At 36.6% G+C, this 72,089-nt stretch overlaps 2 protein-coding genes across 7 annotated transcripts; both read right to left on the bottom strand.

The window, feature by feature from the left end:
* Positions 1 to 11,090: 11,090 nt before the first annotated feature.
* LOC135584307 (helicase-like transcription factor CHR28) lies at positions 11,091 to 40,955 on the bottom strand. Of its 6 annotated transcripts, XM_065083435.1 has the most exons (13): positions 40,509 to 40,953; positions 39,006 to 39,084; positions 38,368 to 38,868; positions 37,310 to 38,262; positions 26,267 to 26,341; positions 26,084 to 26,161; positions 25,085 to 25,985; positions 16,737 to 16,867; positions 15,532 to 15,753; positions 13,884 to 14,036; positions 13,434 to 13,562; positions 13,122 to 13,331; positions 11,091 to 11,587 (listed from the first exon to the last, which is right to left on the bottom strand). In XM_065083435.1, exons 1-13 carry the CDS (start codon positions 40,650 to 40,652, stop codon positions 11,483 to 11,485), a joined length of 3,681 nt encoding a protein of 1,226 aa, XP_064939507.1. In that variant the 5' UTR covers positions 40,653 to 40,953; the 3' UTR covers positions 11,091 to 11,482. The 6 variants fall into 6 exon arrangements, with proteins under 6 accessions (XP_064939507.1, XP_064939508.1, XP_064939506.1 ...); XM_065083436.1 differs by lacking the exon at positions 13,884 to 14,036 and having other exon boundaries at positions 40,509 to 40,954; XM_065083434.1 differs by having other exon boundaries at positions 13,434 to 14,036; positions 40,509 to 40,952.
* Positions 40,956 to 48,701: 7,746 nt separating this feature from the next.
* LOC135594094 (BTB/POZ domain-containing protein At5g03250-like) lies at positions 48,702 to 56,137 on the bottom strand. The gene is made up of 4 exons (XM_065084512.1): positions 55,864 to 56,137; positions 53,654 to 53,723; positions 50,293 to 51,531; positions 48,702 to 49,151 (listed from the first exon to the last, which is right to left on the bottom strand). Exons 1-4 carry the CDS (start codon positions 55,920 to 55,922, stop codon positions 48,702 to 48,704), a joined length of 1,818 nt encoding a protein of 605 aa, XP_064940584.1. The 5' UTR covers positions 55,923 to 56,137.
* Between the last annotated feature and the right edge of the window lie 15,952 nt (positions 56,138 to 72,089).

Consider the following 72,089-nt stretch of genomic DNA (forward strand, 5'->3'; position numbering starts at 1 on the left):
TCAGGAGGTGGTATTGCCCAGTAATGGCGGTGGTATCGCTAGTACCCCGAAAAATCGAGATAAGATATTTTTTTGCTTAAATTTTGAAGCCAATGGGGCCTATAAATACCCCACCCTTTTCTGCATGAAAGGGCATGAAAGTATTGGCATAATCCTGAATCTTTAAAGTGTTAAAGTGATATAAAAGTACTAGAGTACTCCTCCCTTTCTAAGTGTTGAGATCATTCAAGAGAGGTATGAGACTTGTAAGGGTTATCTCCTAAACCCATGAAAAGGAGAAAGTGTTGTAAAGAGATGGTTGGTCTTCGCCTACTGAAGGAAGACCATTAGTGGACGCCGGTGACCTTGACGGAGAAGGAATCAGAAGTGGATGCAGGTCACAATGATCGAACCACTCCAAATTCTGATTTGCTTTTCTATTTGTGCAATTTACATCACTGCAAACTTCCTTAACCTTCTCTTTGCACTCTTATGAAAGCTTTCAAGTTCGGTTTCTTTTCAAAACGAATTGAATCGAAATGAATATTTTTCAGAATCAATGTTTTTTTTCGCTGCACTAATTCAACCCCACACCCCCCCCGCCCCCACCCCCCCCCCCCCCACCCTCCCCCTCCCCCTCTTAGTACCGCTCTTGATCATAACAATTGGTATCAGAGCTCGGTTACTCTCATTTGGTTTGAAACCCAAGAGAGATAGCATTTTTTGACAACCAAGAGGGTCATTCAATCACACGTCCACCCATGTTTAATAGAACGGATTGCACCTATCGAAAGACTACAATGAGGATTTTTCTAATTTCAATGGATTTTGAGTTATGGAATCTTGTAGAAAATAGTTTTCAAAAGTCTTCTCTTCCAATGAGAGATTGGAATGAGTTGGAGAAGAAGACTTTCACTTTAAATGCCAAAGCTATGAATGCCTTGTTTTGTACTTTGGATAAATACGAGTTCAATCGGGTGTCCATTTATGAAACGGCTTTTGATATTTGGTACACACTCGAAATTACTCATGAAGGCACTGGTATAGTAAATGAGTCAAAAATTACTCTTTTGGTCCATACTTGTGAGTTGTTTCGAATAAAACCAAGTGAGACCATTGGAGACATGTACACCCGATTTACGGATGTCGTTAATGGTCTAAAAGGACTTGGTAAAAGTTTCTCAGATTCTGAACTTATTAATAAAATTTTAAGATCACTTCCAAAGAGTTGAGACCCTAAAGTAACGACCATCCAAGAGGCTAAGGACTTAAATAACTTTCCTCTTGAAGAACTAATCAGGTCACTAATGACCTATGAGATGACTTGTAATGCTCAAGAAGAGCTTGAGAATAACCTTCCAAAGAACAAAAAGGATATGACACTAAGAACTCAAAAAGACCACTTGAAAGAAAATTCAAGTGATGAAGACTTTGATAATAACTTGGCACTCTTGACAAAAAAGTTCAAAAATACATAAAAAGGAATAAATTTAAAACTAACACTAAAAATAAATTTGAATCCAAGAAAGAACAAGTAATATACTACGAATGTAAGAAGCCGGGACATTTCAAGAGCGAATATCCCTAGCAAAGAAGAAGTAACCAAAGAAGAAGAAGGCTCTTAAAGCAACATGAGACGACTCAAGTGCATCCGAAGAAGAGGAGCTAACCAACACTAAGTAAGTTGCTCACTATGCACTAATGGCTATCGGAGATAAGGTAAGTAGTTCATTAGATGCAAATTTATCTTTCGATGAGCTTTTAAGTGGCTTTCATGAATTGTTTGATGAATGTAGAACCTTGAGTAAAAAGTATAACTCTTTGAAAAAGGAGCATGCTTCTCTTATTAGCAATTTTAATAGACTTAAAATTGAGCATGATGATAGTTTAGCTCCTTGTACAAAATGCCATGAATTAGAAACACTTAAAAAGAAAAACTTGCTACTCAAAGAAACCTAAGAAAACTTTGAAGTTGGTAGCAAGTCCTCGAACATGATCCTTGCTAATAATGGTCAAGTTCATAGAAGAGGCATAATTTGATTTGTGAGTAGTTCTCACCTAAATCTAACTACCTTTGTTAAAGGCCCTATCTTGCATATATCACCCCACACCAAATGTAGCTTTTGTTGTAAACTTGGACATGTTGCCTATAAATGTCCACTTAAGAGATATAGTCCACACAAATTGATTTGGGTTCCTAAAGAAATCATAAAGAACTCTATGTAAAATGATAAATTGAGTAGATCAATTTTTGAGGTACTCAAGGTCAAATGGCTACCTAAAAATCACCCTCTTTTGTAGAAATATTTACCATCACAAGCTAAGAGTAAAAGATGGTACATTGATAATGGATGCTCAAGACATATGACCAGAGATCCATCTCGATTCTCTAAGCTCACTAGCCTAGACGAAGGATATGTCACCTTCAGAGACAACAACAAGAAATGGCAAGAACTATGTTAAACGAACATAACCTACACAAATACTTTTGGGTCGAAGCCGTTAATACGACATGCTATGTCATGAATAGGATTCTAGTAAGACCATTACTTTCCAAAACTCCTTATGAATTGTGGAATAACAAAAAAATCCAATGTTTCATATTTTAAAGTTTTTGGTTATAAATGTTTCATCTTGAATGAAAATGATGCCTTAGGAAAGTTTGATTTAAAATCCGATGAAGGAATTTTTCTTGGCAATTCTTCTATTTCTAAAGAATTTCATATTTTTAACAAAAGAACTTTGGTTATAGAAGAGTCTATTCATGCTGTTTTTAATGAAGTTTCTAAAGTTAAGAAAAATAATTTTGATGATGATGTTAATTTTGATGCTTTGAATTTAAATGAAACCCTTTCTCCATCTAGCAACTTGGATGCATCTTCTTCCGAAACATCCTTACCCAAGGAATAAAAGTATATAGATGCTCATCCTAAGGAACTAATCATAGGAGACACATCAAAAGAGGTTCAAACTCGTTCTTCTCATAAGAATTTTTGTGCCAATGCCGCTTTTCTCTCCCAAATTGAACCTAGATACGTTGACGAGGCCATGAAAGATAATTCATGGGTTATCGCAATGCAAGAAGAGTTGAATCAATTTGAGAGAAATGAGGTGTGGAAGCTTGTTCTAAGGCAAAATGACCATTTAGTTATTAGTACTAAATGGGTCTTTAGAAACAAGCAAGATGAATTTTGTATCGTGGTTAGAAATAAGGCTAGATTAGTGGCCAAGGGTTTCAACCAAGAAGAATGTATCAATTATGAAGAAACCTTCGCTCCTGTGGCACGATTAGAAGTCATAAGGATGCTCATTGCTTATGCTAGTGGTAATAATTTTAAGTTGTTTCACAACCTCTCAGATTTGAGAATGATAATTTCCCTAATCATGTGTTTAAATTGACTAAAGTTCTCTATGGATTGAAACAAGCCCCAAGGGCTTAGTATAAGAGATTTAGCTCATTTCTTATCCAAAATAATTTTTCTAAAGCCAAGTCGATACCACATTATTTATTAAAAAATTTAAAAATAATTTTTTTATTGTTTAAATTTATGTTGATAATATTATTTTTTGATTCTACGAATGAATCTTTATGCGAATCATTTGCCAAAAGTATGAACCAAGAGTTTGAAATGAGTTTAATGAGTGAATTAACTTTTTTTTTAGGCTTGCAAATCAAACAACTTAATGATGACATTTTTATGAGTCAAACAAAATATACATTAGACTTGCTAAAATGATTTAATATGGATAGTCCAAAGGCTATCAATAATCCTATGAGTACCTCCACTAAGTTAGACATTGATGAAGGTGGAGAAAGTTTTGATCAAAAAGCTTATAGGGGTATGATAGGTAGTTTACTATACCTCACCGCAACTAGACCAGACATCATGTTTAGCATAGGACTTTGTATTAGGTTTCAATCTAACCGCAAGCAATCTCATTTAAAAGTTGTCAAAAGGATTTTTAGATACCTAAAAGGAACTCCTAAACTAGGATTATGGTATCCAAAATCTAAAAATTTAATCTAAGAGGCTTGGGCAGTTGAATGAAGATCCGATACCAAATAGGGGAGGATCCATTAGGGTTAAGTTGATAGGTGACCTCTATAAATAGGAGGGATTTAGTAGTTCATATGCTAGAGTCTTTGTTTGCCTCTCCTATTCTCCTCCCCCTCTCCACCTCAGAGTAGGCCTGGAGTTTTGAGGAGCATCGTTGTAGCCCTACTGTGTGGATCACTACTAGAGAGGAGGGCGCTTGACCTCCTTCACCCTCTTTTAGAGATCTGAAAGGATTCAGGGATATACGATCTCCCTAGGTAACACAATCTTTACTATACGCAGTTTTCTATTTCGTGGATTTTGCGCACCAATCTTCGCACGACGACAAACACATATTTGAGAATTTGGGGATTTTGTTTTTCTGTTCTTCTACTGTGCATGTGATGTCACCCTCAAGATTTTCCAACATTTATTGGCCCCAATGACTTTAAAATTAGAGCCAAAAAGTGTTTCATCTTGGTTTTCTGCGTATTGGCGGTACCACCGCTTGACACCTAACACTGGGTGGTACCACCGCTCAATCTAAGCGGTATGACCACCTGATAGAGCTCGGAGACTAAGCACTGGCGGTACCACCACTTAACATGGACGGTACCACCATTGGCAGCATTAACTATCGATGGTACCACTGCCCAGAACACTTGGGAGACTAGGTATGCCAGGCGATGCCCCCATCGATCGTGATTTCAAGTGCTGAATGGGCTATTCAATCCGACCCAATTCAGCCCTGTTAAGGGCCCAATTGACCCTTGACCGAGTTAATAAGATTACCTCTCGATCCTAACTCAACTAATGTTCTAACTACGATTAAGGCAAGCAATTAGTCCGATATATCAATTTTTCTTTTGGCGAACCTTCGGCAAACTTCTCGGTGAAACTTCCGGCAAACTCCCGACGAACTCTTGGCAATCTTCCAACGAACTCTCGACGATCTTCTAATGAGCTCTCGATGATCTTTCAACGAGCCTCCGGCAAACTTCCGACGAACTCTCGGCGAGCTCCCGACACACTTCCGGTACATCGTCCGAATCTTCGACTCTGGCCCATCATTTGCTTTATGTCTTATTGCTATCGTAGTTAATCCTGCACACTTTTCTCAACACATAAATTAGGTCAAACAATTCCTCAATTGATTTCATCATCAAAATCTGAGATTCAACAACCCCCCCCTTTTTGATAATGACAACCAATTGGTGAAGGAGTTAACCTTAACTCCCCCTATCTATATGCCATATTCTGAGTAAAGATATTTTTGAATTCAAGGCTTTTGAATTCAAGCATCAAACTGATAAGTTTTTATTCAATCATGCATAACATGATACTTATCATGATTCGCCAATTCAAAATATGATACCACATATCCATTTTCAAATTTTGAAAGATGATACGAATGACAATTCATCATAGTATCAATTGTAAATAGCAAGTTAAGCTTATGATACCTCATCATAACAATTTGATATGAAATCAAGCATGATACTAGGAATGAAACATTTAAAAATAATAATGCCACATAAGTAATTATGCCACATTACGGTATATTTCAAGTCAACATTTGATATTTTTCAAGTATTTGTATTTGACGATATCAAACATATTTCAAACATTTATAATAAGATACAAGTATATTTACGATAAGATACATTGTATATATTTATAATGCCAATCCCAATTGGTCATTAATTTTGCCATATTTTGGTATCATTTCTCCCCCTTTGTCATCAACAAAAAGGAGAACAATTCAACAATGCAAGTGTGGTAAAAATTCAAGCAAGTTTTATACTAATTTATCCAATCGATATTGCATCATTGCATTGCAACATTCAAAAGTTCTTAATATCAAAACTTATCAACATTAAAGAGATAGATTCTCTCCCTTGTCATCAAAACTTTGTATGAAGAAGAGGAAGGAAAGTAAGGAGGGAATCCAATCGAATTTGTGAAATGACTTGATTCAAAATATCATGTGAAATCATATCATCATTCTTGCAAGTAATCATCACACACTAATATTCATCTTTCAAGGATCAAGATATTCATAGGAATTCATAAAATTCATCTTTCATGAGAAGAATAAGAAAGAATTCATGGGATAGGAGTATCACATGAAAAAAGAAATTCATAAATATAATTTCATAATTCAAAACCGTTTCTCTTTAAAAAATTCACAAGAGTTAAACTCGTAAGAGATGTATTTGTCAATGAAATCCATGAAGTGATTAAGTGTATCAAAAATCATTAAGTGATGGAGCTAGAGTATGAGGTAAATTAGATACTAAGGATGATAAAAACAAAATAGATTCATGAAAGCCCTATTCATGAAATACATTAAGAGAAGGATAGTCAAGAAAAGAAATATAACAAACTCATGTATTCGGATAATTTAACATTCCTAACTCCCTTATAATGAAATCAAATTATTCTTCATTTAAAGGTTTTGTAAAGATATCGACCAATTGATGTTTTGTATCAATGAATTCTAAAATTACATCATGATTATTAACATGATCTCATATAAAGTGATGCCTAATGTCAATATGTTTAGTTCTAGAGTGCTGAATATGATTTTTCGTTAAACATATTACACTTGTGTTATCACACTTTATTGGTATATTCATCAGGTGAATTTCATAATCTTCTAAAGTGTTTTTCATCCATATAACTTGAGCACAGCATGCACCTACTATAATATACTTAGCTTTGGTTGTGGATAATGCAATCGAGTTTCGTTTCTTGGAAGACTAAAAGACAAGTGTGTGTCTTAAAAATTGACATGTTCCGGATATGTGTTTTCTATCGATTTGGTAGCCAGCAAAATCAGCATCGGCATAACTCTATCCAATAATCTCTCATGGGCAATTATTGGAACTCATTCATAGGATCCAATAATTCAGGGGCTTATTGGATTTCCAATAAGATAGGGGCTCCGACGGATATCTCATATCCGAACCTCTACTCATCGCAATGCCTACCCTATGTGTGTAACCCTCTAGGCCCAATATCGAGCTGGTCATGAGTCATACCTATCAGAACTCCTTCTAGCTTAGTGAATTATTATCTATCCTTAAACTGTTTGAGGAATAGGGAAGGACTCAGTGATATAAGATGTCCAAGAGCCTCTTCCGAGCTAGGATGACTGAGGGGATACCGGTTCAGAACCATGTCCTAAAAATGATTGAGTGGATAGAGAAACTCACGGGTCTAGGAATGATCCTAGAGGATAACTTGTGTGTGGACATTGTACTTCAGTCCCTACCAGATTCCTTTTCATAGTTCATAATGAATTTTAATATGAATAAGCTTGAGGTGACTCTCCTAAAGCTCCTCAATATGTTAAGAGAGGTAGAGAGCACTATCAAGAAAGAGATGCTAGTTTTCTATATGAGTGAGACTAAAAAGAAAAGGAAAACAGAAAAATACCTTAACAAGGGCAAGGGCAAAGGCAGACCAGGTAAAGCAAAAGTAAACTCTTATGATAACATATGGGTATTGGATACCAGTAGTGCTTATCATATATGCACTGAGCCAAAAGGAGTTCTGATAGGTATAACTCATGACCAGCTCGATATTGGACCTAGAGGGTCAAACACGTATGGTAGGCATTGCAATGAGTAGGGGTTCGAATATGAGATATCCGTCGGAGCCCTTATCTTATTGGATATCCAATAAGCCCCTGAATTATTGGATCATATGAATGAGATCCAATAAGAGCCCATGAGTGATTATTGGATAGAGATCTACTAATCTAAGATGCTTGGGTAGTTGGATGGAGATCCAATACCTAATAGGGCAGGATCCAGTAGGGTTAAGTTGACAGGGGACCTCTATAAATAGGAGGGGACTAGTGGTTCATAAGTAGAGCATTTTTTGTTGCCTTCTTATACTCTCCTCCCCTTCTCCACCTCAGAGTAGGCTTGGAGTTTTGAGGAGCATCATTGTAGCCTTGTTGTATGGATCATCACTAGAGAGAAGTGCGCTTGACCTCTTTTACCCTCTCCTAGAGATTTGTAAGGACTTAGGGATATACGATCTCCCTAGATAACACAATCTCTCTCACATGTGGTTTTCTATTTTGCAGATTTTTACGCACCAATCTTCACACGACGACGAATATATCTTTGGGAATTGGGGATTTTGTTTTCTGTTCTTCCACTGTGCATGTAATGTCGCCCCCAAGATTTTCTAATAGTATGTACAGGAGGGTAAGTGAGAGCGATATCACCTTTTTGGTGTTATACGTGGATAATATCTTAATAATTGGAATGAAGTAGGAATGCTCTCCATAGTAAAGATTTGGCTATCTAGACATTTCTCCATGAATGACTTAGAGGAAGCATCTTATATCTTGAGGATTCAGATCTATAGAGATAGATCCAAGAGGATCTTGGCTTGTACTAGTCCAATAAAAGCCAATATGGATGAGATCAAATAAGAGCTAATAAGATATTATTTGGTAGAAACCTACTAATCTAAAAGGCTTAGATAGTTGGATGAAGATCCAGTACCTAATATGGCAGGATACATTAGGGTAAGTTGATAGGGGATCTCTATAAATAGGAGGAAAACCAAAGGACCATGTGCTAGGTTCTTATTGGCTGCCACCTCCTATTCTCCTTTCTCCCTCTCCTCCTGATCCTTCAGCTCCTATTTCGAGCATTTGGACAGCAAGAAGGGGCAGCCCCTTTTTTATTATGTGGTGTACATCCTTCATCCTCTCTCATAGATCTGCTAATTTTTAGGGATGTATGATCTCCCTAGGTAACACATCTTTCTTATACGCACAGTTTTTTGTTTCGCAGATTTTTACGCATCAACTTTTGCACGATGATGAAACCTTCTTTTATATAAGAAATTCTAAGATTGTTATTATCTATTCTTCCGCTGCACATATGATGTTGCCCCAGATTTCCCAACAATTAAGAGACATAACCCCAACAAATTAGAATCCATGATGGAGCAGTGTAAGTTCGTGGGATACCCCAAGAAAACTTATAGGTATTATTTCTATCACCTTAATGACCAAAATGTCTTTATAGCCAAGAAGGCAGTGTTCCTTGAGAAGGAACACATTCTTGGTGGAGATAGTGGGAGCATGAAAGAGTTGAGCAAAGTTGGAAAACCAAGCTCAAGCACCATTCCACAGCCCGAGTCTATTCAGGCATCTAGCACACAAGTTTCGACTTTATATAGGTCCGATAGAGTACCCCATCCTCCCGAGAGATATATGAGACATATCGAAGGAGAGGATGTTGAGAATATTGATCCTTAGACCTACGAGGAGACTATTACGAATATAGACTCCGGGTTTTGAGAAGAAGTTATGAATTTTGAGATGGATTCCATGTACTCCAACAAGGTTTGGAACCTAATTGATGCACTTGAGGGTATCATAATCATTAGTTGCAAGTGGATCTTCAAGAAAACAATCGAAATAGATATAAAGGTAGAGACCTATAAAATGAGGCTAGTGGCTGAGGAGTATCATCAAAGGTAAGGTGTTGACTATGACGAAATCTTCTTACTCATAGCCATGCTAAAATCCATCTAAATTCCATTAGCTATTATAGCATACTATGATTATGAGATCTGGCAAATGGATGTAAAAAACGTGTTCCTCAATGGAAACCTCGAGGAGGAGATATATATGATATAGCTTGAGGGATTTGTATCCAAAGAAAGCCCAAGTAAGGTGTGCAAATTGCTTAGATCCATATATGAACTAAATCAAGCCTACCTTAGTTGAAACATAAGATTTAATGAAGCAATCAGACCTTTTGACTTCGTTAAGAATGAAAATGAGCCTTGTGTATACATGAAGGTAAGTGCGAGAGCTATCACCTTTTTGGTGTTGTATGTGGATAATATCATAATCATTGGAATGAAGTAGGAATGCTCTCCACAATAAAAGCTTGGCTATCTAGACATTTCTCCATGAATGACTTAGGGAAAGCATACTATATCTTGGGGATTCGGATCTATAAAGATAGATCCAAGAGGATGCTTGGCTTGTCCCAATCCAGGAATATAGACATCATTGTCAAAATGTTTAGCATAGAAAATTTCAAGGGAAGTTTGTAGGGAAATCTAGGGGCGACATCACATGCGCAATAGAAGAACATAAAGAAAATCCTAGATTTTCATAAAACGGTTTCATCGTCGTACAAAGATTGGTGCACAAAAACCCGTAAAATTGAAAAAACCACGTGTGAGATAGTTATGTTACCTAGGGAGATCATATATCCCTGAATTCTTACATATCTATGGGAGAGGATGTAGGAAGTTAACTGTTCTTCTCTCTAACAGTGATCCACACAGTAGGGGCTACGAAGACGCTTCTAGAATCGCTACCCCAATCTCTACATGCCCCAAATAATGGCTGTTGGCTAAGGAGGAGAAGGGGAGAGAAAAATATGAGGTAGCAGCCAAAAAGGCCTAGCCTATGACCCTTTAGTTCCCTCCTATTTATAAAGACCCCCTATCAACTTAACTCTAATGGATCCTACCCTATTGGTTATTGGATCTCAATCCAACTTGGGATAAATGAGCGAGTTCTCGATTCTTCCCTTGCAAGAAAGGGGGTCCGATCGAGACGGTGAGGGCGTTCCTCGTAAGAAACGAGGATAAACTAGTATGTTCTTGATTCCTCCGCCAAAGAAAGTAAGTTCTTGATTCTTATCTAAAACAATGGGCGACAACATAATTAGCAAAGGAAAAATTTATATAAAATTAATAATTTAAAAATATAATAAAATTATATTTTTATTCTTTTCATGTATTTTGCATGTGACAACGTGTGTAATTTATTTTATTGACGTAAGGAAAATTATGATTAAGTATTTCACTTTCGTAAATATAAAAATCTCAATATTATTTTTATAAATATAAGGATCGATATGTTAATCATAATTAATTATAAAAAATTTATAATTACCCTGTTAAAATCTGATAATGATCGATTCCTTATTGCTCATAAGAGCAACCTCAGGAATAGCAACATCCAGAGGAAATATATTGCCACATCACAAAAAGATGCCACACATTTGCAACCAAATATCATGCAAAATTTTGAATATCCAAATTATAATTGATTCTGAGATTAAGACAAATGTACCATCAAATAATTTTCACAACACTAATGGCATTGAAAGATTTACAATGCTGAATTCAATAGAATTTTCTAAAAATATTCTATCCTTGTCGTAAAATATCCCTGAAGAGGCATTATGCTGAACCACAACGACCCCAAAAAGGAAAAAGAAAAAAAAAAGGAAGAAACTGTGGAATGTCCGTATTGCTGCTATTCACAGATAAGCTGGTTAGGATCTTTTCAGGTGCATCTCCAGAGCAGAGAGCACCTCATGTAAGAGAATCCAATGCAGGCAGTTTTTGTTCTGAGTGCTATTAGGTTAGCTAGCGACCAAAACTGTACAAAAATGAATCGAGGGCTACACATTGAACAGATAGTTTAGGTCCTCCACTGTCAAGCGTGTTTGGCGAGTACCTGATTCATCTTCGCCAAATGCAGAAGCTACCATCTCCCTCTTCTTTTCCTGTAAACAAAAATACTACAACACTTCATGCAAACAATTCAATCATTTGATCATAAGCATCGAAAAAGGATCCAACTTTAAAAGACGGCCACTTTGATAAAAAATTCATTTGGAAAGTATGACTTTAAATTATTTAATCTCCCTACACTAAGACTTGAGTAACACATCAAAGCTTGAAATTTTCTCCTACATGCCCCTATATCACTCGTCTCCTTTCTGTAGGAAACAATCTGGCATATCCATAAAAACTAGTTCAAGATCTAACACAATAGGATTTATTTTAGGAAGAGAAACTTAACATCAACAAAATAGCCAATATTTTTTATTAGAAAGGAGGTTAAATAAAGAAAGTGGAAGCTACAAATTTTGTCATCTGTCTCTACAAGGTAACTTAAAAAAAGCACTAGCAGTTTAGCCTTGCACAGACTTCAAGAAAACATTTCTTTCTTCTGCTGTTACAGGTCTTTTCTCACACTCATATACTCTTCTTTTTTGTTTCTTACTCTTCCTCATTTCAAACCATCAATTGTCAAGAAACAAAACTCAGCAACTAACAATCACATTCTTGTCTAAATCTATTGAACCTGTTTAAATTAAAAAATCACTTTTAGTTTAACCTTGAATGATGAGGTTATATCAATAAAATGCTTCAACTAAGTAAACTGGATTCAGCCAAATAAGTTAGAAACCACTAGATTTTTGAACAATTTCAAGGTCTGTAGGAGTTTGAGCAGTTTCAGTTGGATCTCAACCAATTCTAGAGGAAGTAAAATATTAATGGCTAATTTGATATTTTAAGCTTTCCTTTATATCTTTTAGTGACAACTTGGTCCTATGTGTGCATCCAAGTATAACTATGCAAGCATAAGCCAGAAAATTTAACGCTCTGTTATTGTTAAAACCAAATGAATATTTTTTTAAAATAGAATCAGACAGCACCTTTCTTCTTACCCCATCTTTTTTTCTTGTTTTTCAAATGATCAAATCATAGAAAAAGGAGAAAAGGACAGGAAACTTGGGTTATCATTCAAAAAGCTAGGTAAATTTAGAATATCACTTAAAGTGAAATGTTCGGAACCATGAGCTCTTTTAGTTATTTTTACAAACTAAAGCCCTTTTCTGGTAAACCAATTTTTTTCTTAACCCTTTGATATTATAGTCTCTAAACATAGAAAAACTAATAGACCATCTAAAACCACATGAATTGCTGAAACCAAACTTCTCTGGGATGGGCCAAGACCATAATCAGAAACTTTTAACCTTGAAATAGAAAAACTTTTCTCAAGATTATAGTACTAGAACTCAAGAAGTTCTATGGACAAATAATTACTTCTAACTAGCTAAATGTGTCTTGTTTTGCAGACCAACAAAAGCTTATCTCAAGTCCTGCACTTGCTCAACTATATCCAATTTCTTCTGCTAGCACACATTGCAGGAGACTCTTCAGAAAGGATTTACATAAGCTGAAGAAATTTTGGAATAAGAAAATCAGCATCAGAATCAATTGAAGTGTTCAGCTGCACTGATATGGTACCTGGAGAGCCAAGATGCGATCTTCCACTGTGTTCCTGACCATTAAGCGTGAAACAGTGACAGGACGAGTCTGCCCAATTCTGTGCGCTCTGTCAATTGCCTGGTCCTCAGTAGTAGGATTCCACCATAAGTCGAGAAGAAGAACGTGACAGGCCACTACCAAATTCAGACCAAGACTTGCAGCTTTCAGGGACATAATCATTACAGTAACCTGCAACAAAGTAACATCCATTACATGCAGCACAAAAACAAAAGGGAGGGGTTCAGAAAGCTAAATGAACAGAGCATTGCACTGCATAAATTCATTGCAGACCTCTGGAAGCAAGTTGAAATCTTTAATTGCTTTCTCCCTAGCAGCAATGGACATTGTCCCATCAAGCCTCCTATATTGTATACATGAATCTTTCAATGGAACCTCCAACAAATCCAGCATCCTTGTCCACTGAGAGAAGACAATGGCCTTTTCAGATGGTTGACACTTTAGATCAAAGTTTTTTCCATCATTTGTATGCACAGAACATCTCTGTGAAACTGTGACACCATGTTGCAAGGAGCCATCAGTTTCTCCATTAGATTTCTCAGAGTTGCAGTTTGGAAGAGAACATTGAGATTTAGGCAGTGATTGCAAGATCTCAATAGCTGCTTTTACTTTAGAAGAATAAGAAGACGACCTATTTCCACTAATTTTAACTGCATCTACCATTTTAGAACTGCAACCGCTGGAGCTGCAACTGTTACCAGGTAAGTCCCGTATAGAACTTACCAATGTAATTTTGGAAAATACTGAAGAAACATTTAATCGAACTTTGCAGTCAGCTGAAGGGCAGATGTTGTCATCCCCATCAAGATGCTCACAAATACATTGATTACAGAAAACATGTCCACAGACTGTAACCACTGCATCCTCAGGTGGATCCTATAAAGATAATAAAATCTTAATGATATAGGGTCATATATCTCTCCTATAACTACTAAATTTGTAATCATGTGTGGTGAAACAACAGAAAGTAGAAAAAAGCATATTTAATGCTTTCTGAAACAATAGAAAGTAGAAAAATATGTTTAAGATGGTACAAACATGTGATAAGGAAACCAACGAATGCAGTCATTAAAAGAGATGGAATGATTCTATTAGTGGTATGGGGAGAAGTGGATGAAGACCTTAAGAGACCTTAACAGAAACTATAAATGAAGACATAAATACTCTCTCTTAACTAAATATCTGACTCTTTATAGATATCAATGATAGCAAAAAATCCATGTGGTCAACCCCAAATAGTTGGGACTTATGATTTTGTTGTTGTTATTTTATTTAGATAAAAATTATGAGAATAATATTAAAAACAAATATTAGTCATATAGTATAAAATATTACTATAGTAAGCATTAATTATATATAATACAAAAATCCCATGACTTGTTTACTTATAGCTTTGAGATAATGATATATCCCATTGTAGGCTCAAGGCAACTCTAATCATTATATGGATGAAATATTAGAAAATGCAAGTAGAAATAATTGAAAATCTTACTTGAGAAGAGTGACCGTGGAAATTAAAATTATTATTCCGACATCCTATTATTATGGCATATTTTTTTTATTAAGAGGTCAAGTGCTACTCTTGTCATCCCATTCTATTCTCCACATGCTTTCCTCTATATTCTAGCAGTTAATAAACAACACAACGATACCAGTCAACCACGATAATTACAGCAAATAAAAAATACAATATTATCAATAACTAAATATCTCCTCTTTTTCATAAACATAGTTGTAAATTTCCGTTTTTTTCCCTTTCTTCCACCTCAGCATCTTCTTCCTTCTACTTATCACATGTTTTTAGCTTATGAAACCATTGAAATTGGCCAAAACCAACAGAATCTAGTTGAATTTGATCAAGTTTATCAAATCTATCTAATTCTGGTCATAAGGTTGAGAAATAAATTGAACTAGATTGATTACAGCTTCTACCTTGCATTACCAAAGCTCAAATGTTTGCCATCATTCCTCATTGTACTTTAGTGTCAAAAATGAGTCATGGTGTAAAAGTGTCTAAGTAAAATATTTTATAAAATAAAGAGAAAAAAATAAGAGAACGAAAAAACATCATAGTAGTGAATTGCATTGATGACAAGATAATATGAATTAAATAGTAATCCACATAAACTGTGCATAGTCCTTTGATTAGCAAATGCATCAATAGAAAGAATATTTGAACTCAATTGAAATAATGTTTAAGCACCACAGTATTTCAAGGTTCCATGCACCCGATCTGGAAAATATTTCAGTAACTAAAATGAGTAAACAGACTATGTTATGAAATCAATATGTAAACAAATTTGTAGTTATATAAAGATTCCAATTGACAGGGAATATATCCATCTTGACTAATCACAAATGACATACTTACATTACAGATGGTACAAATAGCTAAGCCAGCTTCCAAGCAACTCAAAAGATGATTCTGTTTCCCTTCAGGAAGTTTCTTAACCATTTCTATGGAAGAGCTCTTGACAGAATTAGAACTACATCCATTTACCAAAAGGCGATGATCACAAGCCTGCCTAAGACGTAGGAGCATCAACAAAATATTCACATAGTTCTCCTTGACAGTCCCTTCATTTGCATAAACCTGAGCATGCAAAAAGCAAAAGTTTCAACTTGAAACCTCTCCAACACCATATCCAAGAACTCATACCGATATTTTAAAAGATTTAAAATAAAAACAAAATTTATGAATAAAAACTATATACAAGATATTGTGCTGGATAAAGAAAGATCATATAAGGTGCATTTGGGAACACATTTGAAATGTGCATTGACAGCTCAATGCACATTTCAAATGTAAATTGATGTTTGATAATTTTCTTTTTTTTAGTCGCATCCGAACTGGATGCTGCATTGAAAATACTCAAATGCTAAGGTTACTTCAGGGTAGCATTAACATTTCAACATTTACAAGATGCTAATGTAAATTTTAAATTCTGAATGTGCCCTATGGCTTTATCTACAATTACAAGATTGCCAAAATGATTTAGTGAGAAATCAATATGATTTATATTTTCTAAATAATGAAATTTTATTTATTCAATTTTAAAGATTTTTATATTTATTTATATGATTATATTTTTATTTATTATATATCTGAGCCATACAAATTTTTTATAGGATTGCACATTATTTTTTTACTTTTATTTATTTACTTATTAATTTAAATAAAAATATATATATTTGTTTTTAAATAAATATTCAAAATATTAAAAAGATTAATTTGTCACAAAATATTCAATGGACTTCTCGAATATAGTTTTACCAAACACCATTTACGTCAATGCACATTTAAAATATAGTTTTCACTTGTTGCTTATCAAACACTCGAAGCATTTCACAACTACACATTTACTAAAATCACTTTCTCTAGCTGCATATTAAAAATGCAAATGTGTTCCCAAACATAACCATATTCCATCACTAGTTAAACTTTCAAATCTAGCAAACTTGATTAGTTCATAATTTGGGTTTCTCTTCAAGTCCATAGCTTGTTGACTAAGATAACAAAAACCAGGATTCATCATAAAAGCAACAATTAAAGACAATCAAGAAGCATAAATGCACCTTAAACTGCTCTCGAGATTCAGCTTCTAGATTAGTGTAGAAAGCACGTTCCCCTTCCGAGAAGTCCACCTTCTTCAAAGTGACAATCTTTGGCGGCAGGGTAATAATAGGCTCACCATTAATCATAGTGCCTGAGGATGAAATGATGATGAAGAAAAATTAGTCACTAAACAAGAAAATACAAAAGTAAAATGAAGCTACTATAATTAGTAAGTGTGCTTGGTGAATAAGTAATGGAAACTGAAGCTATTTTCAGATATTTAGAGCTGTAAAGAAAACCAGAAAATGTTCCTTCAGCCAGAAGTGGAATGCGACCCAAGCAACTGTATGCATTAATGTCAAGTCCAAATGAGTAATTTGTTCTATACCTCCCACTATAAACACATGTTCCATATTGAACTAACATTGACTTATTTGTCCATATAAGAATTGAAGAAAATAAGGGGGTATGAAGATCTTTGGAATGATTAATATTAGTAGTTCCAGTGACTGCCGCAAAGTAGTAGTTGTGTGTGTAATGGTGCTATATGTTGAATCTCGTATTTTGATGATGAAACCACTTAATATATGTTTATGATTTAATCTGCATTTTGAGTGACACAGGATGCTTCGATCAGGATGAGACAATTAAAGCAGGAAAATCATATTGGGCCGGAGGAACATGTCAGAAGATTGGACGTCGGGCCGGTGGATCGGTCGACGTATCGACGGAAAGCTTTGGGCCGTGGATTCGGGCATCGAGCCAAGAAGAGCGGGTATTGCACCAACGATATCGGAGTTGCGGAGTCAACTAGCCGATTGGGCAAGAGGCCGCAAGAGAGGACGATGCGCCGAAGAATCGGACGAAGCGTCAAGGGACCAATGACATGCCAGACAGCTTGATTAATTGCTTAGGAGTAATTGTCTAGATCGAAGTTTTGCTTTACTTATGCAGGATTAACTACGATAGCTTGAAGACATAAAACAAGTCTACCAGAGTCAAGTTCGATGGGTGTTCAAGAGTCCGCCGAGAGTCCGAAGATTCGTCGAAAGTGCAGCCGGAACCAACCGAGAAGAAATCGGGGACTTGCCAAAGTTTTCAAAAGTCCGCCGGAGAGATCGTAGGAGGTTCGCAAAGATCACCGAGAAGGTTCGGCTACTTGCCAAAGACTCGCTAAACTCGCCACAAAACCGAGAGCCTGCTGGGAGTCCGCCGGAAGTTCGCCGGAAGGAAACTCGACGTTGCCGGTTAAAAACTTGCTTATGACTATATCTTAATTTCGTAGTTTGCATGTAATTAGGGTTAGGATTAAGGATTAGTCCTATAACCCGGTTAGGGGCCAATTGGGCTCATGTTCGGACTAGTTTGGGCCAAGTTTGGAGCCCAACCAGTGAGCTAAAATAGTCTAGGCGATGGCACCGCCCAGAACCCGAGAGTTCCGACAATGGCACCGCCGGCAAACTGCTGGACTAGGCGGTGGCACCGCCTAGAACCCGAGAGGTCTGGTGGTGGCACCACCAGTACACCTGTCAGTGTTCGCGGTGGCACCGCCAGCACCGGGAAACCCAAAAGCAATTCAAATTTGGAGCCCAAATTTGAATCCTCTTGGGGCCTATAAATACCCCTCAATTCTCAACAGAGAAATCAACCTTTGAGAAGTTAGAGATTGAGAAAAAGTCTTAGCAAAGTCTTTAGCAAGTCTTGTTTTCAATAGCTTAAGTGTTCACCTCCCTCTTTCTCTTTGAAAAATCTGTAAGAGTGTGAACCACTTGTAAAAGGTTGTAAGAGAGGTATTTGTCCTTCTCCTTCAAAGTGATTTGCTAGTGGAAGTTGGGAGCCTCATCGAAGAAGGCTTCGCAAGTGGATGTAGGTCATTTGACCGAACCACTTTAAATTGGTGTGTTCCTTGAATGTGTGAGTGTTTACCTTTTTGAAACCTTTATTTAAATAGCAGCAAGCTTTTGGTTTTCATCTCCTTACTTTACTCGAGCTACTTTTACCAAGTCATTCTTTGTCGAATCGAAATCTCTATGCATTTACGAAATCCTTTTCAAACTTACAATCCGTTGCACTAATTAACCCCCCCCCCTCTTAGTGCCGCTCCGATCCTAACAATTGGTATCAGAGCCTCATTATTTCTTAGTTGGTTTAACACCCAAGAGAAATGGCTCTTTACGGCCTTCAAGAGGGGCACTCTCTCATTCGTCCTCCCTTTTTCAATGGGACGGACTACACTTATTGGAAAAACTCGAATGAGAGTTTTCTTACTTCCTTTAGATTTGAATTTATGGGACATAGTCGAAAATGGATTTGAAATGTCTTCTCTTCCAATGAACCATTGGAATGATTTGAAGAAGAAGATGTTTTCTCTAAATGCAAAGGCTATAAATGCCTTATATTGTGCACTTGACAAAAATGAATTTAATCGCGTTTCGATTTGTGATTCGACTTTTGATATTTGGAGAACTCTTGAGGTCACTCAGGAAGGCACTAGCCAAGTGAAAGAGTCTAAAATCAGCATTCTTGTGTATCTTACGAAGTTTTCCGGATGAAACCAAGTGAGTCCATCGGAGACATGTACACCCGTTTCACGGATGTCATCAATGGACTCAAAGCTCTTGGTAAAGATTTTTCTAATTTTGAACTAATAACTAAAATTTTAAGATCCCTTCTAATGAGTTAGGATCCAAAAGTTACGACCATTCAAGAGGCCAAGGATCTTAAAACATTTCCACTCGAAGAACTAATTGGGTCTTTAATGACATACGAAATGAACAATGTGACAAAAAGGGAACTTGAGAACAACCTTCCAAAGGACAGGAAGGATTTGGGACATAGAACACATGAAGACCACTCGAGCATAAGCTCAAGTGATGGTGAACTTAAATTACAAATGAAACAAAAATTAAAAAGCAAAAAGAACGAAACTATTTGCTTTAAACGCAAGAAGAAAAACAAAAATTGGGATGAATTGAGCTCCTCCGAAAGCGAAGAGAAAATTAAGAAAGACAATGTGGCAAACTACATCTTAACCGCTTTCAATGATGAGGTAATCGAAATTCTCCTAATTTATTTCGAAATTACATAATGCTTTTCATAATGCACTTTTTTTTGTAATTTAGTTTTGAATCAATTTTCTTAAAAATTAAACGTTTAAAAATGAAAATGCAAAAGTATGATCATGCTCATAATTTTGAAAATGACAATGAAAATTATATGTTTTATGTTAATACAATAAAATGTTAGATATAAATCTAATGCTTGTACACCTAGTAAGATTAATCTTATGTATGTGCTTGAGTAGCAAGAATGTGTATTTTGATGATTTCCATATTGATTTTCAATGACGATGCATGGCTTTTGTATGGAAGGCTTGATGATTTTTTATGAACCTTGTCTTTGGTTTTCAAACATGATGTATGGTTTTGACATAAGAACAAAATTTGAACATGCTAATATAAAGTCAATCACATAAATTAAAACTAAAGAAGTTTTAGTTATCTATAAGAATCATTCAAAATTATGTTCAATGAAACCAATGCATAATGATGTAATGAAAATATTAAATGTTTTGATAAAATGATTGACGATTTTATACATGAGATTTTAAAAGCTATACATAATGATTTTTGTGTTTTTTTTTTCGATCCTAAATATTGATGCATGTTTTTATTTGTCATAAAAGAAAAGAACATGCATGTATGAAATAAATCACATGAATTAAAACAACTAAAAAGTGGCAATGTTTCTTCTTAAAAAAATTATTTTTCCGACTTTATCAATTTTTCAAAAAGGGAAATTAATGAATCTTTTTATATCACTTTTGTGAATCTCTTGAAAATGATCTTAATTTGATGATTTAAATGAGCTTTATCTTGATTTTTCGAAATTTATAAATTGAGATTTCTTATGCTTAAGTCAAGATTCTATATACATGAATTAATGTCTTGTTCTCTTACAAGATTGAATAAATTCTATCTCTTTTATGATTTCCTAAGAATCCTTTACATTATTTATTTAAGAGGAGATTTGTTAAAATGAATCACGGTTTCTCTTAATTTTTCGGAATTATAACTTGAGTATTCATTTTATAAATCAAGATTGTTAATCATGATTCTCTCGTTTTATCAAAGAGAACATTTTTCAAAATAAATAATTAAGTTGTTTTCTCTTGATTTTTTGATATCCACAATTTGAGAAAATGTACCTTGATGCTTTGAACATTTTATGCATAAATTGATTTTCTTTATGATTCAATACTCCTTTGTAATTATGATATGTTTATCGCATGATATGATTGAATCACTGTTATAAAAGAAAAAGGAAATTGTTAGCTTGCTAATTACAAAAATATATGCTAGCTTGAATGATAAAACATGAGATTGTCTATAGTGCAAATTTATTGTTCTCATGATGTGTAGATTGAAATAATGATTAGAATCTTGATGGTTTTTATGACAATTTATTTTTTGACTCGAAATGATCGATGATATATATATATATTTTTTTTGCACAAAAAGGACAAAGGTATACTTGTATGAAACAACTAAATAGAGAAAAGTATTTTTCTTAAAAATTCTTTTTCACTATCTTATTGACTTTGATGAATCCATTTGTATTATTTTTATGAATCTCATGGATTAAGAAAATGATTTGAATTTAATGGGTTTTATTGAAATCATGATCTTGATTTCTCGTAATTATAATTTGAATTTTCTATTGAATGAATCAAGATTGTTTTCTATTTAAAAGGAGATTTGTCGAAATGTTTCATGGTCTTTTAGTATTCATGATCTTGATAATTATGTTTTGAAACTTTATGTAAATCAAGATTGTTCATCATGATTCTCTCTTTGAATATTTAAAGAGGAGAATTTTCTAGATGAATCATGATTTTGATGATTGAATAGTTGATATGCATGAATTGAGATCTTGCTCTACTACTATTCTTTTTGCTATTCACCAAAAAGAAGACTAATTCTAATAAACCATGATATGCTATATGAATTTTATTGTATTCATGAAGTAATATCTCATCACCAAATTTTTTTGATATTCCTTCATGTGATTATATGAATGCATGAAACACTTATGATATGATTTTTATACAATTCCGTGTATTCATAAAATATTTATCTCATTACCCAATTAATTCTTCTTGATATTCCTAATGTGATGAAATGAAATTATGCATGAAATACAAATGGGGAGAAGTTTTGATCATGCATGGTAGAATGCAATATGACAAATTAATACCATCATGATTTGAAACATTTATGATTTGAAATTATGCATGCAATTGCTTTTTATTGTAATGATATTTGCATATAATGTGTATCATGAATGCTTTAAATGATGAATGCTTGGTATCATGATCAAAATATTGATAAATGCTATGATTTGTTACCAAAATGATGTATCATGTATGATAAGCCCATAATGATTAATTTATTTGTATAATGCATTAAGTAAGGATACAAATGTAAAGTTTTGAAATTGTGCATATTTTAATTTGAAAACATAATGATGCACAAATAAGATTAATATTACCTTTGTTATGATTTAAAAATTAATGTAAAGGGTCTTCCTTTCTTTTTGTCAATGACAAAGGGGGAGAAAGAGTTGCTAATGTGCTATCTTGAATTGATGTAAAGGGTCATCTCAAAGAGAAATTAGCTAGCTTGCACGAGTCAAGAAAATGTAAAAACTTGCTTACTTTCTTGCACATCTAAAGAGAAGATGCAAATGTAACACTTGCCAAATTGTTTGCTTGCCTCATGTAAAACATTGTTTCTTGCTAATTTGGCATTTTGCTAAGGAAGCAAAAATGACACTTCTCAAAAGAGAAGAAAGAGCTTGCTATCTTGAGCATCACAAGCTTGCCTATCATAAGAAGCAAAAATTGCAAAAGTGCTATCTTGCCTATCTCAATAAGCAAAACTTGCAACTTGCACATTGCAATAAGAAACAAGAATCTTGAGCTTACACAAGAAAGCTAGCTTGCATTTGCTTTCAAAATTTTTGCTAGCTTGTATGTAGCAAAACTTGTATATCGTAAAAATTGCTAGCTTGTAGCCTAAAAAGAAGCAATCAGTTGCTAAACTTATACATCTTTAATTGCTAGATTGCATGATGATAAAAATAGAGATTATGTTTATCATGCAAATGATTAGAACTTATATTACAAACACTTAATGTGACACTTCTCCTTTTTGTTGATGACAAGGGGGGAGAAGTATTATCATGTTACACATGATGATGTGTTGCAAATATTCACGATGAATATTGCAATGACTTGAATTCAGTTTGAATTCATAGTTCTATCAATATGGCATATTGATAGGGGGAGTTTGTTTAAACTCCGGGAGTTAAGGTTAACTCCGTCATCGAGTGATTGTCATCATCAAAAAGGGGGAGATTGTTGAATCTCGTATTTTGATGATGAAACCACTTGATATGTGTTTATGATTTAATCTGCATTTTGAGTGATGCCGGATGCTTCGATCAGGATGAGACAATTAAAGCAGGAAAATCATGTTGGGTCAAAGGAATATATCAGAAGATTGGAGTCGGGCCGGTGGATCGGTCGACGTATCGACAGAAGGCTTCGGGTCGTGGATTCGGGCATCGGGCCAAGAAGAGCAGGTATTACGTCAAGGATATCGAAGTTGCGGAGTCAACTAACCGATTGGGCAATAGGCCGCAAGAGAGGACGATGCGCCGAAGAATCGGACAAAGCGTCGAGGGACCAATGACATGCCGGACAACCTGATTAATTGCTTAGGAGTAATTGTCTAGATCGAAGTTTTACTTGTGCAATATTAACTACGATAGCTTGAAGACATAAAACAAGTCTACCGGAGTCAAGTTCGATGGGTGTTTGAAAGTCCGCCGAGAGTTCGAAGATTCGTCGGAAGTGCTGCCAAAACCAACCGAGAAGAAATCGGGGACTTGCCGAAGTTTTCGGAAGTCCGCCGGAGAGATCGTCGGAGGTTCGCGGAGATCACCAAGAAGGTTCGGCTACTTGCCAAAGACTCGCTGAACTCGCCACAAGACCGGGAGCCTGCTGGGAGTCCACCGGAAGAAATCCGAGGGTGTATCGGAAGTTCGCCGAAAAGCTCGCCGAAAGGAAACTCGACGTTGCCGGTTAAAAACTTGCTTATGACTATGTCTTAATTTCGTAGTTTGCATGTAATTAGGGTTAGGATTAAGGGTTAATCCTATAGCCCGGTTAGGGGCCAATTGGGCCAAGTTCGGACTGGTTTGGGTCAAGTTTGGAGTCCAATCAGTGAGCTGAAATAGTCTAGGCGGTGGCACCGCCCAGAACACGAGAGTTCCGGTAGTGGCACCACCAGCAAACTGCTGGACTGGGCGGTGGCACCGCCAGCACCGAGAAACCTCAGGCGATGGCACCGCCAGCACCGGGAAACCCAAAAGCAATTCAAATTTGGAGCCCAAATTTGAATCCTCTTGGGGCTTATAAATATCCCTCAATTCTCAACAGAGAACACAACCTTTAAAAAGTTAAAGATTGAGAAAAAGCCTTAGCAAAGTCTTTAGCAAGTCTTGTTTTCAATAGCTTAAGTGTTCACCTTCCTTTTTCTCTTTGAAAAATCTGTAAGAGTGTGAACCACTTGTAAAAGGTTGTAGGAGGGGTATTTGTCCTTCCCCTTCAAAGTGATTTGCTAGTGGAAGTTGGGAGTCTCATCGAAGAAGGCTTCGCAAGTGGATGTAGGTCATTTGACCAAACCACTTTAAATTGGTGTGTTCCTTGAATATGTGAGTGTTTACCTTTCTGAAACCTTTATTTACATAGCAACAAGCTTTTGGTTTTCATCTCCTTACTTTACTCGAGCTACTTTTACCAAGTCATTCTTTGTCGAATCGAAATCTCTACGTATTTACGAAATCGTTTTCAAACTTACGAGTTTTAATCCACTGCACTAATTCACCCCCCCCCCCCCCCCCCCTCGTAGTGCTGCTCCGATCCTAACACTATAGTCTATACCCAGGTACACAAAGCATAAATTAAATACACAGTCTCACATGCACACGCACATAAGAAGGCTCCCATAAATTTTGTTAAATTGAACATGAAAGCCAAGGTTTAGTAAGATTTCTGGAGGAGCTAATCACGTTATACCCTTTTCCTGGGAGCAATATATACATGGCACAAAAATTACCAATAAGGGGATCAAAGAAAAATAACAAAAATGATGATAAAAACAAGATATCTATGTAATATACCTCAAATAACTCGTAGAGTTAAAAAAGGATAACTTCATAATTCCTCATTTAATTTTAGAGAAAACCATCTATCAGTAGTGTCATCTCAAAAATCATTTCGATAATAAAATTTTCAACTCACCTTTAGTACGGCGTAGCATTATAGTCTTCAAAACAGCTTGAAGCTTTTTGTAACCATTTTTTGGATTCCGGCTTATTGTATTCTTTATCATGGAACAAAAAGATCCATAATCAGCATATGGCTGATATCCGAGAAATCTGAAATAGCTATAGAGGTCATCAACTGCATTCTGTATGGGAGTCCCAGACAAGCACCACCTTCTCTTAGCCCGCAGACCCCAACATGCCCTTGCAACTTGAGTCCTGTGATTCTTAATGCTTTGAGCTTCATCCAGAATTACCCTGAACCACCAAACTCTAGCAAGAGGTCGAACAGACGACTTGAGCAATGCACTCTGTGTTTCAATTCCATTTTTCATGCATTTTTTCAAGGAGCTTGGAGAACCCTTCCTTTTTTTATCAGCCATATGTCTGATGAGACTATCATGTTTTCTTTTCTCATCATCTTCACCAACAAGTGGTTGCTTGGGGACTTCCATGCTTACAATTGCATATGTTGTCAATACAACATCATATTTTCTGAGCTCATGGGGGTCCTTCGTTCTGTTATTACCATGATACACTAAAAATGACAGATTAGCACTGCTAGTAACTCTAGTTTTCAGTTCCTCAGCCCATTGTCGAAGTACACTTGTAGGGCAAACAATCAAAGTTCCTGCTGCAGGCCTACTCGGTACAGCCATCACAGGGTACTCCCTTTTCTTGGATCCACTGTCCACCATAAGACCAGAAATCTGGGGCTTCTTTACTCCACTAATCTCGGAGAAATCACCACAGTCATCATCATCATCCAAATGTAAAGACTCCGGTCTATCTTGTTTACCCATGCAAGACAACGGTTGGTGTGATGGAGATCTCTCCATCAGGATTAGTGCTATCGTAGATATTGTTTTACCTAGTCCCTGAAACATAGACAGAAACCAAATGGGATCATTACTTGTTACTGCATAAGATATACTATTATTAAATAACAAATAAACTGGCAAAATGTTGTACATGCCTGATCATCTGCAAGTATTCCACCACTGCAGTGTGGACTGGCCGTTTCCTTTTGTACCATCCAAAATAAAGCTATACGCTGTAACAGAAATGCTCTTTTCAGGTAGCAATGGGAAAAACACAAAGCAGGTACCTTAACAACCAAACCATCAATATATTATTCAAAAGTTTAATCCAATCGAACCTGGTGTCTCAATAGAGAAACTGACATCATTCCCTCATCAGGAAGAATAGCCTCAGATCTTTGCTGAGAAAGATCCTGTTTTAAAATTAAAGTCAGTTCTATCATGCCTGTACATACATATTAAAACCAGCTATTGTCACAAAGATGGTATAGAAGAGACATCAGTGCAACCCTCAGGAAGAAGAAACATACATCAGATACACAGACGGCAATACGACAGTTGTCATAACAAAAGTGAGATAAACAAGGAATCTTAAAAACATATTACACATGTTACGTAAAGTACCTAGGCATCACCAATAGCATGAAATAGTTTTACCTTTTCAAACATTACATCATAAGCCCAAAAAAAGGAGACACAACCTTATATATCCAGTACAAAACTTTTGTCTGTCAAGGATGCAGAGCAGCCTGAGATCAAGAGTATCTTAACAATGTGAAATGGGTGGAAGAGAACTATAGAGCAAGGTATTTCGACCAATGTATTAACTTATATACAAAAAAAAACAAAGGACAAAGTTCCAGCTCAATGCATAAGGCTCCCAGCTATGGGGTGGCTGACTCTAGGGAAGCCAGATAGTCTTCTATTTGCAACTTAAATCCATGGAACAAATGTGGCAATGGAGCAACCTTATGTTTACTACTTGCCCATCATCCAAGGAGATGGGCTTCATGTTTATGTAACTAAATACAAAGAGTCCTATGCTGAACAATACTTGTAGCAATAACATGTTTATCTAATTGCACACATCAAATTATTACCAAGAAGTATTCAAATTGAATATTATGGCCGACTTTAATTCGATTTGTAAACTAAAATGGCCTCTCTATTCTTCCTCAAGAAGGAAATCATAAAAAATCATTTGGTGATTTGCATTTAAAATGCAGAAACACCTAGGAACCTAAAGGGCATATCAGAACTTGAATAGCAGCAGTGATCAGACAAAGAAAAGGTCAATTTGACAATGAGAGATCTGGAAACAACTGAGTGAATCCTATTTTAGAAGAACATCCAGGAACAGCAAAAAGAATAAAGATCTAAAATATAGTAGAAACATTACAATTTTAAATAAACTGACATAACTACAAATGAATCATGCCAGTGGTTCATAAAATTGACATAATTAGCGAATTTATATCCGACTTGTGGTCATTGTGGTAACTAGACAAATACCATGTAGAGGGTAAGTTTCTATGTATGTGAATGACAGGTTCTATCAGAAAAGTCTCCTGTTTTTCAGTCTTAGAAATATTAAACAGGAGTCAGCACATGGAAATCAAATTCAGCCTCTTTGCGGTTTGCTCCCAAGAAAACATAATTTTCCCCAAGAAAATTTAACATCTAAGATAAGCTCCCACACTTGCACCAAAATCAGACAAACCAAAAAATTCAGTGGATCTAAAAGAAAAGGCAGAAAAAAAAAAACAAATTCTCTAGCTAAATTCTCAATGGCTGAATGCAAATGAATTATTTAGCTTGCGATGAAATCAGTATGTCATTTAACATAGCATGGATTTGAACACTACATATTTATACTAAGAATTGAATCAATCAAGAGTTTCATAAGAAGCAGTGATGATATATGATACAAAAATCAAAACATTATTATGGTACATCAATATAGTCCATCATCTATCAAAGGAAACAAAGAGGAAAAAGAAAAGCAACAATCTTTCACCTAGTAGTCGATGTATGCTCAAGAAATGGAGATCAATGACACCAAGGAAATCATTTTCATCTGTTTTGTATTGACCAGAATTTGCTCGGTCTCAATCCAAACCTAGACGTGGACCACCCCCATTTCGGGTGGTCTGGTCCAACCTAACTTTAAAAAACTTCAAAACCGGGCAAATTAGAGCTCATGTTTGCATGCCCTTTTCTCTATACGTGTGGAGCTCACAATCCCTTTTTTATCCCATAAATGTGTTGCCCACTGACCTCGAGTAGGCTTCCTCCTCTTTCCTAAAACTGTCTCCTCTTTTCCCTTCCTCTTCCTCCTTCCTCCTCCTGCTCCTCCACTGTCTCATCCTCTTCTTCTTCCTTCCCCTTGCTCCATTGCCGCCTCATCCTCCACTTCTTCCTTCCTCTTCCTTCTTTATCTTCCTCCTCTTCTTCCTTCCCCTTTTGATACATATCAGTGTACCATGTGTCAGTACATAAGTAATAGTCAATATATATTAATCCAAGCAAGGAATGGTACAACAATAGGGTACAAAATTGCAACCCTTGACTGAATCGCTGCTTACTAATGGAGGAAGCAACAGTCAGCTTCATTTGCCCTTTGAAAGGGTAAAACGATTAATCTGTATAGACCTGAGAGGTGTGAAATGAGAAAAATATAGTCCCTCTAGGATATGAAAAATTGACTAGCTTAACTGGTAAAATCCATCATTATCTTCATAGCTATTAGTAGGTCAGTTTCAATCTTTGTTATATGATATACATAATGTGACTCATTATCTTCCAAATGAATATATCATAGTTTCTTCTTTAATTAAATAATCTCCACTATTTTTAAGTATTATCATTTATAATTATCTAGAAGGTGAACCTTGGTGATGGTAAAATTGATCCCTAATGACTTGTGTAAATAGGGGTAATGGTAGGTTAACAGTTATTACCTAATAGGTAAATTATTTAATTTTTCTCATCTAAGACCTAAATGTTTAGAAACAATAAAATATATATCACAAAAGCTATCTAAGGGTATGCTAAAGAAGTAATTAATTATATTACACAAAAGCTAGCATCATTAGATGTCTCATAAAATGTTTGTTTCAACTACAACAACAACAACAAAGCCATAGGCCCCAGCTATATGGATCTTTTGCCACTACTAAGATCTATAAAACACCATATGTTTAGTAAAGTTTAAAGTACTTAAATTTTTATTTATAGTTTCTATTAATTTATTTTTAGGTCTTCTGCTATTTATCCTTGTACCTCTAATATTAATTATTTCACCTCTTCTGACTACTATATCTGGAGGCTCTTTAGCACATGTTCATACCATCTTAAATGATTTTTTCTCATCTTATATCGATACCTAGTTCTTCATAAATAAAAGTATTTTTTTTCTATCTTTCATAGTAACTCCATACATCCATCTCAACATTCTCATCTTGACAACACACACTTTTTGTATATGTTTTTTCTTAACTATCCAACACTCAAATCAATAAAGATTGTTGGTTTCACAATTATCTTATAAAATTTTCTTCTAATCTTAAAGGTCCCGATGAACACACAAGACTCCTAACGTCCCTCGTCATTTTAATCATCCTGTTTCCATTGTATGAATAATATCTTTATCGATCTCTTCATCTTGTTGAATAATTGATCCAAGATACCTATGGCGTTTACTTAAAAGGACCTATTGTCTATCCAATTTAACTACATTCTCTTGTCTATTTCTAGAATCACTAAAATTACATTATATATATTTAGCTTTTGTTTTACTTAATCCAAAACCTTTAGGTTTTAAAACTTGCCTCCATAGCTCAAGCTTATAATTAATTCTACTTAAGCTCTTATCAACTAAGACAATATCATCAGCAAATAACATACACCAGGGTGGTCTATTATGTAAGTGACTATTAAGTTCATCCATTATCAATGTAAAAAAGTAAAGATTTAATGTGGATCGTTAGTGTACTCCTATACTAATAGGAAACTCGATAGACACACTTCTTATAGCAAGGTAGGTAATACCGAATGATACCGCCCGTACAAGTAGGCAATACCGAATGAGACCGCTCGGTACAGGCGGTACGTACCGGTCCGACGACATATCGGTACGCGGACCACACGCTACCGGGCGAAACGAAAAATAATAATAAAATTATATATATATATATATATATATATATATATATGTTAGTTTGGCAAATCCCATAGTCCCACATCGGGAAAATCAAACTTGTTGTCTCGTCTTGGAACTATAAATAAGGGCCTGGGTTTTGAAGTCAGATGCACCACAAGAAAAACCTAAGTGTTTGCTTTGGTTTAAGTCCATACTCAGTTAAATAGTTTGGACTTATAGTTTGGTTTTTCTTGTTTAGTATTTTCGGGTGTTTTATGGCCTAGGAACATCTTCCTAAGGCATTTGTAATTGTCCCTCTTTTGCAGTAGTAATTTGCTCCTCTTTCGTCCGTGGATGTAGGTCAAAGTCAATTGACCGAACCACGTATATCTGGTGTTCTAGTGTTCTTGTCTCGCTTTTATCTTTTCGTTTTATTGTCTTGTTGGGTTGTCAAAATTACCTTGTGGTAAATTTCCTGGGGCTAGCTCTAACAAACTGGTATCAGAGCCTGGTTCTGGGATCTTTTGGCAACGATGACAATAACAAAGATTGTTGTCGAGAAATTCGACAGAAATGTCAACTTCGGCTTGTGGCAACTCAAGATGGAGGCCATTCTGGTTCAAGACGGAGTTGATTTGGTACTACAGGGAGCCGAGAGCATTCCAGATGATATGTCAAAAGAAGAGCTTGCAGGTATGGATAAGAAGGCCCGATCAAGCATCATTCTAAATCTCTCTGGCGAGGTTTTACGGGAGGTGGCTACGGAGACTACGGCTAAGAGCATGTGGGACAAGCTTAAAGCCTTGTACATGAAGAGGACAGTGGAGAATTGTCTCTACTTGAAGCAGAGTCTGTATATGCTTCGGATGATTGAAGGTATATCTATACTCTCGCATCTTGATAAGTTTGATTCTTTGGTTATGGATTTGGAGAATATAGATGCAAAAATTGATGATGAGGATAAGGCTTTGTTACTCTTGTGTTCTCTTCCCCAATCTTTTAAGCATTTCCGTGATACTTTGATTTATGGAAAAGAAATAGTTTTGTATCAAGAAATTAATTCTGCACTGAAATCTAAGGAGCAGATAGACAGGAATATCACTGGGGAAAGTAGAAAGAATCAGGCTGAGGGTCTGGTTGTTAGGGGGAGAATGGATAAAAGAGAATTTGACAGTAGTAGATCTAAATCTAGATCTAAATCCAGACATAGAAATTTGGAATGCAGATATTGTCATAAAATGGGGCACATTAAATCTGATTGTTTTAAATTGAAAAATAAATTAAAGCAAAAGGAAAAATTTGTTGAAAAAACTACTGAATCCGCTGAAGTTAGTATAGCAACTGATGAGATTGTTGGAAATATTTTTTCTGCTATTGATGACAGGACGAGGTCTAAAAATGAATGGATTTTAGATTTAGGTTGTTCTTATCACATGTGTCCCAATAGGGATTTGTTTTCCACATATGAATCTTGTAATGGTAGAATTGTTTTGATGGGCAATAATGCCGCATGTGATGTTGGTAGAGGAACAATCCGAATTAAAATGCATGATGGTATTGTGAGGACGCTCACTAATGTTAGACATGTTCCTGATTTAAAAAAGAATCTCATCTCTTTAGGCACCCTAGAGGCCCTTGGGTGTAAATACACAGCTGAAGGTGGAGTTATGAAAGTTTCTAGAAGTGCTCTTATTGTTATGAAAGCTTGTAGGTCTGGTAGCTTGTATATTCTGCAGGGAACTACTGTCACAGGTTCGGTTGCAGTTTCGTCGTCATCATTGTCTGATTTTGACATCACCAAATTATGGCATATGCGTTTGGGTCATATGAGCGAAAAAGGTTTGAGCATATTGAGCAAAAGGGGTCTACTTTGCGGACAGAGTATTGGGCCACTTGATTTTTGTGAACACTGCATTTTTGGAAAGCAGAAAAGAGTCAACTTCACTTCTCCAGCAGTTCACAAAACGAAAGGTACTCTTGACAATATTCAGTCAGACCTTTGGGGTCCAGCTCATGTTCAATCTAAGGGTGGTGCCAGGTATATGTTGACTTTCATTGACGATTATTCCAGAAAAGTTTGGGTTTATTTTCTGAAGCATAAAAATGATGTTTTTCTAACATTTAAACAATGGAAGGCTTTGATTGAGAAGCAAACAGGTAAACAGATTAAGCGGCTTCGAACAGATAATGGCATGAAATTTTGTGAAGGTGATTTTGAAGAATTCTGCAAAAATGAAGGAATCGTTCGGCATCGCACTGTTAGGATGACGCCTCAGCAAAATGGTGTGGCCGAACGTATGAACAGAACACTCTTGGAGAGAGCGAGGTGTATGATCTCAAATGCAGGGTTGACAAAGGACTTTTGGGCAGAGGCGATTAATATGGCCTGTTACGTTGTCAACCGCGCTCCTTCTGCAGCACTTGACTTTAAAACTCCGGAGGAAGTTTGGTCAGGTACTCCTGCTGATTATTCTGATTTAAAAATTTTTGGGTGTCCAGCATACATGCATGTAAATGAAGGAAAATTAGAGCCTCGGGCTAAAAAGTGTATTTTCCTTGGGTATGCTTCTGGGGTGAAAGGATACAGATTATGGTATTCTGATCCTAAATCCCCAAAATTTATAATCAGTAGAGATGTTACTTTTGATGAATTGTTTATGTTATCTTCCAAAGAGGATTCTACTAGTTATACAAATGATAGTGCGCAGAAGCAGGTGGAGCTTGAGATTGGTAGTTCAGATTCTTTTAAGTCGAACTCTTCTACTCAAAGAATGCCAGTAGGTGGTCCCGAGTCTACTAACGCAGATGATCCAGAGGAAGAGCAATATTCCATAGCCAAGGATAGACCACGGAGAGAAATTCGACCACCACAAAGATATGCAAATTTGGTTGCATATGCTTTGTCTGTTGCAGAAGAGACAAGTGAAGTTGGTGAGCCTACTTCCTACTCAGATACAGTTTCTTGTGATAATTCCGCTAAGTAATTGATTGCAATGAATGAAGAAATTGAGTCTTTCCATCGGAATAGAACTTGGGATCTTGTGAAGCCGCCTTCGAGTAAGAAAATTGTTCGATGCAAATGGGATACCATGGCTAAGGGAAAAGTCCTTGTTCAGAAAATTCATACGAAGGACAATCTAGCTGATATGTTTACGAAGCCTCTTCCGGTTTACAAGTTCAAGCAGTGCTTGGACTTGGTTGGTGTTCATTGTTGGTGATTGCCCGTTGGGGCTTTTATGAAGAAGGTGGAGCAAGTTTTGTTGGAACATGTCAAGGTGGAGATTTGTTAGTTTGGCAAGTCCCATAGTCCCACATCGGGAAAATCAGACTTGTTGTCTCATCTTGGAACTATAAATAAGGGCCTAGGCTTTGAAGTCAGATGCACCACAAGAAAAACCTAAGTGTTTGCTTTGGTTTAAGTCCATACTCAGTTTAAGTCCATACTCGGGAAAATCAAGTTTTGTTGGAACATGTCAAGGTGGAGATTTGTTAGTTTGGCAAGTCCCATAGTCCCACATCGGGAAAATCAGACTTGTTGTCTCGTCTTGGAACTATAAATAAGGGCCTAGGCTTTGAAGTCAGATGCACCACAAGAAAAACCTAAGTGTTTGCTTTGGTTTAAGTCCATACTCAGTTAAATAGTTTGGACTTATAGTTTGGTTTTTCTTGTTTAGTATTTTCGGGTGTTTTATGACCTAGGAACATCTTCCTAAGGCATTTGTAATTATCCCTCTTTTGCAGTAGTAATTTGCTCCTCTTTCGTCCGTGGATGTAGGTCAAAGTCAATTGACCGAACCACGTATATCTGGTGTTCTGGTGTTCTTGTCTCGCTTTTATCTTTTCGTTTTATTGTCTTGTTGGGTTGTCAAAATTACCTTGTGGTAAATTTCCTGGGGCTAGCTCTAACAATATATATATATATAATTATTTATTTATTTATTTATTTATATTTATATATAAATATTTTAGAAAAAGGCGACGTTCGGCGACGTCGCAGAGGCGACACAATGTCGCCTTTTTCTGATTATATATATATTTTTTTATTTATTTATTTATTTATTTATTTATTTATTTATTTATTTATGTATATTTACATATATTTATATATTTAAATAAACGAGGCGACGTCACCCCGCATGGGGAAGGAAAAGGCGACGTCGCCGAGGCGATGCGACGTTGCCTTTTAAATTATATATATATATATATAAAAGCCAGGGAGAAGAGAGAGGCGACGTCACCGAGTTTTATATATATATATATATATATATATATATATATATATATATATATATATATATATATATATATATATATATATACCAAGCAGTATACCGAACGGTATATCGCTCGGTATATAATTTCATACCGTAACGAACGAATATCGAAACTCCGGTACGGTACGAAATTGCAGACCTTGCCTTATAGTTCTAATACTAAAAATTACATTATCATACATATCTTTAATTACATTAACATAACTAGTAGATATACCTTTTTTTCTAAAATCTACCATAATAAATCTCTAATAACCCTATCATAGGCTTTCTCTAAGTCAATAAAAACGATATGTAAATATTTTCTTTTCATCTTATACTTTTTCATTAATTGTTTTAATAAATAAATAGCTTCTATAGTTAATCTTTCAAGCATAAAACCAAATTGATTTTCAGAGTTATTTGTTTCAAGCTTTATCCTACTTTTGATAACTCTTTCCCAAATTTTCATAGTATGACTCATGATTTTAATTCCTCTACAATTAGAATAATTTTGTATATCACCCTTACTTTTGTAAATTAGTATTAAAAAATTCTTTCTCCATCCCCTAAACTAGACCTCAATAGGGATGTCATCAGTCTCCACACTCTTAGCTATTTTCATCTTCTTTATTGTCTTTTACTTTATTAGCTCCAATTTTATAAATAAATCTATGATTATTAAATCTACCACTATTATTTAACATTAAATCTAAGTCCTACGTGAGATATTTATAAGATAATTTATAAAAATAATTTTTTTATATTTTCTTAATCTCGCTATCAATAACAAATATTCTTTGATCTTGGTCTTTAAGATATCTAATATTACCTAAATCCTTACACTTTCTTTCCCTAACCTTAGCAATTTGATATATATCTTTTTCACCATATTTGATATCTAATTTATTATAAAAATTATCATAAGCTTTATATCTTGCTATACTAACTACTATTTTAGTCTCTTTTTTATATTCTTTATATCTTTTAAATTTTTTTTAATTTTTATAATTGTGTCAATCATTAAAACATGATCTTTCAATAAAAATTATTTTTTAAACTTCCTCGCACCACCACTAGCTTTCTCTTAAGGTTACACCTCTACCTTTAGTTTCACCAATTCGATACATATCTTCTTCACTATCTTTGGTACCTAATTTATTATAAAAATTATGATAAGTTTTATATCTTGCCATACTAACCGCTATGTTAGTCTCTTTTTTAGATTCTTTATATCTTTTAATTATTTTCTATTTTTTATAATTATGTCAATTGCTAAAACATGATTAGTAAAAAATATTTTTTTGAACTTCTTCGCACCACAACTAGCTCTCTCTTAAGGTTACGTCTTTACCTTTAATTTCACTAAGAATGTCCTCTGTTAAGCTCCTAGTCTTATTTGTTATCATAGTCCAAATAATATTAATATTATCCCATCTATGTTCCAAGTCACCTCCATTTCCATCTTATTCTTAAAAGTGTTTGCATTATCATCTTTAAAATTCCACCATCTAGTCCTAGTAATTTTTACTACTATATTTTTCTTCCTCCATTTTCTATAGTAAATATCTAACGCCATCAATCTATATTGATTCGACAAACCTTCGCTAGGTATAACTTTACAATTTCTTATAAATAACTTTATCAACTTTTTTAATAAGAAAAAAGTCTACTTGACTACAACTATGACTACTCTTATAAGTAATTAAAAGTTATCACTCATCTTAAAGTGAGTATTTACAATTATACGATCATACGAAGTTGTAAAATCCAAAATCATACCACTATCTTCATTTTTCTCCCCATAACCAAACCCCCATGCACCCCTTTATATTCCTTATATGTTTTCCCTACATGACTATTCAAATCTCCTCCATTTTTAAGTTCTTCGATTATAGGCGTTCCTTGAGTAATATCATCTAAGTTTTCCTAAAATTCTCTTTTTGTTTGATTATCTATTCCGACTTGAAGGCAAAAGAACTAATAACATTCAAAATATCTTATCCTTCCACAAATTTTAGAACTATAATTCTATCCGCAACTCCTTTTACATCTACAATATTATTCTTAAGATCCTTATCAACAACAATTCCTACATCATTTTTGTGTTTAACTTTTCCAGTATACCAAAATTTAAATCTAGTATTATCAATCTCTGTAGATTTTTTCCTTACCCACTTAGTCTCTTATAAGCAAATAATATTTATTCTTCTTCTTATTATAGTGTCCACCAATCCTAATCCTTTCCCTAAAAATGTTCTTATATTCCAAGTTGCTAATCCAACTCTCTATTATTGGACTAACTTCTTTACTCCCATTGGCCCAAGACAATAAGAGAATCCTTGCCTACTTGGCACCCCATCTGAGCACCGATATGATAGGTCGCTTCCAGGCAACCTCATAGCCCACCATTGATAAAACAAAAAGAAATGGAAAATAGTGGTTTAGTTCAAAATTTTTAAAAGTTTGTTGAAACAAACAAAAAATGTTTGTTTCAACTAACTTCTAAATATTTAGAACTAAATTGTTTTCCATCTCTTTTTGTTTCATCAATTGCTTTATCTGTCTCCACATTAAATAAATATCAAAAAAATCCTACAGAGTTGTAACACACACTTGTTAACGAGAAAAAGCCAGCAATATTTGAAGCAATGGTATACAAATTATAAATCACATTTGGACAATGTTGCCCTCCATTAAAAAAAAGCAATTAAGCAAGAAGAAAATCATGAAGCAACAATTACTAAGAGAACGATAAAAGACTAAAAAAACTTCATTTTTAATAGTAATAGCATCATACCCTTAAACTGAGTCTATCACTCGAGCAATCGTCAAGCACCAAATATTTAATATTAACATGAAGTTCATTGTCTCAAATTAAATTTTTGGTTAGTTCAAGAAAGGAAATAAATCTAAATATATGTGTCAAATACTATTAAGAGAGGAACTTATAAATTAATTATCAGCAAAGGAGAGGCAACTAGAACCTGCAATTCTAGCCAAAGAGTTAATCTCTCATCATCTGCCTTGAGCCTTGTCCCTCCCAACCTAGGCTGATATGTCTGAATATATCCAGATTGCTCTAACATTGTCTGATTTTTTATAATCACTGTTGGTGCAAGTGGGTGGGCAAAGTTGCTGACATCATCAAGAATACATATGTCAGCATCATCATCATCCACACTTATGCAGCTTACCGTAGAACTCACATTAAGAACATCATCATCACTATGCTTGAGACTGTTGTGTTGTATGTAATGAAATTCTTGCACCAGTTCTTCTCTTCCAGTATTTGTTGAAGTCTTTTGCCGCTTATTGTGTAGATTTGGATAAGAATGAGGGAACCATTTTAATGATGCATCAGTGGCAGGTATATTATCAAAGATAGAATTTCTAGTAGATGGTAGTGGAGAGGAATCTATACTAGATTCACTCTTAAGACTAACATCATCTAGATAATTCTGCTCCACACATATGTCTGGCAGTGGTTCATCAGTATCTGCCATTTGAATCAAGGACCCAACTGATGCCAATGCTTTGTCCAACTCCACTGCACTGCTTCTAGTTGAACTCTGGAATGGATATAGATGATCCTCATTTTCATTGTATATTTGTTTTATTACGTCCTTCTGATGTGACACAATTAAATGAGGGAACTGACCTTGTACTGTGTTTCTTAAACCTCTTAAGACACCATCAGTAGGAGACTCTCTATATGGCACACAGCAATTGCCATGAGCATTGTACACCATATTTGTTGCCTCAGTAGCATTCAACTTAGAAATAATGGACTTTAGAAAAGTTGAATCAACATCCATAGATGAATTAGTATATAGACATTTTTCCTCCAGAGAATTTTTCAGAGCAGCATTTCTGTCATCATAGAGCTTGCAATCAGTTAAACCAGTCTTTTCTTCTCTTGTCATAGTATTTAATGAATCTGCAAAACAAGAAGCAGAGATATTATCAGCGTAAATGTTCCTCACATGTGCAAAATTAGATTGGGAATGTTGTTCCACCTTGCAGTGCATGAATGATAACATACCATCTGCATAAGATTCATACATTTTGAACCTATTCTGCTGTGAAATTCCAGCTCTCAACTCATCAAAGTCCTTTTGATCACTGTCCGAGTACAAATCACAACCGAAGTCTACATAATGTGAGACATCTAGACCTGCTTCTTCAGCATTACCAAAGGGACAATTCGATAGATACTGCAATTGTTGACTGTTGAAGTTGCTACTTATCAAACTATCACGGGAACTTCCAACCAAATTCATTGAACTAAAATCATATTCCTGATTTGAAAATCCAAAACGACTCAAAGGATAAGCAAACATGCTTTTGGAATCAGCATGTGCTGAGACAGCACTGGTGTGACCACTCACTGGGATTAAGGGAGAGTTGGAACTTTGTTCTGATCCAAAAGAAAATCCTAAATTTGTTTCTTTTTTACAATCTGATACACCCAGAAAATTTGATGTTGTCCATTGAGAAGCAAGTGTTTCATTGAACTCTCCATGAGCTGAAGATTTTGAAAACCCTAGACATAACATTATAAGAGGAGAAGAAAGGGAATTATCATGCATGTACTGTCTTAAGACTTAGCTGGTACAGCTTAAGCACATAATACTAGTTTCCACAAAAATATAATAACACAATAGAGTACAACACAAATACCAGCATTAGGCTGAAAGGCATTAACAGGATCTGTTGGACCACCAGATTGCTTGCCTCGGTCTGAACCTTCAAAAGTAATCTGCATATTACACTTCCACGAAATTAGCATTAACCAAAATAGAATGCAAACAACTACCAAATAAACAAAAGACTAAACACATATACTCGACATGGATTATATTTGATTTAAATGCTGAAGAAAGGTTTAGACATGAGATCATTATGAATCACCAAAATAAATATGTACATACTAGGTATGTAAACTGTAAAGGCTATCCTCAGCTAGTATTTAAAAACTGTCCACTCAATGTAGTATGTTTCAGCTTGAACAGGCCAGACAAAGTCTAATTAGCTCCATATTTGAGTCTAGGTTCTATCTAGCATCAGTAAACAGAGTTGTAGCTAAGTTCAACTGCAATTTGCTTCATTACGTAGGTCAGCTCCACGCCAAAAGAGTTGGTCTTTCCAAGTTACTGTTAAAATCTTCCTAATTCTTATTCTTTGCCTCCACCTTCAACAGTAGATGTACAAAAAGATCAACTAAGATAGTAAAGTACTGAAAACCATCTGCCATCCATTAGTCTCTCACAGTTCTAGCATGTATGTTCATAGAATAAAACTAGAAACAGTATTCATTGGTTGAACTACGTCTTGTTATAATTATCAATTATCAAAAATGTCCCTCAAAGACTAAGTTCATGGAAACATTATTAAAACCATCTAAAAGACACCGATTCACCAAAGTCAAGAACAATATCCCCTTTACTAACATGTTCAGAAGGACCCAACGTCCAGAGGTTTTTTGCTCACCAATGATTAAGCAAAATAGAGGATGTTCTTCTAGGCTATAAATCTCATGCATAAGTCATTAATTTTTCGAGTTTGTAGCGCATAGCTTTAGAAAAAATCACCAAGGGCTAACGGCCAAAGCTTCTATCAAAAGCTGTATAACTAATCCCTGAAGAAACTGACCCACATGATGATGGACAATTGCTTACAGCTCATGAATAAGTTATTGATATGTACAACGTCAAAATTGAGAAAGTAGCCCAGATCTTTATCAATAATAACTAACTGTTGCAAAAAAAAAAAAAGTTAATAAAGAAAAAGAAATGTCTCAGATTGGCCATGGCAGGAGTCAACAGTGAGATCGAGGCAGGACCACCACCAATAGTCCTTTCTTTCAGATACAAAGGACCACTTGAAGCAACTAATCACCATATGATTCCATGAGTCCCAGACAGAACTGCAGAACTCTAATCACAACTACTACAACGATTCTTTTAGCTATCAAGTTAGATGCCCTTTGTTATGCCAACAACACACAGAAAACTCCCCTAACCTTTTTCCATCTACACAATAGACGACGCAGCTGATACCCAATCAAGAACACCAAGAACATCAAGATCCATCAGCAAACAGACAAAGACCAACAACTAATGGCAGGGTCATAATCGCATGCGCAAAAGAACATAATTCAGAGCGAACTGAAGGCAAACTTACCTGGGACTGGTCGTCGACCGGGTCGAAAGGCTGCTCATCGAGGAAGGCGTAGAGGCCCTCGACGCTGATCGAAAGATTGTCGTCAAGTAGAAGGGCGTCGTTGTCGCCGAGGTTATCGGACGAATTCCCCGGAGCGACGGCCATCGGCGGCGGGAGAGAAGACCCAAACCCTGATTCTGCGGTCCGGGGAGTCGCCGTCGTCGTCAATTCCGAGTCTCGACCTCGAGAAACAAATAGAACAAGAGAAAACGACGAAGAAGAGACACGGAAAGGGGTGGGGAAGAAACGTGGGGAGAAGAATCCGGAGAGATTGATGGGTCCGTGACAGAGTTTAGATAGAGAAAACAAGAACGGATACAGATATTGTTAATTGAGTCGGAATTGCATCGGTCGGGGATGGAAAGTAAACAAGAAGGAAAGCTACACTAAAATATAAAAACGGGAAAAGCGTCATGCTTATCCGTAGTCCGAAAGCGGCTCGGACTTGGATTATAAATATCGGGGCATACTTCACCGACGGCATATCCACCATCGCCAAAAATAACTTCCACGTACCCTTTCGTTCGTACTCGCTCACGTACCTGTCACGTGTCTTGTAGGGTCACTGCTCTCTTACGAGTAGTTCAAGTACTTGACGTTTCTACAAATCCGTGTCAGCGGTGATGTTTCTACGGTTTGTTTTCTCGTACTTGGCGGTGCAACTTCGAGGAATGGCGTGTCCGTGAGGTGGAACACGAGACACGAATCCGACCACTTCGGCATCAGCGTTGGCCAAGATTAAGCTGCGCCTGGCCTCATCCAATGAGAAACGATCACGAAGCGGTACCCGAAGTCTCGGTCTCCGCTCCACCGGCTTCAACTCGCAAGTTCTTTCCTTAACCTTTCCCAGCTCTCTCTCTCTCTCTCTCTCGCTTTAACGTGCATCGACGTTCATTTTACATTGAGAACGAAGTGGTTGACCTCTCTTTCCGGTGTCTTTTCGTCTCAGTTAATCGAGAAGATCAGTAGATACATGTAGAAGAATTTTTAAATTAATTTAGATATATTACATTAAATGATGTAAACGCTGTCACATAAACTCGAACATAATATCTACTAACTATACAACAGTACACTCAAGTACTAGATGTCTAAATAGAGACGATATACATAACAAGGAACTACCTGAAAGTTGACGAGAGATGTAGCTAGGCGAGTTGTGTAAATACTTGTGTGTGTGGAATCTGACATGGAGTGATCTTAGAAAGTGTTTTACTTAAAAATTGACAAGTAAATTATTGATCGTTGTCATTCTATTTGGACAGAAGTGGGCGCCGTCCGGATTGAGGGCTTAGGGCACCATGGAGGTGGCCCATGGCGTTGGTTTGAGTGCTTCTCCTCACCGCGGCCATCCGCGGTAAGGAATTGGTCGCGTTAATTTAATGACGACGCGCAACGACAATACGGCGTCGCCGGCACGGGAGCGAGGTCGTCCATCGCGGAGAGGAGGCCGTGCTAGGCAGAGATGCCACAGTGGGATACTGCGGTGAGGAAGCCACGGTAAGAGTCGGTTGCGCTTCTGCCTAAGTGGCAAAGTTGGTCCAACATCAAAGACCGTGACTTTGCCTCAAATCTGATTTTGACTCAAATTTAATTTTGAACTTGGTCAATCTGATTTTAACCTGATTTAAACCCCCCTAATTTTGACTGCTTAGATTTAATTTTGATCGAAACCCTACTTTTGACTCCTCAATTATGACTGGTTTGATTGATTGGATAATCTATCCCAATTCGTTTGGCCCAATTTGGATAATCTGATTCTTGGCTACCTAATTAAAGGTCTATTTGATTTAATCTAAATTTTTTTATAAAATTTAAAAAATCATAAATTATGGATATTTATATTTTTTCATATGATATACTTGTAAAATTTTTATTACTTGTGATTCTTAAATTCTAACTTTTTTTGGATAATTATGTAGTTATGAAAATTCACAAACATATGTTTTAAATAATAAAATAATATTTATTTTCACATAAAAATGTGATTATGGTCTTATCATGATGCTACCATTATATGGGTTTTATTGTACTGATTCAATAATTATTATCATCATTTTTTATTATTAAATATTTTTTATATAATTAGCATTAAAAATTAGTAAATATTATTTGTAACTTATATTATTAAGTTTTACTTGATTAGTAGTTTTAAAATAGCCTAAGATGATAGACTTATGTGAAATAAATTATAATAAATATTTTATCAATTATAAGATATTAAAATATAATTTATATTATATTGGTCTCGTAATCGATAAAGTGGTTTGGACTAATATATTTATAAAATTATATTAAAATACTAGTCTTAAATAATATTAAGTAAAATAATATTCATAATGATAAAAAATTTAAAATAATTATATGATGGGATAAGATATCTTTACGGTTTAGAGTTAGAGTTGTATACAAAGTTAATAATACTAATATAAGAATGGTATTAGTCCTTTATAATTATAAATATTTAAATAAACATTAGATATGTTAATATTTTTGGGAAACCTGAATACAACATCACGTGCTTAATAAAAGAATACAAAAACATAACAAATTCTAATGGGAAACTTTATCTTAGGTTATATTTTCTAACTGGACTTTCTAAGTGTTTATAATCAACTGAGTAGTAAGAACACAACAAATTCAACTAAGCATCCTATATGACCTGATTATCTAAATGTTCCACCCAATTTTGACATAAGTTCCTCCATTTTGTTCTTTCTTACTTAAATTTTATTTTTTAAAATTTAGTATCAGTTTAGATTTTTCATGTGCTTCGGTTTACGTTGCTTTAAGTTGTTTGAGAATTTAATAGTGTTAGTGAGGGAGTGGAAAAAAAATTGAAAACTAAAAATAAAATCCACGAGAGATCAACATTCTAAAACATACCAAAATTGAACATTAAATCTTACAAGACACTTGAATTATCTTCACTTAAATATGACTCCCCTTTAAATCCTTTCACATGAATATGAAAAATTTTTCTTTCAATTTTCTCTAAAATTCCTAGAGATTATGTTCAGGAGCACCCAAAGTGTCTTGACTCTCTCTTTCTTATTAAAACCTTAAGACTCAATATATATTTTAGAAATAAATCCTAATTCATAAAAAAAAATTAATTTAATTAGAACTCTCTCAACTAATTTGAATATAATTATGACTTCTAAAATACTTATCGACCCTAAAATTTTCACATTTATGAGTATTTTTTTATTTTTTGCCTCCTATAAAAATTGAATCATTGGCTTAAAGAATTCATTGCAACTATACAAACCAATCAATAACAAGCCCACCAATGAAACTTGTGTAGTTGTAATCGAATCAATAACATTACTTGATTTTGGTGAAAGACCTTCGTATTGTCAATCTTAACACCAGGATCATTTCATTCGTAATCATCTACATCATAGAAACTATAAAGATTACTTTTTATTTTCTACACCAGGAAGGAAGCTCACTATCGTAGGTATCTACCATCCATCGACATATAACATATTTCTAGTTCTTTGAGGTCTTTATTATACTTTCTTCCAAATGGTATAATCGTTCATGTAATCTTTTTTTCATTTGAACTATATAATACCAAGTAACTTTTAAAATTTTATCTTCAACCTTATAGCCAAAACATTAAGAATCTAAAAGACTCAAAGAAATTAGATTTTTCCACATCTTTGAAACATCAGTCAAATCCTTCTAAGTATATATAAATGTTTTGATATTTACTTCACTTACACCCATAACCTCCATCATAGAGTCATCATCCAAACTTAAATTACTAGTTTTCTTATCGTTTAGTGAATTAAAATAATTATTATAAGAGCAAACATGAACTATACAAATAAATTCCAAAAATCAATTCTTCTGAAAAGATACATCATTACCTTTAGAGATTATGAGGGCATTTCCATCATCATCCATCACAAAAGAGCACTCACTGATCTCTTTTTCATGTTTCCTTGAATTATATTTGATATGTTCATACTCTTTGTATCTATAGCACTGAATATTATCCAAAAACCCAACTCTTGATCTTGACTTACCACTTCAAGATCCACCCTTGTTAAAAAAATCCTCTTCGTTGACCTTCATTTTGATTAGCTGATATATCGTCATCTATATTACTGGATTTATCCTTTCTCCTAGTATCATGAGATACTGAGGCTTCTAGAGTTACTATATCCTTCTCACATAGTATCATCTCTATAAAGTTATCATAAGAGTTGTTAGTGAGCGATGTAAAGAGTAACAATGTCTTGTCTTCTTCACCAATAATCATATCAACTTTCTTCAATTGATCTAATATTCTTTTGAATATGTTCAAATGCCCTACTTTATCTTTGCATTCTTTCATCCTTAGCTTAAATAACTTCTACTTCAGATACAACTTGTTAGTTAAGCTTTTAGCTAGATAAAAACTTTTTAACTTATCCCATATGCCTCGGTGGAGTTATCATCAATAATATTATTGATAATATTACCAGTAGTGCCAAAAAATAAATAGTACTCATGCACTTTGCCTTAAACTCCTCCCAATCTTCGTTTCTCATCTTTTTTGGTTTGCTCACTCGCCCCTTTAACATTCTTACTAGGTCTTACTGAATAAAAAGATCCATCACCCTCCTCTACCATAAGATAAAACTGTTTCTTTCGTTAAATTTCTCTATAGTAAGACTAACAAAAAGAACTAATAATATTCTTATTGAATCTCTTATTACTAGATCTTTTGGGCTTTGATACTGCTTGTTGAATCTCTTGTGCATTATTTTATATAAACATAAAAAAAAATTTCTTTTAGCCCTCTCTAAAAATCCTAAAGATCATCGTCGGGAGCATCCAAAGAACTTTGACTCTTTATCTTTAACCAAAATCTTAAAACTCAAGATATAATTATAGAAATAGATTTTAATTTACTAAAGAGTTTCAATTTAACTAGGACTATCTCAACTAATTCGAATATAATTAAGACTTGTAAAGGTACTTAACAATCCTAGCAAATAGCTCAAATTGATTTAGGGAGTTGCTTGTGGACCTATGCACAATAGTTGCAGTTCTCTTGAATCCTGCAAATTATGGTTAGTAAGGCACATTATTTTGATAACCTTCCAGTTGGGATCTGCACGTATTGTTTTACTTCTCTTTCGCTTCATTTTGTGTTTCTTCTTTGCATGTTACTAAACATCAACCTCTGGTTGGTTTGTGCAAAACTTGATATCTGAATCACATGCAAATGGCGAATAAGATATTATAAGTGCCCGTTTACAATTGGATGATGTCATTATAATAATTATAGTAATTTCATTTAATAACTAACACATGGTGCATTATAGAGATCATTATAGTAGTTATTACAGATATAGAAATTACCTCTAGAAGATGCTTCATTAACTCATTAGATCAGGTTTGCACTGAACTTTTTCTGGACATTTGTTTGGAGGCAGCCCTTGTAAAGGTATTTGCTTGGAAGGCACTTTCAGAAGTAGGTTGCGGGGGATTAGATAGAAAATCGACGGTGGCAAGAATTAGGTCAAGAGGAGCATGAGCCATATTCAATGTTTTAAGGCGATTATGGTTAGAGAAGGAGCAGCAAATTACATTTTTGATAGCTATTCAGCTCAGTGAAAAATGAGTCATCATCCTAGCTTGGATTCAAAGTGGCCTTTTTGTCTTGAACATTTGTTAGAAATATATGATTCTTAGATCTAATGATTTTGGAAGCATGCACTTGAATAGCTTCTGCTTTATTAAGCAAAAAGTGATCGACTCCAGCAGCCAACCATTCATAATCCAGCACTTGTTGGTGATTCTATAGCCGCTGATGAAGCACTATGCAAGTTGCTCTTTTGAATGTCACAGGTATTCATATTTCTCTTCTTTACTTTTGTGTGTATCACTGTCATTCTTGTGCATCACATTATATATATATTTTTTAAATCAATCTAATGACTTGTTTTCATGTAATTATATGATCGTGACCTCATGCAAGATGAAGAAAATGTGGAAGAGAGTGTTAAAGAATGGAAATCATAAAAATATATTCTTTGATCTTTCATCTATGATGCAAAAGATGATGCAGTTATTTGTTTTCGATGTGATGTAGACTTTGTGATTGGATCAACTTTAATATTGACTTTTGGATAAAATGATATGGACTTTTTGGTTATTAAATATTCTGGTATGATTTTGAAATTATCAAAAATTGATAGGTTGTCAACAAAGTTATTTACTAACATTTTAGTGATATTTATCATTTCTTTTTTCATTTAATAAAAAAATTAGTGATAGATCTAAGTTATCACTAAAACTTTGGGTCGGGATGTTAGTGACGAAATCATCCATCACCAAATATTGTCATTGAAATATTAATTATTTCATCATTTTTTTTTATTTTTAATAACATAATTTGAATGTATTAACCACAAGAATAAGCCATCACTAAAATTCATAATTTAGCGATAAGTGTATCTTCTATAGTCACTACAACTTTTAACCATGGGACCTTAGGCTGATGAAAGTTGGTGATATGATAGATAGCTCACAAATGCTTTTAGTGGCAATTTTTAAATTAAAACAAACGAAACAAACATTAGGCCTACCCATCGGTCCTCAAGACATTTTCATCCTTTTCGCTTCGTTGCTAAGGCCACATATTTAAGGATAACATATAAATTCATATCAAGTGGAATGGAAACTAGTTTAAATGTTGAAGTGCCATAAGATTTTTCTTAAATAATTCTTCTGAGATAGCTATATTTTCTTTGTCTTTTCTATCTCAATGAATTTGCGTTGCTAAAATCCCAAGTCTTTCATGTCAAATTCCCTATCCTTCAAATCTTTGATTTGATCTTTGCGGGCCTATCATCAATCAATATAGAGTAGCAAAGTAACAAAATTATCATCATCAAACCTCTTGTAATAGGCATAATGGTCTGTATTGAGTCTTCTGTATCCAAGAGTAATGATGAAGGAATCAAATATTTTATACCAACACCTTGGACATTTGTAATAGACATTTGTTTAACTTATAAACCAAGTTGTCTTTTTCTTTCTCAACAAAACCCTTTAGTTGGAGCATACAAATTTCTTCTTCAAGTTCACTATCAAGAAATATAATTTTATATCTAATTACTCTATATTTAAGTCAAACACAGAACAACTATTTGAATTGTAGTAAATCAAATAATAGGAGAAAATATTTTATTAAAGTCGATAACTACTTTCTAAGCTTATCCTTTCACCACTAATCGTGTAGCTCCACTTGATTATTGCTATCTCTCTTGATTATTTTTGTATAGAGTTTCAATCTAATTATTATCCATAGAAATGCATCTGGACTACATGTAATCTCTCTCTTAGAAAGTTGATGGCTCTCCATCCTTTATTAAAAGATAGTATATAATATTGCTCAACAAAACATAATTCTTGTTCGAGTCACAAGTCACTGGTACCTTCCTACGAGTTAACTATCGTACTTCTTAAGCCTCAAATTTATACTTATTCATTGTGCTTATATGCTGTATCATTTGCATCCTTTTATACATCCTTTACGAAGGTAATATGTGATTATGGTATGATCAATAAGATCTTAAAAATAATATTACTTAACTCCATCAATATAGCCCAAGAGTATATATTTTTTGGACTTAGGATTAACGTTTTTTCTCTCCTAGACATTGAACATTACATACACAGGATTGTCATAACCTGAGTCTCTAACCATAAACCAAAATACTTAAGCAGGAATTGTTATAATGTACTCATCATACCCATATAAGTCAATCGTAGTCATTGCTCACTTACGACATTGAACTAAGTAGGATGTCACAAGGACAACAAAAAAACATATAGAGAAAAATAATTAACTCATTTACTAGTCTTTGACAGCAGGCTCGTGCACCTTTGGATGGATATATATTTATTTGGAGTAAGGAGACTACATTTGGTAAAACCCACAGCAGTGTACAGGAATGTGTGTAATGGGTAAAGCAAGTTGCACAAGAACGGAACTGTAATCGACCGATCGACCTCTTGGGAATATATAGTTTCAAGAACAACAATGTTAACGAATGAGAAACGAAGAGAAGGTTCCAAAAACTAACTGTAAATGATGCCCACCTGCAGTGTTCTATCTCTATCACGAAGCTTAATCCCACAAAGTACTCATTTACTGTTGGTTACTGAACGCGACTTGCTCCCGATACTACATTTTCGAGAGAAGATGTTCCATGAACTTTTCGGCTTCCCCAGCTTCTCGATCTCTTGCTTCATGCTCAAACATTCATTCTCAAGCTCCATAACCCGCAACCTCATGTCGTGGTGGTCATCCTCCTGTTCCTGATTGCTGTCTTCGCGAATTGCTCTACTGCTGTTCTTCTGGAGCATAAGGTTACCATGAGGAGCCTGCGAGTTCTCCATGTTGTCAGAGACAAAGAACCAGCCCGCGATCGAGGTTCGCAGGCGGAGCTGTTCGAAGAACAGAACTTGAACTACGACTCTGAGAGGGAGCCTTTCGTTCTGAGCTGCATGCGTGCAGGCTTCCAGGGAAAGCTTCTGGCAATTCATGAGTCGGCAGAGCTGCTCTTTTTCTGATTCTGTGAGCCATGGATGTGACTGAATAGGAATCCATATAAAGGATAGCAATCAAAACCCCATGAACTTCTCTAAAAAAAAAAATTACGGCATATAAACATGCACTCTCTGAAGTTATGAGGAATATATGCTTGATACCCAGTTAGTCTTGGCATGATAACACGACTGATCAAACAAGGATATGCTTGATACCCAGTTAGTCTTGGCATATTGGTTCAACTAGAGGGATCATTCAAACAAGTACAAGAATCGGTAAGCAAAAAAAAAATTGCAAAGATAGTTCTATATTATTATTATTATTATTATTAAGATTATTTGTAAAGATAGTTCTATAACACGATAGTTATCAAATAAGGATATGCTTGATACCCAGTTATTCTTGGCACACTGGTTCAACTAGAGGGATGATCATTCAAACAAGTACAAGAATCGAAAAGCAAAAAAAAATTTACAAAGATAGTTCTATATTATTATTATTATTATTATTATTATTTGCAAAGATAGTTCTATAACACAACAGTGATCAAACAAGGATATGCTTGATACCCAATTGTTCTTGGCATACTAGTTCAACTAGAGGGATCATTCAAACAAGTAGGGCAGCAAAAAAAAAAAATTTGCAAAGATAGTTCTATAACACGACAGTGATCAAACAAGAATATGCTTGATACCCAGTTGTTCTTGGCATACTGGTTCAACTAGAGGGATCATTCAAACAAGTACAAGAATCGGGAAGCAAAAAATAAAATAAAATGCAAAGATAGTTCTATATTAATAATAATAATAATATTATTATTATTATTATTTATGTTTCGTGATTCTGTTTTATTTTTCTGCTTTTCATGTTTTTTCTCTGTATCCTGTTTCGTGATTTATATTGAAATGAATTCTGACAGATTTCCTCTCCAACTTTGTGAAAAAAATAATAAAAAACATTATCTCTTTATGATAAGTTATATAAGTATATTTTTATCCTCCTCATGCTCTTTGTTCTTTAACAAGTTACAGAAACTTGTCTCTATTAGCACGTTATCCCAGTGGTTAGTGAACAATTAATAAGTCTCACGTTCAAATCCATACGAAAACATTCATAACATATAATGAATAAAAAGAGAAAAAGAGAAAAACAAACATAGAAGAAAGCAGAAGATAGATCGATTACCTTTAGGTAAATGTCAATAGCTCTGTAGATACCATCATCCAAAGGCCTGGCGTAATCAGGAATGACAGCAGCAAGTGACTGGAACTTAGGCAGCTTCAGATTAGCGTCTCCTGCAACTTCTGCAAGATATCCATCCACAAGTTTTGCTACCATGGTCAATGGGGTCAACAAGGGAGACGAGGCTGCCAATTGCCCCTCATCGACAATGGCTGGAGAAGTGGCGACCGATGACTGGTCGATCATCATGAAGTGATCGACAATTCGCTGGACGCAGTCAATGTCATAGAGAGTTTCCACTGAATAGCCCAGGTTCGGTATTAGAATATCCTCCAGTGCAGCTTCATCCAATTGGGTTCCTATTCTCCGCTCCAAATTCTCCTTGCAGGAAGGACCAGCACGTAAGATCATCGCAGTGCGAAGCATGCCGAGAAGGAACTTTGTAGAAGTCACACCCTTCTTCATGGGCAGGAGGTCCACAATCTCTTCAAGAAAGACCCTCTGGTCGCTTTCTGACGGTGCTGAAACCGACGTACCGGGAGGGATACGAGTAGTGCCATCGAGGAAGCTCAAGTTTCTACTCAGGCCAGGCAGGAACCTTTTAGCATAGAACATGAGGGCTCCGGCAACGTTTTCTGGCTTCATGCCGTTGGCCTCCACAGCCAGGATGAGTCTCTTAAACAAAGGCAGACTGAGGAATGATACATCTTCGTACCACCAATCTGCAATCCCCGACCTTGGTGTCTCTCCTACAGCGACTATTCCGTTCCAAAGAATACTACTACTCCCTTCTGGGCTCTTGGAGGTGGTACTGTGGCCGACCATGGGCCAACTGAAAAGACTTGGGTCAGCACAAGCTTTGGATGCAAGAGAGTTGATGCATCTTGAGACAATATGCAGCTCTTCTGCATGAGGAAGAACACTCTCGCATGCTTCAAGGGCTTTCACCGAGTCTTTCCAGCTGCCAAATACTTGGTTAACCAGGAAGTTCTCGGTCTGCATTATGAGGTTCCCTCCCACATAATCTTCCGTCATAAGCAGGTGCTCAGCAGCACATCGCAGTGACACTACATTGAGAGCATTCAGCTCTATCTTGATATCGTAACAAAACTTGGCTACCAGCTCGAAAGCCTTGGCACCCCCAGGAATATCATGAAGCTGGAGAACACAATCTTTTCCCTCCTCGCTGCGGAATTCACTCATCATTTTCCCCAAAAGCCCGCTCCTGTTAAGCAGTGGGAACTGCACAATGAAACAAAAGATTTAGGACAGCAAAGCAGCTTTATAAATCAACTATAAATATCGATGTAAAGTGAAAAAGCAACTATTTTATACATATATATATATATACATACATATATATATATACATACATATATATATATACATACATACATATATATACATACATACATATATATACATACATACATATATATACATACATACATACATATATATACATACATACATATATATATATACATACATATAAATATATACATACATATATATATATATACATATATATACATATATATACATATATATATATACACACACACATATATATATATATATATATACATATATATATATATACATATATATATATATATATACATATATATATACATATACATATATATATATATACATATATATATATATATACATATATATATATATATACATATATATATATATATATATACATATATATATATATATATATATTATAGGGGTGTGAGGATCTCACACTCTATAGGCTTTCCTTTCAATTTATAAAGGAGTCTTTTTCATATTTTTTAATTACAATATGATAATAACATGGATGAAATTAAGCTCTTTTGGGCAAACTTATTTCATTCAGAGGGTGAAATAAATATAAGAAAAAGGAGAAAAGAAGTAATAAATGAGGGAGGAAATTAGAAGCAAGGAACATTGATTCTCTTTTTTTTTATTCTCTCTCTTCTCTTTATGCTTATGGGAGTTTAACAGGACTAACAAATCCACAAAAGTAGAATGGCAGTGTTCTTACAGAAGCTCCTGATTGATATATAGATTGTTCCAATAAATAATACGAATAGACTCGAGATCAACACATGAAACATGCATCAAATAGACTCGAGACTCATGCATAGGACCAGCTTCAACGCCCCTCATCTAAAAGATTAGCTAATACATATGGTTGGGTTTATCATTAATATTCTAACATTAACAACCCTTCACAAAAATTATCTCTAGCTCAATGTACAAAATATTATAGGTTTGAAATGTATGCATGTATGCCTATACTAAACAAGCCTAGATGTTCTTATACTGATATGAGCATCAATATCATAAGCAAACTTAATTAGATGCAGGTGTTACTCATGCCCTCGGATAATTTAAAGTCCTCAAACACTTGTATAGAAGTAAGTATCTGACAAGTAAAATAAATAAAATGTATCTGGCAAGTTCTAGTGTCCAACACCAACCTGACATGGACCAAGCATTTTAATATTTCCATCCTCACAAAAATGTGATTGCACACTATCACTGGAAAAAGACCATTTTACGTTTTACTAAGGGCAAGCACAAATCTCAGATGTCCAGCAAGAAACAAAAAGGGATTAGTCACAGTCCTCTAGTAAAACAAATTTTAATGTAGAGAATCAAATGTGTGAATCAAACATACCGTAATAACACGTTCTAGCAGAGGGAATTTCTTAAAAAAGGCAATTTGAAAAGGAAAACAGCCAGAAACTGTAACAAATGGATGGCAAGAGAAAGGTAAACTGGAACAGACCATCGAATGCCTTGGTTGGATTGGAAGCTGAAAGCTTTCTATGTGGAAGTAAGTACAACAAAATGAGATAAGATGGTAAAACCTTGTAGATGAATGAATATAGGATTCTGCCAAACTAGGTAATCATTCATGTAATACCGGGGAGTTTACAGACCTACTGATACTGTTTTCTCTGAGGCTAATTAAAATCTAATACTCATAATGCAAGTTAACAATGTTTGGAACATCTGGTCTTCATTGAGAAAAAAAAGAAATTTACGTCTCTGTTCAGAATGGGAGGCTGATAGCAAATGATCTGCGAATGCATTATTCCTTACGTAAGCTAAATGAGTGTGTGTGTGTGTGTATATATATATATATATATATATATATATATATATATATATATATATATATATATATATATATATATATATATATATATAAAGGCCAGAGCACTCGGATATGAATAGTGAAGATTGGAATTTTCCTTTGAATTAACAACAAAATGAACATCTTGTTCTTTACAATATGTTTAACTACACATATTTAGGGCATTAGACACCAGCTGAAGGACAGAAGGGAAAAACCTGCCTTATGGAGATTGAAGGACATCTCTCCTACTTCAATGACGACATCACTTGCAAGCTCCGTTAAGCATCTCCTGCGGAGAAGAAAAGTTGAAGATCAAATCTATTTTCAGCTATATTCAAAGTTGTATCAATTTAGCCTTAAGGTCTCTTTGCTACATTTTAAAAGGCATTTATAGATGGTGTACAATTTTTTTTCCTGGCCAGTATTTCTTTGAGCACGCATGTATGTGTTGGCACTTAAAACTTTGAAAGCACACACACTTGGTTACTTGTTAGCAACAACATAGACAAACATGCAAAGGAATGATATTATTATATATTGCATGAGCCTGCAGTCAGATATATTTGTGCTTTGTTGCAATAGAAAATGTGAGACAGGATCACGTTGTCCTTTCCATAATGAAGTGGAGGACTCTTGTTATTCATAAATGGAAACTCATTTTATCCATTAGGCTCAGATAATCTGTAAATTTTGGGGATAGTTGAAGGAAAGTCATTTTCAGTTACTTCAAAAGCTATAATAATAATAATATGGGACATGTAGCTGATGAAAACTGTACAAATGTAAGGCATCTTCAAGAAGATGATATGGTCCTCCGATCTCTAGTAAATGCTGCTCAGCATGAATCCTAGAAGATGATATAGTCCTCCGATCTCTAGTAAATGCTGCTCAGCATGAATCCTAGATACGTGTGTTAATCTGAAATTAATAACCATGATCAGATAGATTGCCTTGGGCAACTGTACCATTCATTCTTTATGACCTTGTTAGCTTTTTGAATTATCCAGTGTGACTTGTAAATCATTCGGTCATGAATGTTCTCTTTTTCTCAGAGACAAGTGTTTTCCTCAAGTGTTATGTGACAATAAAATGATGCATCCTTTTTTACAACTCTGAAAGAAAGAAAGAAATAAATAAATACAATTCACTTGATTTATCTTGGAAAAGGAGAATCCAAGAACTGCACTACAATTTGCCTAGAAACAAACGTTATCTTTGCAATCAACTTCTGATGGAATATAAAAGCATTTGATGTGTATACGAACCCCATCTTCTAAAATGCTTTAGATCAGTTCATCGGACCTTTTCACTAGCTGGATTGAAGCATAATAAGCCACCTTTTAATCCTATAGAATTTATGAATGCCAAACAAGAAGAAGAAAATTCGGACATTTCGTTGGTTTCCAAACTAACCAGTAGAGCATCTAATAATAATAATAATAATAATAATAATAATAATAATAATAATAATAATAATAATAATAATAATAATAATAATAATAATAATAATAATAATAATAATAATAATAATAATAATAATAATAATAATAATAATAATAATAATAATAATAATAATAATAATAATAATAATAATAATAATAATAATAATAATAATAATAATAATAATAATAATAATAATAATAATAATAATAATAATAATAATAATAATAATAATAATAATAATAATAATAATAATAATAATAATAATAATAATAATAATAATAATAATAATAATAATAATAATAATAATAATAATAATAATAATAATAATAATAATAATAATAATAATAATAATAATAATAATAATAATAATAATAATAATAATAATAATAATAATAATAATAATAATAATAATAATAATAATAATAATAATAATAATAATAATAATAATAATAATAATAGTTGCTTCTTATATTTTTCTGGTGGAATTTAATATGGCAGTATTCTGAAAGTACCCATTTTAATTGTGCTTCCGGAGCTCAGGTTTTGAAACTTGCAGAATGGTAGCTTCTTCGGTATAATATATATTGATTAACATGAATCAATAATTTACTTTATGCAGCATAAATTGACAGAAAGCTCTATGACGATCTTGTATCTTATCATCATGACATCGGTACAAACGAAAGCTCTGTGCCAATCCCAATTCAGATACCATGCTGTCATTGTATATAAGCATGGACCTGCACAAGCTATGAACGCAATGACAGTATGGCTCGATTTCTGCGTCTTTGGTGATGATATATTAGAAAACTAAAAAACAGCATATCAGGAGATATGACTTGTAAAAATAGAAGAAAATTCAAGATTGATATGCTTTCAAACAGAAATATTTAATCACTTGTCGGAACAAAAGCAACAAAAATACGACGAATGAGAAGGCAATAACCACAATTCTTTCAACAGCTGGGGATGGAAGGGAAGCATACCATGTTTGGCCTTCAAGCTGGAAGGCTTCTGCCTTGGAACCCAGCTTCATGGTGGCCATCACTGGCCCCCGTTTCTTCCTCTCCTTCGCTGAAAACCTGCAACTTATGTTGGGAAATTTACTGTGGAAGAAGGGCACAGCAGGGGTTGGTTATCAATCTGGCTGGTGTGCACCAGACAAGAGAAAAAGCTAAATGAAAAGAAGAAGAAGAAGAAAAAAAAAAGTAAGAGCAAAAAAGAAAATTTGTGTGATATATATTAGAGCCGAAAGGTCTCGGAAAATAATGCTATCGGGCCCTCTTTAACGTGCTGCTTCTGCGGAAAGAGTTGAGGGATGAGTCCGAGTCTAATGGAGGAGCAGCTAACAAACCGATCTCCAATAAATCCTCGATGGATTGCAACGGCATTCCCGTTTACGGAGTCAGTCATAAGTTTCCTGCTTGAGGAGGGAGATTCATCTACAAGTTTTATCTTCCTCAACCATGGCATTCGTGCTATCATCTACATTTGATTTGATGGAGATTGGAGTGGGGATCCCTCCGTTCATCCATTTCCCCCACATCGAAACGTTACGCTTGTATTATTATTGTGGAGTCCAACTCGACCACAAACAGACAGAAACGAGTAGAAACATTCGAGGGCCAAAATGGTGGTCGGGATAGCACAAATACTAATTTCATTTGTTTTGTGGATATTCATTCATATGCCATTCGATCTTATGGGATAAATTGATCATTAATTAACTGCTCTATATATACATTCATGTGAGAGTTGATGTGCTTCAAAATTTACAAGTAGACTCCTTATGTCCTCCTCACGACAATGACTTTTAGAGTTCAATTCAACATGGATAAATTTGAAGTCTTCAGCCACAACAACTTCACAAAACAGAGAGAGAGAGAGAGAGAGAGAGAGAGAGAGAGAGAGAGGCCTGTATCTATCAAAAATAGGGTTACTAGTATCAACCCTATTTTTTATACTAGTATCAACCACTACGTAAAGATAAAACCTAGGATTGAGCTTTACGTAAGATAAAACCTACCCACTCTCCTGCAAATGAACCATTAGGATTGAGCTTTACCCATTAGGATTGAGCGTTACTAGTATCAAACACTACGTAAGATAAAACCTACCCACTCTCCTGCAAATGAACCATTAGGATTGAGCTTTACCCAATCACCGCAAGATGATGCACCCTACCTAATCTGTCTAATCTGCTAGAGGACAATTCCTTGATTAACGCCATCACGTCGTTTGACATTGTCACTAGCTAACACCAATGCAATTACCTTATATGAAAGATATTAAAAACATATATCTTACTCTATTTAAAAATAAGTCTCATTTCGAGCTCTCCATAGCAATCATAATTGAGTAGCAATAACAACACTAAAAATCAAACCAGCCTTGTCCATCAACTATCCTCCCTCGTTTACATATTCCCAATTTGTTGTTTAGGATCGGAGCGACACTAACCAGAGGGGTAAATTAGTGTAGCGGATTGAAACTTATAAGTTTAAAATAAATTTCATAAATATGTAAAGATTCTAATTCGACGAAGGATGACTTAGTAAAAATACCTCGAGTAAAGGAAGGAGATAAAAATAAAAAATTTACTGCTAAGTAAATAAATGTTTCAGAAAGTTAAACACTCACACATTCAAGGAACACCGCAATTTAAAGTGGTTCGGTCAAATGACCTACATCCACTTACGAAGCCTTCTTCGATGAGGCTCCCAACTTCCACTAGCAAATCACTTTGAAGGGGAAGGACCAAATATCCCTCTTACAATCTTTTTACAAGTGGTTCACACTCTTACAGATTTTTCAAAGAGAAAGAGGGAGGTAAACACTTAAGCTATTGAAAACAAGACTTTGCTAAAGCTTTTTCTCAATTTCTAACTTCTCAAAAAGTTGTATTCTCTGCTGAGAATTGAGGGGTATTTATAGACCCCAAGAGGATTCAAATTTGAGCTCCAAAATTTGAATTCCTTTTGGGTTCCCGGAGCTGGCGGTGCCACCACCTTTAGTGGTAGTGCCACCGCCTGTCAATGTCATATTGACCGTTTACTGGCGGTGCCACCGCCCGATCTTTCGGGTGCTGGGCGGTGTCACCGCCCAGTCCGATAGTACCACCACCCGATCCTTCAGGTTCTGGGCGGTGCCATCGCCTAGTCTGGCGGTGCCACCGCCTAGACTATTTCAGCTCACTAGTTGAGCTCCAAACTTGGCCTAAACCAGTCCAAACTCGGGCCCAATTGACTCCTAACTGGGTTATAAGATTAACCCTTAATCCTAACCCTAATTACATGTAATCTACGAAATTAAGACATAGTCCTAAGCAAGTTTTTAACTGGCAATGTCGAGTTTCCTTCTGGCGAGCTTTTCGACGAACTTCCGATACACCCTCGGATTTCTTCTAGCAGACTCCCGGTCTTGTGGCGAGTTCAGCGAGTCTTTGGAAAGTAGCTGAACTTTCTCGGTGATCTCTGCAAACCTCCGATGATCTCTTCGGCGGACTTCTGAAAACTTCGGCAAGTCCCCGATTCCTTCTCGGTTGGTTCTGGTAGCACTTCCGACGATTCTTCGGACTTTCGGCGGACTCTCGAACACTCATCGAACTTGACTCAGGTAGACTTGTTTTATGTCTTCAAGCTATCGTAGTTAATCCTGCATACTTAAAATAAAACTTCGATCAAGATAATTAATCCTAAGCAATTAATCAAGTTATCGGGCATGTCATTGGTCCCTCGACGCTTCGTCCGATTCTTCGGCACATCATCCTCTCTTACAGCCTATTGTCCAATTGGCCAGTTGACTCCGTAACTCCGATATCCTTGGCACAATCTCCACTCTTCGTGGCCCGATACCCAAATCCATGGCCTGAAGCCTTTTGTCGATACGTCGACCGATCCACCAGCCCGACGTCCAATCTTCTGACATGTTCCTCCGACGCAACATGATTTTTCTGTTTTAATTATCTCATCCTGATCGAAGTATCCTGCATCACTCAAAACGCAGATTAAATTATAAACACATATCAAGTGGTTTCATAATCAAAATACGAGATTCAACACTTGTCACTAATCAAAATGCAGATATTGTATCTCAAGTTTCTGCTCAAACAAATGCCAAAAATGAAAAGCAAAATTACATAGAAAAATATATGCCAAATAGACTTAGATACCTAACCATACAAAGGATATACGGCAGTATTACACACACCCAAGCAGATAACTTTATCGGCTATTAGGAGACGGTAATTCAAAAACTTATAGCTAATTACCCTCACCCTAAGTAATACCCAAAGACTTCATTCATAGTCTACACTATCGATCCTCCTGCCGTTTCTCATTTGGCAATGAAAATACTAGTATGCAAACTTACAAAAGATCATACCCTTCTCATTTGGCTTCCAAAGCCAATAGTTATTCATTGGTCAAGAGAAATGATCCGTATGGGGTTCGAATTCGATGATCTACCAATTCAATACTAGCTTTCAGATAAAAATTCGATGGAGGAGAAAAATCGCTAAAACAAGCATAAAATAGAAAGGAAAATAACATTTATTTCTCATAAGATTAAAGTGGTAACTACAAGTGCCAAACAATATAATAAAAACATGATAAAAGAATTATAGATGCTTGAGAATATAAGTTATCTTTGGACAACACCTAGGTGCCCTCGATAGGTTGAGGTTCACTATCAATTTCAGTCTCCTTTCTCATTGTTGAAACGTCCCCATAATATTTGGATAGTAGGTACCAAGACTTTGAGAGTATGATTGGATAGAGAATTTGGCTATCAAAATTCAAGAAGACCATGATTGGAAGTTTATAACTCCTAAAAAAATTCCTTCTCTCTTTTCTTTTCTCTTCTCTTACTCTAAGCAAAGACTAGAAAGCTAGGGTAGGCTAGGGCTTCTAATTGTTGCTTTTGAATATTTTCTTCTTCATTTTACTACTATTAAAGGCCTCTTTGGAAGCTATTAAATTAGTAATAACTCGAAAAGAATATCTACGGTAAGGTGTCCATAGGCAGGAATAAGGGTTGGTGAACTTGCTGCTAGTCATAGGTACCCTACAAACCAATCACATGAGTGATGACACATGTGACTTGATATGCGGTCTTTTTACTTATTATTATTATTTGGTATTTTATCACTTTATATTGCTTGTTGTTTGAATATATTATGATGTCCATGGATCTATGCAATGAGAATCGAATTGTGATGAGATCACGATAATGTGACCGATTCGCCTTTAAACACAGATCCTAAATAATCCCGGTCATAGATTACTTGAGAGGGACATCGATATAATCGGGCAAACTAGTGTTCTGTATACTTGTCCATATGATGGATGTAGTTGGTCTCATAGCTGCTTGTGTGAGGACACTAAGGATACAATACAGGTGCTCATTGAAGAATAAATTCACTGATTGATCTGCTTACGGAATGCTGGATGGTTGATGATACCTTATTATCAGATAACGATTCCGTAGTCCCAGTGGTGTATCTAGTCTTTAGACTTGGGACACCAAGGATCTCCTGTATGAGTGCTTCACTTTTTGATACCAGACTTATAAGTTTGGATGTTCCAGATCTAGCACAATCGGTCATTGGGAGTGGCAGTCAACCTTACAAGGGCTATTGAGTGTCGATAAAGGATCATCCACTCTCGGTGTCATAAGAGGAATATCTCATATGTTCTTGCTCAAAAAAATCTCTAGCCAACGTCATTCAGATTGAGAGAGAAAGAGTTCTCCGGGAGAATCCGATTAGAGTGAGACTCAAGTAGAAACTATATAGGCATGACAACACCATGCCCGGTATACGATCTTTGGGATATTAGATAGACGAGGGACTATAAGTATACGGTAATTGAGGACAAACAAGTCCAATAGATTGGATTCCCCTGTATAGTCTAGGAACTGCGGCGTAGTGGCCTAGTACGTCCGCAATCGATGAGTCGAGTGAATTATTATGAAGATAATAATTCATTGAGCTGGAAAGAGTTCTGATATGTATGACTCACGACCAGCTCGATATTGAGCCTAGAGGGTCATACACATATAGTAGGAGTTGCGATGAATAGAGGTTCGGATATGAGATATCTGCGGAGCCCCTATCTTATTAGATATCCAATAAACCTTTGAATTATTGGATCCTATGGATGAGATTCAATAAGAGTCAATGAGAGATTATTATATAGAGATCTACTGATCTAAGAGGCTTGGATAGTTGGATGGAGATCCAATACCCAATAGGGTAGGATCCATTTAGGTTAAGTTGATAGGGGACCTCTATAAATAGGAGGAAACCAATGGTTCATTAGCTAGAGCCTCTTTGGGTTACCATCTCATATTCTCCTCCCCTTATCCTCCTCAAATAGCAGTCTTAGAGTTTTAAGGAGCATCATCATAGTCCTACTGTGTGGATCACCACTAGAGAGGAGGGTGCTTAACCTCCTTCACCCTCTCCTAGAGATCTGTAATAATTCAGGGATATACGATCTCCATAGGTAACACAATATTTAATATATGCGTGGTTTTAAGTTTCATAAATTTTGCACACCAATCTTCGCATGATGACAAACACACATATGGGAAATTTGGGGATTTTGTTTTTATGTTCTTCCGCTGTGCATGTGATGCCCCCTATGATTTCCCAACAATGGTATCAAAGCTAGGTTATTTGTGCAAAAGATTTGTTTTGAACTACATGTGTTGTGTTTTGGAAAAGCTTTTGACGTCAAAATCGTTGATGCAAAAGCGAGAAAGGGCAGTAACTATTGCTGCCCACATAGATGGCAACCTTGGCTACCATCTGTGTGTAAGGGGCTAGCGATCGTTAGGCTGTTATCGATGGCCAGCGGCTTGCCTATAGCTGGTCACCAGTAGTGGTGCCAGTTGTTGGGAAATCTTGGGGGTGACATCACATGCCCAGCGGAAGAACAAGAAAACAAAATCCCCAATTCCCAAAGAGATGTTCATCGTCGTGCGAAGATTGGTGCGCAAAATCTGCGAAACTTAAAACTACGTATAGAATAGATTATGTTACCTAGGGAGATCGTATATCCCTATTTCCTTGTAGATCTTTAGGAGAGGGTGAAGGAGGTCAAGCGTCCTCCTCTCTAGCGGCGATCCACACAATAGGGCTGCAACGACGCTCCTCAAAACTCCAGGCCTGCTCTGAGGTGGAGAGGTGGAGGAGAATAGGAGAGGCAAGCAAAGGCTCTAGCCTATGAGGCTCTGAATCCCTCCTATTTATAGAGGTCCCCTGTCAAACCGTAATGGATCCTCGCCTAGTGGGTATTAGATTTGCATCCAATAACCGAAGCCTTTTAGATTAGTGGATCTCTATCCAATAGTCTTTTATGGGCTCTTATTGGATCTCATCCATGGGATCCAATAATTTAGGGGCTTATTGGATATCCAATAAGACAAGGGCTCCATCGGATATCTCAAATCCGAACCTCTACTCATCGCAATGCCTACCATATGTGTGTGACCCTCTAGGCCCAATATCGAGCTGGCCGTGAGTCATACCTATCAGAACTCCTTCTAACTTAGTGAATTATTATCTCTGTAATAATTCACTTGACTCATCGACTACGGACGTACTAGACCACTATGTCGTAGTCTTTAGACGATACAAGGGAATCTAATCCATTGGACCTGTCTGTCCTCAGTTACCGTGTACCTATAGTCCCTCATCCATTTAATATCCCAAAGACTGTATATTGAGCATGGTGCTATCAGACCCATACAGTTTCTACTCGAGTCTCGCTCTAATCGGATTCTCCCGGAGAAACCTTTCTCTCTCAACCCGAATGACCCTAGCTAGGGATTTGTCTGAGCAAGAACACATGGGATATTCCTCTCATGATGCCGAGAGTGGATGATCCTCTATCGACACTCAATAGCCCTCATAAAGTCGACTACCACTCCCAATGACCAACTGTACTAGATTTGGGACAACCAAACCTATAAGTCTGTTATCAAAGAGTGGAGCACTCATACAGGACATCCTTGGTGTCTCAAGTCTAAGGACCAGATTCACCACTAGGACTATGGAATCGCTGTTGATAATAAGGTATCATCAACCATCCATCATTCCGTAAGCGGATCAATCAGTGAACTCATTCTCCAATGAGCACCTGTACTGTATCCCTAGTATCCCTACACGAGTAGCTATGAGACTAGCTGCATCCATTATATGGATGGGTATATAGCACACCAGTCTGTCCGGTTATCACGATGTCCCTCTCGAGTAACCTATGACCGGGATTATTTAGGATCTATGTTTAAAGGTGAATCGATCTCATTATCATGACCTCATCACGATCCGATTCCCATTGCACAAATCCAAGGACATCACAATATATATATACATATATACAATAGTTATAAAGTGATATATGCCAAAATATAATAAGCAAAAAGATTCTGTATCAAGTCACACGTGCCATCACTCACGTGATTGGCTTATTGGGCACCTATGACTAGCAATCTCCCACTTGACCTAAAGCCAATCACCTATGTGTCTGATCCCCATCAGACCCCTATGACGATCAAAGATAATCTGAGACAATGGGTTTGTCAGTGGATCTGCAATGTTATCTTCGGATGGAACATTTTCCACTACTACATCTCCTCGGGTTACGATCTCTTTAATAAGTTGGAACCTCCTCAGAACACTTCTGATGAGACCCGGGTTCCCTTATTTGAGTAATCGCCCCATAGTTGTCACAATATAAGGAAGTCGGCTTCTCGCTATTCGGCATGACTCCCAAATCTGTAATGAACTTCTTCACCCAGACTCCCTCCTTTTATGCATCTAATGTAGCAATGTACTCCGCCTCTGTGGTCGAGTCAGTAGTAGTATCTTGCTTGGAACTCTTCCAGCACACTGCTCCTCCATTCAAGGTGTACACATACCCTGAATTCAACTTGCTATCATTGACATCAGACTGAAAACTTGAGTCTGTGTAGCCTTCAACCTTAAGGCTACTACCTCCATATACCAGTAAAAGATCCTTAGTCCTTCTCAAGTACTTAATGATACACTTTACTACTTTCCAGTGCTCCAAGCCTGGATCCGCCTGATACCTGCTTGTGACACTCAGAGCATACGCTATATCAAGCCTAGTACATAGCATAACATATATGATAGACCCTATTCCTAAGGTATAAGGTATCATATCCATGTTCACCCTTTCTTCTGGAGTCTTTGGGGACATACTCATAGAAAGTGATATCCCATATCTCATCGGTACGAGACATCTCTTGGAATTTTTCATGCCAAACCTTTTGACAATGGTTTCTATGTACCTGGACTAGGACAAGCCAAGCATCCTCTTGGGTCTATCTCTGTAGATTCTAATCCCCAAGATATAGGATGCTTCCCCTAAGTTCTTCATGGAGAAGTGTCTAGATACTCAAGCCTTTACTGTGGATAGCATTCCTATGTCATTCCCAATGATCAGGATGTCATCCACATATAACACCAAAAAGGTGATATCACTCTCACTTACCTTCCTGTACACACAAGGCTCATCTTCGTTCTTAACGAAGTCATAAGATCTGATTGCTTCATCAAATCTTATGTTCCAACTTCGAGAAGCTTGCTTTAGTCCATAAATGGATCTACGCAACCTACACACCTTATCTGGGCAGTTCTTGTTGGGAAATCTTTGGGGCGACATCATATGCGCAGCGGAAGAACAAGAAAAACAAAATCCTCGATTCCCAAAAAGATGTTCGTCGTCGTGCGAAGATTGGTGCGCAAAGTCCGCGAAACTTAAAACTGCGTATAGAGTAGATTGTGTTACCTAGGGAGATTGTATATCCTTGTTTCCTTGCAGATCCTTAGGAGAGGGTGAAGGAGGTCAAGCGTCCTCTCTAGCGGTGATCCACACAGCAGGGTTGCGACGACGCTCCTCAAAACTCCAGGCCTGCTCTGAGGTGGAGAGGGAGAGGAGAATAGGAAAGGCAAGGAAAGACTCTAGCCTATGAGGCTCTGAATCCCTCCTATTTATAGAGGTCCCCTATCAAACCCTAATGGGTCCTCCCATAGTGGGTATTGGATCTGCATCCAATAAGACAAGGGCTCCGTCGGATATCTCATATCCGAACCTCTACTCATCGCAATGCCTACCATATGTGTGTGACCCTCTAGGCCCAATATCGAGCTGGTCGTGAGTCATACCCGTTAGAACTCCTTCTAACTCAGTGAATTATTATCTCTGTAATAATTCACTTGACTCATCGACTACGGACGTACTAGGCCACTACGCCGTAGTCCCCAGACGATACAGGGGAATCCAATCCATTGGACCTGTCTGTCCTCAGTTACCGTGTACCTATAGTCCCTCATCCATCTAATATCCCAGAGACCATATATCGAGCATGGTGCTATCAGACCCATACGATTTTTACTCGAGTCTCGCTTTAATCGGATTCTCCTGGAGAAACCTTTCTCTCTCAACCCGAATGACCCTGGCCAGGGATTTGTCTGAGCAAGAACACATGGGATATTCCTCTCATGACGCTGAGAGTGGATGATCCTCTATCGACACTCAATAGCCCTCGCAAGGTCGACTACCACTCCCAATGACCAACTGTACTAGATCTGGGACAGCCAAACCTATAAGTCTGGTATCAAAGAGTGGAGCACTCATATAGGACATCCTTGGTGTTTTAAGTCTAAGGACCAGATATACCACTAGGACTACAGAATTGTTGTCTGACAATAAGGCATCATCAACCATCCAGCATTCCGTAAGCGGATCAATCAGTGAACTCATTCTCCAATGAGCACCTATACTGTATCCCTAGTATCCCTACACGAGCAGCTATGAGACCAGCTACATCCATCATATGGACGGGTATACAGCACACCAGTTTGTCCGGTTATCACGATGTCCCTCTCGAGTAACCAATGACCGGGATTATTTAGGATATGTGTTTAAAGGTGAATCAATCTCATTATCGTGATCTCATCACGATTCGATTCCCATTGCACAAATCCAAGGACATCACAATATATATATGCACATATGCAATAGTTATAAAGTGATATACGCCAAAATATAATAAGCAAAAAGATTCTGTATCAAGTCACACGTGCCATCACTCACGTGATTGGCTTGCTGGGTACCTATGACTAGCAATCTCCCACTTGACCTAAAGCCAATCGCCTATGTGTCTGATCCCCATCAGACCCCTGTGACGCTCAAAGACAATATGAGACAACGGCTTTGTTAGTGGATCTACAATGTTATCTTCGGATGGAACTCTTTTCACTGCTACATCTCCTCGGGTTACGATCTCTCTGATAAGCTGGAACCTCCTTAGAACACTTCTGATGAGACCCAGGTTCCCTTATTTGAGTAATCGCCCCATAGTTGTCGCAATATAAGGAAGTCGACTTCTCACTATCCGGAACGACTCCCAAATCTGTAATGAACTTCTTCAACCAGACTCCCTCCTTTACTACATCTGATGCAGCAATGTACTCCGCCTCTGTGATCGAGTCAGTATTAGTATCTTGCTTGGAACTCTTCCAGCACACTGCTCCTCCATTTAAGGTGTACACATACCCTGAATTCGACTTGCTATCATCGACATCGGACTGAAAACTTGAGTCTGTGTAGCCTTCAACCTTAAGGCTATTACCTCCATATACTAGTAAAAGATCCTTAGTCCTTCTCACGTACATAAGGATACACTTTACTGCTTTCCAATGCTCCAAGCCTGGTTCCGCCTGATACCTGCTCGTGACACTTAGAGCATGCTCTATATCAGGCCTAGTTCATAGCATGGCATACATAATAGACCCTATTGCTGAGGCATAAGGTATCATATTCATGTTCGCCCTTTCTTCTAAAGTCTTTGGGGACATACTCGTAGAAAGCAATATCCCATGTCTCATCGGTTTGAGACCTCTCTTAGAATTTTTCATGCCAAACCTTTTGACAATGGTTTCTATGTACCTGGACTGGGACAAGCCAAGCATCCTCTTGGATCTATCTCTATAGATTCTAATCCCCAAGATATAGGATGCTTCCCCAAGTCCTTCATGGAGAAGTGTCTAGATAACCAAGCCTTTACTATGGATATCATTCCTACGTCGTTCCCAATGATGAGGATGTCATCCACATATAACACCAAAAAAAGTAATAGCACTCCCACTTACCTTCCTGTACACACAAGGCTCATCTTCGTTCTTAACGAAGTCATAAGATCTGATTGCCTCATCAAATCTTATGTTCTAACTTCGGGAAGCTTGCTTTAGTCTAAAATGTATCTAAGCAACCTACACACCTTATCTGGGCAGTTCTTGGTCACGAATCCCTCAGGTTGCATTATATACACCTCCTCCTCGAGGTTCCCATTGAGGAATGCGATTTTCACATCCATATGCCAGATCTCATAATCATAGTGTGCTGCAATAGCCAATAGAATTCTGATGGATTTTAGCATTGCTACGGGTGAGAAGGTTTCATCGTAGTCAACACATTGCCTTTGACGATACCCTTTAGCCACTAGCCTTACTTTATAGGTCTCTACCTTTCCATCTACTCCGATCTATTTCTTAAAGATCCACTTGCAACCGATGGGTACAATACCTTCGGGTGCATCAACTAGGTTCCAAACCTTATTGGAGTACATAGAATCCATATCAGAATTCATGGCTTCTTGCCACTTCCCGGAGTCTATACTTATAATAGCCTCCTCGTAGGTCTGAGGATTAATATCCTCAACATCCTCTCCTCTAATATGTGTCACATATCTCTCAAGAGAATGGGATACTCTATTAGACCTACATAAAGTTAAAACTTGTGTATTAGGTACCTGAACAAACTCGGGCTGTAGAGTGGTGCTTGAGCTTGGTTCTCCAACCTCGCTCAACTCTATCATTCTCCCACTGTATTCGCCAAGAATGTGTTCCTTCTCAAGGAACACTGCTCTCTTAGCTACAAAGACCTTTTGGTCCTCGAGATGATAGAAATAATACCCACAAGTTTCCTTGGGGTATCCCACAAATTTGCATTGCTCTGTCCTTGATTCTAACTTATCGGAGTTGTGTTTTTTAACATGGGCAGGGCAGCCCCAAATCTTAACAATCTTAAGATCAGGCTTCTTCCCTTTCCATATCTCATATGGTGTAGACACTACCGACTTAGTTGGAACTCTATTCAGAAGGTAAGCTGCGGTTTCTAGGGCATATCCCCAGAATGAGATGGGTAGGTCAGCGAAACTCATCATGGACCGTACCATATCTAATAACGTATGATTTCTCCTTTCAGAGACACCATTGAGTTGAGGTGTATAAGGAGGTGTCCATTGGGATAATATCCTATGGTCCTTGAGGAACTGAGTAAACTCTGTACTTAAGTACTCACCTCCTCGATCTGATCGAAGAGTTTTGATACTCTTTCCAGTCTGGTTCTCCACCTTATTCTTATACTCTTTGAATTTCTCAAAGGCCTCGGACTTGCACTTCATTAAGTATACATATCCATATCTTGAGAAATCATTAGTAAAGGTAATGAAGTAGGAGTAACCACCAATGGCATGAGTTGACATAGGTCCACATACATCACTATGTATGAGTTCCAACAACTCAGTGGCTCTCTCTCTAGTTCCACTAAATGGAGAGTTGGTCAGTTTTTCACGAAGGCAAGGCTTGCAAGTTGCATATGACACATAGTCGAATGGATCTAGATATCCATCATTTAGCAACTTTTGAATCATTCCCTCATGGATATGACCTAGCCTATAATGCCATAGGTATGCACTGTTCACCTCATCTCGTTTCCTCTTAGACACTTACATTCATGATATGTGGAGTAGTGTCTTGCATAAACAAACCTTTATGCAATATTCCTCTCGTCAATCTCCCCTCGGCTTTGCTAGAATTTACAATAAATTGTAGATGTGATAAGCAATACTGGTATCTAATACCAATGCACTATCACAAAAATATGATAATTGGAGATTGATCATGAATGTACCTGAAGCTTCTCCAAGCTTCTATTTCGCCCTTTCTGCAAAGAACTCTTTGTAGTTTCTCTTCCAGTGCCCATCTTTACCACAGTGGAAGCACTAGCCTTTGTCCTTTGCTGGGTCTTTCTTAGCAACCTTTGCTTTACCTGGTCTGCCCTTGCCCTTTCCCTTCTTAAGGGATCTTTCTGCTTTCCTTTTCTTTCTGGTCTCACCAGTGTAGCGAACTGGCTTCTCTTTCTTAATAGTACTCTCTAACTCCCTCAACATATTGAGGAGCTCTGGGAGAGTCACCTCAAGCTTGTTCAAATTAAAATTCATTATGAATTGTGAAAAGGAATCTGGTAGGGACTGAAGCATAATGTCCACACACAAGTTATCCTCTAGGACCATTCCTAGACCTGTGAGTTTCTCTATCCACTCAATCATCTTTAGGACATGGTTCTGAACCGGTGTCCCCTTAGTCATCCTAGCGCGGAAGAGGCTCTTAGATATCGTATATCGCTGAGTCCTTCCCAGTTCCTCAAACAATTTGCGGACATGTAGGAGAATGGATCTGGCATCCATCTTTTCATGTTGTCTCTGTAACTCAGGAGTCATAGAGCCCAACATATAGCACTAAGCAAGAGTGGAGTCATCAATGTACTTCACGTAGCGAGCGATCTCATCCTCGTTTGCCCCTTCTTCAGGCGTAGGCATCACTGTATCAAGGATGTACACGATTTTATCCGCTGTGAGAACAATTCTCAAGTTACGGAGCCAATCCGTATCATTTAGACCAGTGAGGCGGTTGACACAAGTATGCCATGTAAGGGATTTGAAAGCGACATTTTCTGAAAATAAAGATGCAGTAGAAATGAATAACATGCATATTTTGCAAGAAATAAACTATCAAGATATGGACTTCTATCTTAATATGCTCCCACTATTTTACTAACGAGTCACGCGACACCCTCAACACGTGAAACAGAAGTCTCTAGTAGACTTCTAGTGGGGATCAGGATCCAATCAGCGTCTTAGTGTAACCTTGAGGGACTCGACCAATCACACTAAGCCTAAAAGGTAGGCAACTTTTACCGATCACAACTCCTTGTGATTCCCATCCTATTCGGCCTCCGAATCACCATGGCCTTGAGGGACTCGACCAACTATGATGCTCGGTTAAGTCAACACCTTCGTTACAAGATGAGTTTGATTTGATGATATACCCTCGAGGGACTCGACCAAGCATACCATGCCCTCAGGTCACCGGTGACATCTCTATGTCGTAAGCAAGATAGCGAATCGCGATATAGGTGAGTCTCGAGGGACTCGACCAACTCAACCTACACCGGGAATCGGTTCCTACTCATAACGATGGAAGGCCACGTGGGTCAATCTAATTGCCTCACGTTTACCGATTTAATATTATCGAGAGAGATGTTTCTTTGATTTGGTCTCCTAATATGACATGTCACACATATACATATTTAATATATATCTACATCGCATGCAAATATATATACATATCTAGAATGTGTATAAGCAATCACACCAGATGATCATGGACCACAACCTAATATGATTAGGCCCGAGCCAGTAGGCCTAATCACTCACATAAAGATCTATGTGTGCAACAGTGCATCTCCATGCCCTGTGATCGTCCATCTCGTCCTCGTCGGTTCCGTTGACATTTTGATGCATCTTGATACATCGCGATCGTCCGTCTCGTGGGTCCCGCTATCGCATCCACGCTCCCGCTGCGCATCCTCATGTGATTATAACTTAATCATAGGCACATAGACCTCAATAATAATAATCACAAGTTCACACATCACACGGTCCATGATCATCCGTCCACACATCATACATCACATGTATAAATAATCATCATCATGTAGGACTACTAGATAATAATAAAAATAATAATCAACTAAACCTTTTAATTAATTAATATTTTTTGAAATCAGGGACATGTAGGGAATTTCTCAATTCCTAAGGGTATTTTTGTAATTTGGATAAAAGACAGAAACTAGAATTTCTCAAATTCACAAGGGAAAAACTGTCTTTTTACCCAAAACCCTAATTCCCTCTTACTACTACCGCCGCCGCCACCCTACTGGCGGCGGCCTGTGCGGCGGGGCGAGGGCGCTGCCCTCGCCTGCAGGCGGCACGCCCGTTGGCGGCGCTACCGCTACAGGTGGGCGCCCCCGCAGGCACTGCCGCCTCCGCGGGCGGTTATGTCGGCGGGGCAACGCCCATAGGCGGTGCCGCCTCCGCGGGCGGTTCTGTCGGCGGGGCTGTCCCGCCGGGCTGCCGCCCCTGTGGGGGGGGAGGTTTCGCCCGCGGGAGCGGCGGCGGCAGGCGCCGTTGCCCTACGGCGTCTCACCCCGCGGGCAGAGGCGCCCGAACTACCTGCGGGCAGCCAGCGCCACCGGACGCAAGCCTGCTGCAAGCAGGCCGCCGACCGACTGCTGCTGACGCAGCCCCTGTGCTGTCTGCCTTCGATTGCGCTGCATGCATGCAGATCGAGGGCAGCAATTGTTGCTGCCCTTCCTTTTTTTTGCGTCAACGATTTTGATGTCAAAATTCTTCCTAAACACAACACACGCAGTTCAAAACCAATCATTCGCACGAACAACCTAGCTCTGATACCACTGTTGGGAAATCTTTGTGGCGACATCATATGCGCAGCGGAAGAACAAGAAAAACAAAATCCCCGATTCCCAAAAAGATGTTCGTCGTCGTGCGAAGATTGGTGCGCAAAGTCCGCGAAACTTAAAACTGCGTATAGAGTAGATTGTGTTACCTAGGGAGATCGTATATCCCTGTTTCCTTGCAGATCCTTAGGAGAGGGTGAAGGAGGTCAAGCGTCCTCCTCTCTAGCGGTGATCCACACAGCAGGGTTGCGACGACGCTCCTCAAAACTCCAGGCCTGCTCTGAGGTGGAGAGGGAGAGGAGAATAGGAAAGACAAGCAAAGACTCTAGCCTATGAGGCTCTGAATCCCTCCTATTTATAGAGGTCCCCTGTCAAACCCTAATGGGTCCTCCCCTAGTGGGTATTGGATCTGCATCCAATAATACAAGGGCTCCGTCGGATATCTCATATCCGAACCTCTACTCATCGCAATGCCTACCATATGTGTGTGACCCTCTAGGCCCAATATCGAGCTGGTCGTGAGTCATACCCGTCAGAACTCCTTCTAACTCAGTGAATTATTATCTTTGTAATAATTC

The sequence above is a fragment of the Musa acuminata genome, chromosome BXJ1-9 (genome assembly GCF_036884655.1).
Source record: "Musa acuminata AAA Group cultivar baxijiao chromosome BXJ1-9, Cavendish_Baxijiao_AAA, whole genome shotgun sequence".
NCBI classification, from domain to species: domain Eukaryota; kingdom Viridiplantae; phylum Streptophyta; class Magnoliopsida; order Zingiberales; family Musaceae; genus Musa; species Musa acuminata.

Excerpts from the sequence above, each read along its gene's own strand:
- LOC135584307 (XM_065083434.1), bottom strand. The coding sequence starts at position 40,652 with ATGGCCGTCGCTCCGGGGAATTCGTCCGATAACCTCGGCGACAACGAC. Across the intron at positions 14,037-15,531 it reads CTATTTGTACCATCTGTAAT|GATCCACCTGAGGATGCAGT; the intron begins GTAAGTATGTCA and ends TTATCTTTATAG. Across the intron at positions 11,588-13,121 it reads ATCGCATCTTGGCTCTCCAG|GAAAAGAAGAGGGAGATGGT; the intron begins GTACCATATCAG and ends TTTTGTTTACAG.
- LOC135594094 (XM_065084512.1), bottom strand. The coding sequence starts at position 55,922 with ATGGCCACCATGAAGCTGGGTTCCAAGGCAGAAGCCTTCCAGCTTGAA. Across the intron at positions 53,724-55,863 it reads CAGCTTGAAGGCCAAACATG|GAGATGCTTAACGGAGCTTG; the intron begins GTATGCTTCCCT and ends TCTTCTCCGCAG. Across the intron at positions 49,152-50,292 it reads CTATTGACATTTACCTAAAG|TCACATCCATGGCTCACAGA; the intron begins GTAATCGATCTA and ends ATTCCTATTCAG.